Source organism: Lolium rigidum, chromosome 1, assembly GCF_022539505.1.
Source record: "Lolium rigidum isolate FL_2022 chromosome 1, APGP_CSIRO_Lrig_0.1, whole genome shotgun sequence".
Classification (NCBI taxonomy): domain Eukaryota; kingdom Viridiplantae; phylum Streptophyta; class Magnoliopsida; order Poales; family Poaceae; genus Lolium; species Lolium rigidum.
In genome coordinates, this window is record NC_061508.1 from 337119728 (window position 1) to 337191565 (window position 71838).

At 44.1% G+C, this 71838-nt stretch overlaps 3 protein-coding genes across 3 annotated transcripts; 2 read left to right on the top strand and 1 right to left on the bottom strand.

Annotated features, from left to right (window-relative positions):
* The first annotated feature begins 24938 nt into the window (after nucleotides 1-24938).
* Nucleotides 24939-32640, top strand: LOC124700488 (twinkle homolog protein, chloroplastic/mitochondrial-like). Its single transcript, XM_047232615.1, has 21 exons — nucleotides 24939-25152; nucleotides 25247-25374; nucleotides 25753-25808; nucleotides 25926-25983; nucleotides 26065-26223; nucleotides 26360-26443; nucleotides 26522-26602; nucleotides 26688-26753; nucleotides 26868-26981; nucleotides 27128-27175; nucleotides 27269-27354; nucleotides 27464-27524; nucleotides 28199-28381; nucleotides 29262-29393; nucleotides 29472-29533; nucleotides 29755-29838; nucleotides 30792-30923; nucleotides 31073-31169; nucleotides 31260-31394; nucleotides 31785-31852; nucleotides 32073-32640. The coding sequence occupies exons 1-21, from the start codon at nucleotides 24939-24941 to the stop codon at nucleotides 32164-32166; spliced, it is 2142 nt and encodes a 713-aa protein (XP_047088571.1). The 3' UTR covers nucleotides 32167-32640.
* Nucleotides 32641-33652: 1012 nt separating this feature from the next.
* On the top strand, nucleotides 33653-35586 carry LOC124684440 (patellin-4). The gene is made up of 4 exons (XM_047218752.1): nucleotides 33653-34756; nucleotides 34852-34976; nucleotides 35075-35219; nucleotides 35310-35586. Exons 1-4 carry the CDS (start codon nucleotides 33653-33655, stop codon nucleotides 35571-35573), a joined length of 1638 nt encoding a protein of 545 aa, XP_047074708.1. The 3' UTR covers nucleotides 35574-35586.
* A 980-nt stretch (nucleotides 35587-36566) lies between these two features.
* Nucleotides 36567-39018, bottom strand: LOC124700499 (tubulin beta-3 chain-like). Its single transcript, XM_047232626.1, has 3 exons — nucleotides 38614-39018; nucleotides 38034-38303; nucleotides 36567-37545 (listed from the first exon to the last, which is right to left on the bottom strand). Exons 1-3 carry the CDS (start codon nucleotides 39005-39007, stop codon nucleotides 36869-36871), a joined length of 1341 nt encoding a protein of 446 aa, XP_047088582.1. The 5' UTR covers nucleotides 39008-39018; the 3' UTR covers nucleotides 36567-36868.
* Nucleotides 39019-71838: the final 32820 nt, after the last annotated feature.

Here is a 71838-nt window from a genome sequence, read left to right on the forward strand (position 1 = left end):
TAAGAAGCAAAATGGTATATCTCTCTCCACCGCCGAAGCCGAATATGTTGCCGCCGCAAGTGGATGCACTCAATTATTATGGATGAGGCAAACTTTAAGGGAATACGGTGTCACTTGTGACAAAGTGCCTCTTTTATGTGACAATGAAAGTGCCATCAAGATTGCCTATAATCCGGTGCAACATTCAAGAACGAAGCATATTGAGATCCGGAATCATTTCATTAGGGATCATGTTGCCCGTGGTGATATTGAGCTATGCTATGTTCCAACCAAAGATCAACTCGCCGATATATTCACGAAGCCTCTTGATGAAGCAAGGTTTTGCTATTTGAGGAATGAGCTAAATATCATTGATTCAAGGAGTATAGCTTGACCATCTTGCAAACACACCTTCCTCTCAAAAATTTATTTGGTTTAGATGTGGGCATGGAAATAGGGGGAGTGCGGTTTAAACTATTGAGCTATCCCTTACCCCATAATGCCGATAATAAGAAATCATTCTCTTTATATCATATGTTGATATGTGAGCTTCAATGATGAGTATTGGTTTTGGGCCCAAGATATATCTTCGCGGTGCCATACCATAACACTCATACATGGTGGCCTAGGCCACCACACTCTTCTTTGTGAAGAGTTGGAGTTATTTGGATCTTTCATGGATTTCATTTGACTTTTATATGTTCTTATGGGAAATCACTCATGTTTGGTCTTTATTTGCAATGTTTGCAAATATGGGTGATAATGTACCATCAACAGTGTGATCTTTCTATCCTAAGCCCCACCTTACCTAAGAAACCTTTCCACTCTTAATACACTAAATCTCTGAAAATCTTTCAAGGGTTTTGGGCTTGGGGCGGGTATGCCGGCACTGCCGGTGGTGTCACCCCGGCACTGCCGGTCACGGTTGAGCGGCACTGCCACTGTCGGGTGGGGTCAAAGTGACGGGCCCTGGGGGAGTTAGGGCAACTGCCCCACTTCTCTCCCGTGCCCCTCTCCTCCCACACGACGCCCCAGCCGCCGCCGACGCCGCCCCATCCCTCAAGCCGCCGTCCTGAGTCCTTCCTCGACCCCTGGTCAGCTGGGCTTGGGCAGGCCACCCCCCTCCATGGCTTCCTCCTCCGGTAAGCTTCTCCTCCTTCTCTCTACCTCTCTAGGCTGGGTTGACTTGCCTAGAAAATAGATGGCTGGAGGATTTGCTCCGTAGATTTTACCATGGAGGTAGATAGTCCCTTGCATTGCTCTGATGAAATTTTGAGACACAATGTGCGAGTCTTCAGCGGATCTGGCGTGTTTCAGACTTGACCAGAACTGCCGGCCATTACTCAGCGGCACTGCCGCTGGGCCGGCACTGCCGCCCTCTGCAACCCGGCAGATCGCCGGTTGGGCCGGCACTGCCGCCCATACCACCCCGGCACTGCCGGCGATGGTGCTGCCAGATCCACCCTAGCCTCTACAATTGTATCTTGAACAATTCATTCGTAATGCACTGACTGTCAGTTTTTCATTCATTTAGTGTACCCTATCATCATTTCCCTCTGTCCCTTGCTGTCTCAGGTGCAGGTGGTTCACATCGTCAGAACTCAGGCAAACGGGCTGTTTCGGGAGACTTTGAAGTTGAGATATTACCGGTGAAGAAGGTATCTCGTCGGGAGAAGGGTATGGCTGAAAAAGAACCTCGCCACCTCATCATCAAAAGGCTGCGAGGCACACCTATTGGGAAATGGCCTGATCATGAGTATGCTCGGCTGCGTCAGACAAATGTCTATATCACACCCAAGGCCACCAACTGTTCTGAGCTGTTCTGGACTAAATATCAAGAGAAGAGCTATTTGGATCTCTATGCTGAGGCTACCTATCGTGTTGCTCCTATGCACCACATTAACTTTGCTCACATGGACAAGCATGCTCAGTATTTTGCAGAAGCTCGGGAGATTTGTGAGTACCTTGGTCTCTTCCCCCTGATGAAGTTTCATCACCCTTACAATGTTGATGTTATTGGACAATTCTTTGCCACTGTGTATGTTGACAATGATGATGCCAAGACTATGACTTGGATGACTGAGGGTCGCATGTTGCATGGCACCTGGGGTCAGTTTGCAGAGTGTCTTGGCTATCCAGTGCTTACTGACAACACGGAAGGATACTTCCGGTCTCACAACACTCCAAAGCCCATTGATAAGGCTCTTCTGGCTGGTCTATATCTTGAAGGAGAAGTGGTGTATGGCTCTCAGAAGTTTCTTCGTCCAGTTTATGACATCCTTCTTCGCATTTAGAGAGAGGTCCTCAATCCCAAGGTTGGCTGCGTTGATCAGATTTATGGCTATCTTGGAAATCTTCTGTATCTCGCTCACCAGCACCGTGGCACCGGCCTTCAGCTTGATGTGATGGATTATCTGTGGGAGGAGTTTTGGTCTTGCATCATGTCTCGCAAGTCTCCGGTGTGTGCACCCTACTTCATGTGTTTCATTTGCTCTCGCTAGGAGAATGATGGGTATGGTAAGCTCCTTGATGATGTTAACTATTTGCCTCACAAACACAAGGATCTCAAGGTCAAGGCTCATTCCCTTCCTCCTCGTCTTCCCGCTGACGATGAATCTGCCGAAGAGGACTCAGATACGGAGTATGTTCCCCCTGCTGACAGTGGATGGTTTGCTCGTATTGAGGCCAAGCTTGCCAAGATGTTTTGTCTCAAGTCTGACATCAACAGGCGTCAATACCAAGCTCATAGGGAAAGTAAGATGGAGAGGAGGAACACCAAGCTCATTATGCGCAAATTGGAGATTCCTGTTGAGAGCGGATCAGAAGAGGTCATTACTCCTGAGGAAGAGTGGCTGTCAAACCATGGCAATGTGACTGAGTTTGAGCAGCCTGGGCTACCCGGTCCTTCACGCCGACAGCGTCTTGCTAGTGATGATGAAGACAGTGAGCCTAAGCCCGCCGAGTCTAAAGACGACGACAAGACGGAAGAATCCTCCGACCGTTCCGAAGATATCTGAGCTTCCATGGGATGTTGTAGCATCGCTTCTTTTCTCCTTTTTGGTGCTTTAATGCCAAAGGGGGAGAAGAAGGTCTATTAGGACTTGCACGGGATTTGCTCGGGTTGAGGCACACGCATATGCGTTTACCATGTCTTTAAAGCTTGTGTCCTCCTTTTATCAGTTGTGCTTATGTTGAACTTTATCGTTTGTTTCTTCGTGTTGAAACTCTGTTCTATGTGTGGTGGCAAGACATATTGTTATGGATTTCGGAATTTGATATGGTTGAGATTGTCGTTATGAAATGGAATGATCAGTATATATCTCTACTTGACTATGGATATATCTCAAATTGATGCATGGTATGATCATGAGACTTGGAGTTTGAGATTATACATAGTTGAGTATATCTTTATGAAAGGGTATGGTCACTACATCTCAACTTTTATATCCCTCTTTCTATTATCTGTCATACATGTTATGTTATCATTGTGTTGCCTACACCCTGATGGTTAGAGTTGCTCTGTACCTAATATATGCATATGTATTCAAACACAAAATTCCTGTATGCACACATTTAGGGGGAGCTTCTCTCTTTTTGAAACACTATGCTATTCTTGCTCTCTATTTGCTAAATCCCGGTATTGTCATCAAACACCAAAAAGGGGGAGATTGAAAGAACATTTCATGATCTCTAGGGTTTTGCGTGTTTGTTAACAACACCGGTGACAATCTAACTGTGTGCTAAGTATGTGACAGATAAAGAAAAAGCACCACGACTAATAATCTCGATCCCCTCAAAAAGGAGAAAAGAGTGCTGCAGAAATCCTTCCAGTGGCCGGCACTGCCGGTGGATGAGGGCCGGCACTGCCGGTGGGCGCACCCAGGCACTGCCGGTGGATGCACCCCGGCACTGCCGGCTATCTCTGTCGACTGCTGTGACCTAATTTCAGAGGCCGGCACTGCCGCCATCTCTGGGCCGCACTGCCGCTGAAGACTTTCCAACGGGCAGATTTGGTGGAGGGGTATATAAGGAAGCCTTCCCCTACCTTGGAAAGTGGCTCAAACCCTCAAGACTTGTTCCACCATTGCTGAGCCACCAAGAACACCAAAATCGTCAGATCTCCTCCCTCAACCACCCAAATCTCTTGAGCTTTGAAGAATCGAAGGAGAAGACCCCGATCTACATCTTTACCAAAGTGATTTGCATTTCCCCCTCATTTCGTTGAGGGCCCCCTTGCTAGTGTTCCTCTTTGGAATCCCTAGTTGTTTGTGGTTGATGTGTTCTTGTTGATTGTTGTGTTGTTACGCATTTTGGGAGCCTCCAATTTGGTTGTGGATGTGTGCCCCAAGAACCTTGTAAAGGCCCGGTTTCCGCCTCGAGGAAATCCCTTAGTGGAAGTGGGCTAGGCCTTCGTGGCATTGCTCACAGGAGACCTGAGTGAAGCCTTCGTGGCGTTGGTCTGGCTTTCGTAGCGACCACACTCCTCCAAACGTAGACGTACCTTCTTGCAAAGGAAGGGAACTACGGGAATCATCTCTGTGTCCCCGCGTGCTCCAATCTCGGTTAACTCTATCCTATTATCTCCCCTATATATTGTCTTGATATATATTGCTTAGTAGTTGATCTTGTCATATAGGTAAATTCACATAGTTGCATATCTAGAGAATTCACCTTTGTGTCAAGCCTAAATTGAAAAAGAACTAAAAATTGGTTAGCACCTATTCACCCCCCCTCTAGGTGCGGCATACGATCCTTTCAGATGTGTATGCCGCCGATTGGGACGATGGAGACCTTGGTGGGGTCGGTCCTAGACGGAATCCAGCACTCGTCCTGAGGGACGATCGGAAAGTTGCCGGCGTACAGAACACGGCCCACTACGATGGAGTCGTTGAAGCTTCCCATGGCGGAACCCTCCCGGTTCCGGCCTCCAGACGCCGCTGGCCCCACGGTGGGCGCCAACTGTCGTTGCCTATTCGATGGTACCCCGGAGGAGGGATCCTCACGGAGGGGGAAGAAGTAGGGACCATAGGGCGGAGAGCACTCGGGACGGTGGTACTCGATTTACCTAGCTTCAGAACACCTGCTCGAGGACAGGGCCTACTGCTGCTTGTCTGAAATTATCTGGGCGCTTTCGCGTTGTTACAATGAGTTGTGGTTATGCCTCTAGGGCTCCCAGGATCCGGCTTATAAAGGCGCCAGGATCTAGGGTTTCTATGGAGAGTCCTACCCGGATTACAATCTTGCCTAACTACGGTACATTACATTGCCGTGCACGTCAAGGATCCGCCTATCCCTAATACGCCGTACTGGATCCGGCTACCCCTGGTGGGCCAGGCCAGATCCGGCTCCTTGTTCCTGGGCTGGACTTCCTCCATCCTGATCAACAGCAACTGGGCCGCCCGATGGGCCGTATGCCACCATCACCATCTGTGGGCCACCCGGGCTTGCCGGATCTAGCCACTATCGATGGTACACCTATGAAGTATACCCACAACAACACCCGAGTGGATCGCGGAATTTATGTCACTTTCACCGCACTAGCCACCCCCGTTACTCCATCTAATGCATACGTTCCCCCTCACACGCCCTCATACACAAGTTTGATCAGAACAAGTAAACAAGAACGGGGCACATAATATGCATCTACTTTCATAACTGAAACAAAACTATTGCAATCTCAAACATATATTAACTCATAAAAAGATCCACCACAAAGGTATTACATAGATGACCGTAATCATGTTCAGCAGCTCATACGGTGCTAATTAGTGAAGCTCAAAGAGAGGAGAGATACATAAGTTACTTTCACAAAACCATAGTCCAGGGGTGGGCTACCCCCTCTTCATCATGGTGTCGATGGTGGAGTCGTCGGAGGAGGTTGAGACCACGCCGGCAGCGCCCTGCCGGAGTTTTCCCCCTCCAATCTGCAGCTCCAGGTCTCTGTTTTTGTGTTTCTGTGTTTCGATAGCGCTCCCTTCCGAAAACATCGGGGAGTATTTTTATAGACGTTTTTACATCAAGATGGAGGCACGGAGATGAAAATGTACGGCATCAGAGGCTTGATACGTTGCAAACATATCTATAATTTTTGATGCTTCATGCTTGTTTTACATCAATTTCTATATGTTTTGTTTACACTTTGTTGCACTTTTATACATTTTCTCGCAATAACCTATTGACAAGATGCAACAGTGTCAGTTCCCTGTTTTCTGCTGTTTTGTATTTCAGAAAAGTTGTACAGGAAATATTTTCAGAATTGGACGAAACAAAAGCCGAAGATCTTATTTTTTCGTAACGAAGACGAAGTCCAGAGGGGGACGAAGAAGCGCCACAGGGCGGCCAGACCAGGCCTCTCCCTTCCGCCTATAAGAAGCCTCCCGACACGTGAACCCTAAAGGAACAAGCCTCCGTCCACGAAAAGTTCCGTAGCTCCGCCGCTGTCGCAGACAAGATCCGGGGGACAGAAGTCTCTGTTCCGCACCCCGCCGGACGGGGAATTGCCCCTGAGCCATCTCCATCGACTCCACCGCCATCTTCATCGCCGTTGCTGACTCCCATGATGAGGAGTGAGTAGTTCTCCCCCGAGGCCGAGGGCTTTACCAGTAGCTATGTGGTCTATCTATCTCTCCATGTATGATCTTTATGTGATCATGAGCTTTGTAATCTAGTTGAATAAGTAAATGTTATTCTTCAACTATTGTGCTACTCAAGTGGTTTTATTATAAGATCTCCGGGGACACCTTGTCCAACAGTGTGAAGGTGACAGTGTGCACACCGTGTTTGTTTTTAAGCTTAATTTACAGAAATACCTATGAATTGTGGTGTCTAGTTAGTACCATCCTTGTATGCTCAAAGTGATAGTGTGGGGCGTCCATAGATTTGGGAATGCGAACTTTAAGGAATGCTTATGCAGCCCTACGCAGTGAATTTGTGTTTATTATCAAACCAGAGAGTGGTTCAGAGTAGCATAGTGAAGTGATAATATCTATGTATTCAATTATGGTATCATTGTTGAGAGTGTCCACTATTGAAAGTATGATCCCTATGCCTTGTTTCCAAGCATTGAAACAACGTTTACAACCAGTTCCGCTACATGTTTGCTTGCTGCCATTTTAATTTCAGATTGCAATTACCACTCATAATCATCCATATTACTTGTATTTCACTATCACTTCGCCGAACTAGTGCACCTATACACCTGACAAGTGTATTGGGTGTGTTGGGGACACAAGAGACTTCTTGTATCGTAATTGGAGGGTTGCTTGAGAGGGATATCTTTGACCTCTACCTCCCTAAGTTCGATAAACCTTGGGTGATCCACTTAAGGGAAAGTTGCTTCTGTTCTACAAACCTCTGCACTTGGAGGCCCAACACTGTCTACAAGAATAGAAGCGTGCGTAGACATCAATCTCTTTTCTAGCGCCGTTGCCGGGGAGGTAACGTAAAAGGTACTAACATCCTCTGGCTACTAAGTTTTCTAGTTGCTGGTGAGTGCTCGAAGTTATTTCCTTTAGATTCTGCAATTATATATTTTTTTTTATTTTCACTAGTTAGGCTTAATGGAAAACAACAACAAAATTAGAGAGTTTTATAGTATTTATCTTGAGTTAGGACATGAGGTGTTTGAAGAGAAAATTAAAAAAACCTATGAAACTTTACTTGCATGCTAGTAGCAATGTTATTAGTATGAATTCTTTGAACACCATTATTGCTAATGCTATGGAAAAGTCTAAGCTTGGGCAAGCTAGTTTTTATGGAAATGATCTTTTTAGTTCCCTAGCTTTTGAGGAGGAAATTTGCTATGATGATACTATGCCTCCAATATATGATGATTACAATGATGATTATGTTATTTTTAGTCCACCTACTATTGAGGAGAAGGTTAATTATGATTACAATATGCCTCCTGTATTTGATGATTATGGTGATGAGAATAATAATGATAGCTATTTTGTTGAATTTGCTCCCACTACAATTAATAAGAATGACTATGCTTATGTGGGGAGTAATAATTATTTTATGCATGTCGCTCATGATAAGAATGTTTTTATGTGATAGTTATATTGTTGAGTTTATTCATGATGCTACTGAAATTTATTATGAGAGAGGAAAATATGGTTGTAGAAGTTTTCATGGTACTAAAACACCTCTCTATATGCTGAAAGTTTTGAAGTTACTCTTGTTTTATCTTCCTATGCTTGTCACTTTGTTCTTTGTGGATTTATCTGTGTACAAGATTCCTATGCATAGGAAGTGGGATAGACTTAAATGTGTTTCATATTTGCCCTTTGATGCTCTTTTTTGCTTCAATTCATATTTCTTATGTGAGCATCTTCTCAAACTATCAAGCCTAGCTGAAAGGCGTTAAAGAAAAGCAATCTTGGGAGATAACCCATATTTTATTTCTCTATTTTTTCTTTTGTTGAGTCTGGAAGTTATTACCACTTTAATAACCTCTCCTTATCATTGTTATTTTGTTTTTGTGCCAAAAATAACCTCTAATAGGAAGAAAGTAAGATTTGGGGAAGTTGCTGTCCTGAAACAGATTCTGTGCTGTCACCATAAAAATTCGTATTCCCAGCCAGAACGTAATTTTGAGCTGACAATTTTTTAACATATGCCCCAAGTTATTATATAACTTTAGTTAGTTGAACCCTTTTCGATCTGAGCAACAGATGATTTTCTAAAAAATCAATCTTTACCTGCTGTTCTGTTTTGACAGATTTCTGCCACTATTTGCATTTGCCTCTTAATCTCTTTCTTTTTTAGTTCTTTTGAGGAAAGAGCTTTTTGAAGAAGTTGCTACAGTAGCTAATGTTTTAATAGATATTTGATATATGTTAGAACTGAACCCAAGTGGATTTTTTATTCTGATTGCACTAATGCTGCTAATAAGAATTGTGTGAAGTTTTCTATGAAGGAAGTTTTCAAGTGTTGGGAGAGAAGAATAATGTAATGAGATGAAGAATGGACAAAAGCTCAAGCGTGGGGATGCCCATGTCACCCCAAAAAATATCCAAGAGGTACAAGCGTTAAAGCTTGGGGATGCCCAAGGCATCCCCTCTTAATCAACAAAGCAACATGTCATCTTTCTATGCGCTATATTTTTATTGCTTCATATGCTATGTGTTGTTCTTGGAGCATCTTTATTTTTGTTTTGTTTTGTTTTATTTGCTGTAGCATATGGTTGGATCCTAGCATTCTTGTTTGGGAGAAAGACACACTCTGTTTTAATTGTATAGAACACTCTAGTTTTCGCTCTTATTGTTCTGCGAGTGTTCTAGTTTGCTAGTACTGCGTTTAGCTCTTGGTTTTCTATTATTATTTAGTTCAGAGCTTGATTAGTATTATTTATTTATGTATGTAGCTCTCTGGTCCTTATTGATTATTATCTATGAGAGTTGTTTCAAATAAATTGATTGGTGTTGGAGACGAGTAAAATGTTTTATACTTACAGTGATGCAAAAGAAAGCTTGTTTAGACTATGGCATAGACTTTGGCATGTCATGTTGGATGATATTTTAATCATATGCTTAGTATTTATTGTTGTAGCATGACTTGTCTCAAATAGCTGAGAGTGCATAATGTGCTATGAAAAGAATCATGTTTTGTTTCCATCATAAAAAGCATAATATTGTGGTATTCTCCTTTGATGCTTTATTGGATTGACTTGGCACATGCTTATACCATGTTATGACTACAAACTAGTCAACTAAAACCTCTATGATCATTTAGTTTTTTACTTGTGATATCACTTTATGCTTTGATTAATAATGTTTTGTCGCTATGCATGATTATGGCCATTACTGCTCTCTTAGTTGGTCGCTCCCAGTCTTTTGATAGCCTTCGCCTGTACTGAGTATGAACTCTACTCGTGCATCCAACCATCAAAAACCAAAGATTGCTAATTATGTCCACCATATCTACCTACTAGCATCATTGCTATTCCAAGTAATTCATCATGTTTTTATTTATCTTCCAAATTAAATTTTGTCATGAGAAAATTAGTTAGTAAAGCTCTCACGAACTTGATGGCACATTTACTTTCTTGCACTTAATAAACTTGAGCCATTGTGACTATATTATGAAGTTTATATGCTTGCAAATTGCGAGTTGGGAGTTAGCACAACCATGCTTTTATGGGGCACGCTTTCAACATTGCACTTATTCCTATTTAGTTGATATCCTATTCTTTTGTTTATGGATGCCTAGCGATGCGAAATAAAATGGAAATGTGTAAGTCCATGGAGTTTGTATATATGTTAGAGAAACGCCTGAGCGGCTAATTTAAGGCATGCATCATTCATGGTGGAAATTTACAGCGAGTGGCGAAGAACAAAAAAAATCTAAGGAAGGGCGAACCTTGAATGATGCAAATATCAAAATAATCCTAAAAATAGTAATGATATCTTAATACAATAAAAATAAAAATATATTTGATTATAAGTATAACCTAAAAAACATACCAATAATGCTAACTCAACGGTTAAGCTTTACATCTTTTTTAAGAATATGAGTAATTCGAACAATCAAGACATTTGATTATCCCTCGTCCGCGCAACTCGGTTTTGATTATATTTTTTGCTGGAAAATTCCTTACAATTTTTGATGTCACCACAGGTAAACCCAATGTCATCTTAATGAGGTAATAATGTGGTCAGAGAAAGTATGACGTGCATTTCAAATATCTGAAAATCTTTGAAGTCTTCAATTCTACAAGTATGTATAATGAATAACTCAAGCTTATCTTGTATATAGTAGGGTACATTCAATGATAAATCTATGTAATACAAGCAATGTTATTTACACTGAACCTAGAATACGAGTTGATATTTGTAGGTAAAAATAGTCTATGTTTTTGGTTTGTAATCGATTTTGCGCAGTGTTTACCGAAACAGGCATAACTTTCTCATACAGAGTCCGTTTTCGACGTATGACCACTCAAAATTTTCAGAAAAAACACGCGCATCCAAATGTATTCATCAAAAATCAAGGTAGGGTGACTGCCCTACCTTGCCCTACTGGGAGTTTCGCCCCTGTTTACAGCGAACCATAGTGAGCATTCTATGAAGCATCTTCAATAAAAACCTATGCCTATAGTAAATAAAAGGATTGCTGAGATGCTCATTATCTGTTTGTCTTGTCATTTTGGCATGGGATTGCTCCTAGGCAGGAGTACTTCCGTATCATGGGGCAGGAGGTACCCTGTTGGCGTTCTCGATGATGCATGTATACTTACAATGACGAGAACTTATTTGGGACCTAAGTTGAGTAGCATGAGGTTTAGGTACTCGTATTCAAGGGGCACGAGGTTTTCAACTTGTGATTTGACAAGCATATAACTCATATTTTCCCTCACATTAACTTTAACCATTCAAGATGCTTATGATAGGGATAATGAGAGCTCAAAGCTAATGCGTGCCATACTTTTTGGAAGGTTTATAAAACTTGTTAATCTTCCTTACTTCTGCAAAGGACCTTTTCTTTTACTTTTATGTTGAGTCTTCATCTTCTTGCTTTATGCATCAATTAAGAGAGCATAGTTGTTATTCTGAGTATAATGTGCATAGTCCTAATATTTATTATTGATTGATTCATGATTATGATATTGCTTGTTCTTAAATTACTTGTATCTAGTCACCCTATGAACTTTAAAGGTGTCCTAGCATTTATGTTTTGCTACTTCATAAAGGACAAGTTGAGTACCACTTTGCTATGTTTTCTCTATGCTCAAAAACAAACAGTTGCTTTCAGTGCACAATTATTCATGATCCTTTGTTTGAGTTAATTTTCATGTTGTAACATAGTTGCTAAGTTCTATTGTTAGAATTATATCTATCATGCCTATGTTTAGAGTACTTTGATCCCAGCTCACAATGCTTTTACAATAACTTGATCAAGATTGTGTTGGCTTCATGTCACCTCAAAAATTATTTTTGTTATCACTTACCTACTCGAGGACGAGCAGGAGTTAAGCTTGGGGATGTTGATATGTTGCAAACGTATCTATAATTTTTGATGCTCCATGCTTGTTTTACACCAATTTCTATATGTTTTGTTTACACTTCGTTGCACTTTTATACATTATCCGGCACTAACCTATTGACAAGATGCCACAGTGCCGTTCCTCGTTTTCTGCTGTTTTGTATTTCAGAAAAGTTGTACAGGAAATATTCTCGAAATTGGACGAAACAAAAGCCGAAGATCTTATTTTTCCGTAACGAAGACGAAGTCCAAAGGGGGGACGAAGAAGCGCCACAGGGCGGCCAGACCAGGCCTAGGCGCGGCCCAGGCCCTGGCCGCGCCTAGGGGTGGTCTGGGGCCCCTTGGCCTCCACCGACCTCCCCCTTCCACCTATAAGAAGCCTCCCGATGCGTGAACCCTAAAGGAACAAGCCTCCATCCATAAAAAGTTCCGTAGCTCCGCCGCCGTCGCAGACAAGATCCGGGGGACAGAAGTCTCTATTCCGGCACCCTGCCGGGACGGGGAATTGCCCCCGGAGCCATCTCCATCGACTCCACCGCCATCTTCATCGCCGTTGCTGACTCCCATGATGAGGAGTGAGTAGTTCTCCCCCGAGGCTAAGGGCTTTACCAGTAGCTATGTGGTCTATCTATCTCTCCATGTATGATCTTTATGTGATCATGAGCTTTGTAATCTAGTTGAATAAGTAGATGTTATTCTTCAACTATTGTGCTACTCAAGTGGTTTTATTATGAGATCTCCGGGGACACCTTGTCCAACGGTGTGAAGGTGACAGTGTGCACACCGTGTTTGTTTCTTAAGCTTAATTTACAGAAATACTTATGAATTGTGGTGTCTAGTTAGTACCATCTTTGTATTGTCAAGGTGATAGTGTGGGGCGTCCATAGATTTGGGAATGCGAACTTTAAGGAATGCTTATGCAGCCCTACGCAGTGAATTTGTGTTTATTATCAAACCGGAGAGTGGTTCAGAGTAGCATAGTGAAGTGATAATATCTATGTATTTAATTATGGTATCATTGTTGAGAGTGTCCACTAGTGAAAGTATGATCCCTAGGCCTTGTTTCCAAGCATTGAAACACAGTTTACAACCAGTTCTGCTACATGTTTGCCTGCTGACATTTTTATTTCAGATTTCAATTACTACTCATAATCATCCATATTACTTGTATTTCACTATCTCTTCGCCGAACTAGTGCACCTATACACCTGACAAGTGTATTGGGTGTGTTGGGGACACAAGAGACTTCTTGTATCGTAATTGCAGGGTTGCTTGAGAGGGATATCTTTGACCTCTACCTCCCTGAGTTCAATAAACCTTGGGTGATCCACTTAAGGGAAACTTGCTGTAGTTCTACAAACCTCTGCACTTGGAGGCCCAACACTGTCTACAAAAATAGAAGCGTGCGTAGACATCAAGGCTCGAGGGCCAGGATGGGGCACCCCACGCGGCCAAGGAATCTGGCCGCGTGGGCCTACCCCTTTTGGTCCTTGATGACCCACAAGTATAGGGGATCGCAACAGTTTTCGAGGGAAGTAAAACCCAAATTTGTTGATTCGACACAAGGGGAGCCAAAGAATACTTATAAGCCTTGACAACGGAGTTGTCAATTCAGCTGCACCTGGAAAAGCACTAGTAACAGGGTGATGTGAAAGCAGTGGTAATATGATGCGGCGCCAGAAAATAGTTGGTACTACTTTGATGGCGTGTTGACAGGGAAATGTGATGCAGCAGTAATATGAGAGCAATAGTAACACAACAGAGTAGCAAGTAACACGAGAGGAGATGGCACCGGAAAATATCCCAGCGCGCAGTTGATTGAAAAGCAATGATGATGAAATAAATGACCGGGGTTCCCGGCTATCTGCACTAGTGGTAACTCTCTAAATAACAAGTGTTGAGTGAGCAAATTACAGTTGGGCAATTGACAGAATTGAATTTAGCATTAAGATGAAATATCCAATCTATTAATATCGTAGGCATGTTTTCCATATATAGTCATACGTGCTCGCAATGAGAAACTTGCATAACATCTTTTGTCCTACCAGCCCGTTTGCAGCGGGGCCTCAAGGGAAACTATTGGTAATTAAGGTACTCCTTTTAATAGAGCACCGGAGCAAAGCATTAACACTTGGTGAAAACATGTGATCCTCATATCAAAGCCATCCCTCCGGTTATCCCAATTCGAGGTCACTTTGGGGCCTCGGGTTCCGGACAAAGACAAGTGCATACAATTTGTAGATACAATCTAAGCAACAATTATAGAGCCTAGATCTAAGATCATGCCACTCGTGCACTAGTGACAAGCATTAAACATAACAATATTGCGAGCAACAAATACTTCACAAACTTATAAGATATACTGAACATAATGATCAATCCATCGGATCCCAACAAACACAACACCGATTACATCATATGGATCTCAATCATGTAAGGCAGCTCATGAGATCATTGTATTGAAGCACATGGGAGAGAGTACCATCTAGCTACAACCAAGAACCCATAGTCCCTGCGGGAATTACTCACAAACCATCATGGAGTCGAAGTGGAGGCGGTGGAGTCGATGGCGATGGCTCCGGGGGCACTTCCCCGTCCGGGCAGGGTGCCGGAACAGAGACTTCTGTCCCCCAAAACTTGGTTTCGGCAATGACGGCGGCTACGGAACTTTTCGTGGACGGAGGGTGATATGTTTTGGAGTTTTTAGGTCAGAGGGGTCTTATAGGCGAAGAGGTGACGCGAGGGGGTGCACGGGGTGCCCATACCACCCCCAGGCGCGGCCAGTCCTGGGCCCGCGCCTGGGCCTGGTATGGCTGCCCCGTGGCACATCTCCGTCTCCCCTTCTGGCTCCCGGAGTCTTCTGGTATATTAGAATTTCTGTGATTTTTCCAGAATTTTCCGAGCACTTTCAATTTTGGACATTTTCTGCAATAAACAGACATAATAAACATAAACTGGCACTGTGGCACTTGTTAATAGGTTAGTCCAATAAATGTCATAAAATGATGCAAAGTGCACATAAAACATAGAGGAATTGGTGTAAAACAAGCATGGAGCATCAAAAATTATAGATATGTTTGCAACGTATCAACATCCCCAAGCTTAACTCATGCTCGTCCTCGAGTAGGTAAGTGATAACAAACAAATAATTTTTGAAGTGACATGCACCTTCAAAGTTCAAAGGATGACTAAATACAAATAATTTAAGAACAAGTAATAACACATTCATGATTCAATCAATAATAATTTTGGGACCATGCACATAAAACTAAGAATGACAACTATGCTCTCTTAATGGTGCATGAACTTAGAAGATGAAGACTCAACATAAAAGTAAAAGAAAGGCCCTTCGCAGAGGGAAGCGAGGATTACTCATGTGCTAGAGCTTTTTATTTTGAAAGCATGGAAACAATTGTGTCAACGGTAGTAATAATTCATATGGGTTATGTATAAAACTTCCTATAAGTTGCAAGCCTCATGCATCGAATACTAATAGTGCCCGCACCTTGTCCTAATTAGCTCGGATTTTCATGGATTATCATCGCATTACATATGTTTCAACCAAGTGTCACAAAGGGGTACCTCTATGCCACTCAGTACAAAGGTCCAAGGAGATAAATCGCATTTGATTTCTCGATTTTGATAGATCTCAACTTAAGGACATCCATACCGGGACAACATAGAAAACAGATAATGGACTCCTCTTTTTAATGCTTTAAGCATTCAACAATAATAATATTCTCATAAGAGATTTTGAGGATTTGAGTGTCCAAGCTGAAACTTCCACCATGATACATGGCTTTGGTTGGCGGCCCAATGTTCTTCTCTAACAATATGCATACTGGAACCATTTCTCATGGCAAATCTCCCTTACTTCAGACAAGACGAACATGCATAGCAACTCACATGATATTCAACAAAGGTGTGACAGGTTGATGGCGTCCCCGGATAACATGGTTACCGCTCAACAAGCAACTTATAAGAACTAAGATACATAAGTGACATATTCCTTACCACAATAGTTTTTAGGCTACTTTCCCATGAGCTATATATTTTAAAAACAAGGAATAAATTTTTGAAAGGTTTTAAAGGTAGCACACAAGCAATTTACTTTGGAGTGGAGATAAAATACCACATATAGGTAGATATGGTGGACACGATTGGCATTTTGGTTTTTGGGAGTTGGATGCACGAGTAGAGCTCATACTCGCACAAATGAAGGCTAGCAAAAGAAAGGGGGCGACCGACTAAGAGAGCAATAATGGCCATAATCATGCATAGCGACAAAACTTATTAATCAAAGCATATGGTGATATTAAAAGTCAAAAACTAAATGATCATCAAGTCAACTCAATTGAAACATCAAAGGAGATCTTTCATTTGCATCACTATTAATATGAGACTTCTTACTCGTATCCAACACCAATTAACTTATTTGAAACAACTCTCGTAGATAATATTCAGTAGATATCGGAGAGATAAATTCACTTGCATATAGAAAACCAACAAGCTCTGAACATAGTATGAATGAAAAACTAGAGCTTAAACGCAAGACTCGCAAAAATAGAACGCTCGTTGAACATATGAGTGAAAACTAGAGCGTTCATGCAATTAAAGCGGAGCGTGTCTCTCTCCAAAACAAATATGATGGGTCCAACTTTATTGAACAGCAAACAAAACAAAACAAAACACACACAAAAAACGCTCCAAGAATAACACATAATGCATGAAGCAATAAAAATATAGCGCACTGAAAAATGACCTGGTGCTTTTTACTGATGAAGAGGGGGTGCACGGGGCATCCCCAAGCTTTGACACTTGAACCTCTTGGATATTTCTTGGGGTGTCCAGGGGACATCCCCAAGCTTGAGCTTTTGTCCATTCTTCATCCTATGGCATCATTCTGCTCTCCTTACACTTGAAAACTTCCTTCACCCAAAACTCAACATAATTCATTAGCAATATTAGTGTAATCAAAATAAGCAATCCACTTGGTTCTGGTATGACATATGTAAAGCTTATATTAAAACATTAGCTACTGCATAAACTTCTTCGGAAAGCTCCTTCTTTTAAAAGAACTCAAAAAGAAAAAGATTAAGAGGCAAATGCACTAATGGCAGAAATATGTCAAAACAGAACAGCGGTTAAAGATCGATTTTTTTGAGACTTCTCCGTCACTCAGATAGAAAAATGTTGAACTAATGAAAGTTAGATAATAACCTGAGGAATATGCTCGTAAATTTTCAGCTCATGGTGACGTCCTGGTGATTTATGCGAATTTTTCTCGCGACAGTCCAGAAATAGAAACAGCATTGCAAATTTCCCAAATAATACTTTCTTACCATTAGAGGCTACTCTTGGCACAAAAATGAAAATAAAAAATGATAAGGAGAGGTCATTACAGTAGCAATGACTTCCAAGACTCAACAAAACAGTAAAATAATAGAAATAAAAACATAATGGGTTGTCTCCCAAAAAGCTCTTTCTTTATAGCCATTAAGATAGGCTCGGTAATTTGAGAAGATGCTCACATATGTAATATGAATTGAAGCAAAAGAGAGCATCAAGAAGCAAATATGAAACACATTTAAGTCTTACCCACTTCCTGTGCATGGAAATCTTGTACACAAATAAATTCACAAAGAACAAAGTGACAAGCATGTGAAGGTAAAACAAGAGTAACTTTAAAATTTTCAAGCATGTAGAGAGGTGTTTTAGTACCATGTAAATTCCTACAACCATATTTTCCTCTCTCATAATAATTTTCAGTAGCATCATGAATAAACTCAACAATATAACTATAACATAAAGCATGCTTTTCATGATCTTCAAACACATAATTTTTATCAAGCTCAAAAATAGTAGGATTAAAACAATCAAACCCACTTTTAGCAATTTTATAACAAGATGATTGATCATTCTCAAGAGGTATGGGACTACTAGTAGCAATCCTATTTTCAAGTAGAATTATAATTTATAGCATCAAGTAACATAGGACCATCATCTAGAGCTTTATCATAAACACTCTCCAAGCAAAATTCTTTAGTTCCATGCATTTCGAAATTAGGCACAAATAAAGGATTATCATGAGATTTATCAAAATAGCATGGATTATCATAAATAACAAGATAGCATAATTATTCTCACAAGTTTTACTCACAGGGAATATTTCAAGAGAATCCTCATGAACATAACATTCGTTCTCCTTTGGTGAGCATGGAGGGCAATCAAATAATGTAAGAGATAAAGAGTTACTCTCATTAGAAGGTTGGCATGGGTAGCTAATCCATTCTTCCTCCTTTTGTTCATCACTCTCCTCCTCTTTTTCATCTAATTAGCTTTCAGGTTCAGCAACTTCTTCTTCCACGGGTTCCTGCAAATTGTGGATACATTCTTGTGCATAATTGAGTCTCTCTTTATAATCAATGATATAACAATTTTTGCTGAAATTTTCTGTGCAATAATCAAGGATAGAAGAGACATAATATTTAAGGTCATGAAAAGCAACACAAGTTTCATAATTTTTAGACATGAAGGATTCTATTTCAGAGGCTCCCATAAATAAGACAAATTGTTCTACTTCTTCGAATCCAAGATGAATATAGTTATTCCAATGACAGTTCGAAATTAAAACTTCTTCACTAAAGCCACATTGGAATTTAAGATGTTTAGTATCCTGTTTAGAGCAACAATTTATATCATGGCGTTTAAGCAAAATTTTAGCAATTGTATCCAACTTTTTTAACGTGCCCCCCATGACTTTGCCCTTATATGATTCTCTATACTTCATAAATAATTCTGCAAGTTCCATAGAGTATAAAACAGGTCCTTCCATAACAACAGTTTTTAGTTTTTCGATTTTTCAAATTTTTATGGATTTTCAGATATATAGGAAAAATAAAACAAGACAAAAATAAACTAGACAAAACAAAATGAAATAAAAACAGCGAGAGAGGTGGAGTGTACTCCCCAGGTGAACTTATAAGTAGAGCTATGCTCCCCGGCAACGGCGCCAGAAAATAGTCTTGATGACCCACAAGTATAGGGGATCGTAACAGTCTTCGAGGGAAGTAAAATCCAAATTTGTTGATTCGACACAAGGGGAGCCAAAGAATACTTATAAGCCTTGACAATGGAGTTGTCAATTCAGTCGCACTCTGGAAAAGCACTAGCAACAGGGTGATGTGAAAGCAGTGGTAATATGATGCGGCGCCAGAAAATAGTTGGTACTACTTTGATGGTGTGTTGACAGGAAAATGTGATGCGGCAGTAATATGAGAGCAATAGTAACACAAGCAAGTAGCAAGTAACACGAGAGGAGATGGCACTCGGAAAATATCCCAAGCGTGCGATTGATTGAAAAGCAATGATGATGAAATAAAGGACCGGGGTTCCCGACGATCTACACTAGTGGTAACTCTCCGGATAACAAGCGTTGGGTGAATAAATTACAGTCTGGGCAATTGACGTAATTGAATTTAGCATTAAGACAAAATATCCAGTCTATTAATATAGTAGGCATGTTTTCCATATATAGTCATACGTGCTCGCAATGAGAAACTTGCATAACATCTTTTGTCCTACCAGCCCGTTTGCAGCGGGGCCTCAAGGGAAACTATTGGTAATTAAGGTACTCCTTTTAATAGAGCACCGGAGCAAAGCATTAACACTTGGTGAAAACATGTGATCCTCATATCAAAGCCATCCCCTCTGGTTATCCCAATTCGAGGTCACTTTGGGGCCTCGGGTTCCGGACAAAGACATGTGCATACAATTTGTAGATACAATCTAAGCAACAATTATAGAGCCTAGATCTAAGATCATGCCACTCGTGCACTAGTGACAAGCATTAAACATAACAATATTGCGAGCAACAAATACTTCACAAACTTATAAGATATACTGAACATAATGATCAATCCATCGGATCCCAACAAACATAACACCGATTACATCATATGGATCTCAATCATGTAAGGCAGCTCATGAGATCATTGTATTGAAGCACATGGGAGAGAGTACCATCTAGCTACAGCCCAAGAACCCATAGTCCCTGCGGGAATTACTCACAAACCATCATGGAGTCGAAGTGGAGGCGGTGGAGTCGATGGCGATGGCTCCGGGGGCACTTCCCCGTCCCGGCAGGGTGCCGGAACAGTGACTTCTGTCCCTCGAAACTTGGTTTCGGCGATGACGGCGGCTACGGAACTTTTCGTGGACGAAGGGTATATGTTTTGGAGTTTTTAGGTCAGAGGGGTCTTATAGGCGAAGAGGTGACGCGAGGGGGTGCACGGGGTGCCCATACCACCCCTGTGCGCGGCCGGGCCCGGGCCCGCGCCCGGGCCCGGTATGGCTGCCCCGTGGCACATCTCCGTCTCCCCTTCCGGCTCCCGGAGTCTTCTAGTATATTAGAATTTCGTGATTTTTCCAGAATTTTCCGAGCACTTTCAGCTTTTGGACATTTTCTCGCAATAAACGTACATAATAAATGTAAACTGGCACTGTGGCACTTGTTAATAGGTTAGTCCAATAAATGTCATAAAATGATGCAAAGTGCACATAAAACATAGAGGAATTGGTGTAAAACAAGCATGGAGCATCAAAAATTATAGATACGTTTGCAACGTATCAGTCCTCAGACTTCCTTTCTTTCGCTTCCTTGGCTCTTACTCCTTATTCCTTCCAAAAACTGATCGTTGTAAAATCTCAGGTGATTTGGACGTCGTTTGAGTCCCTAAAACATCAAAATATAGAAAAATGGGTTTTATGACAGTGCAGGGTTAATTCTAGAAAAATAGGGAAACTGTGAAATATCCCCAAAATCAATATAAAACAATGATATAACCCTTATATGATGCAAATATGATTGAAATATAAGTAATACAATGCAAAGTTCATGTATGCATTTTACATGCATCAACATTCCCAAGCTTAACCTATACTCGTCCTCGAGTATGAACTTGGTGTAGTTCCGGTAGTGTCAGAACTATGGAGCTATATTGTGTGTGACAATATTGGTAACATATTTCAGACTGTGAAATTAAGGTTCCACCAGAAGACCAAACATAAACGATTAATGCCGACTCATTTGAAAAATGAGTGATGCATGGAGACGCAAATGAATTGCAAAATACATACGTTTCTGCACGTGTCAGATTCGTTGACTGAAACCTCTCCCATAAGCAAACATGATAAGCACCAGAAGGCCACGGTATTAGATCTTTACAAATGTAAATTAGATTATTAACTCTAGTGCAAGTGGGAGACTGTTGGAGATATGCCCAAGAGGCAATAATAAAATGGTTATTGTTATATCTTAGTGTTCATGATAAATGTTTGCATCCCATGCTATAATTGTATTAACCGAAAACATTAATACTTGTGTGTTTTGTAAATATAAAAGAGTCCCTAGTAAGCCTCTTGTTAAACTAGCTTGTTAATTAATAGATGATCATAGTTTCATGATCATGAACATTGGATGTTATTAATAACAAGATCATATCATTAGGTGAATGATGTGATGGACACACACCCATAGTAAGCGTAGCATATGATCAAGTCATTAAGTTTGTTTTGCTACAAGCTTTAAGATACATAGTAACCTAATCCTTCGACCATGAGATCATGTTAATCACTTGCACCGGATGGATGCTTTGGTGACATCAAATACTACTTCGTAAATGGGTGGTTATAAAGGTGGCATTAAATATTTTGAAAGTATAGGTTGAAACGCGTGGATCAATAGTGGGATTTGTCCATCCAAATAACGGATAGATATACTATGGGCCCTCTCGGTAAAATGTCATCCAATTAGCTTGCAAGCATGTGACAGGCTCACGAGGGATGTCATATCACAGTACGAGTAAAGAGTACTTATCAGTAACGAGGTTGAACTTGGTATAAAGATACCGACGATCGAACCTCGAATAAGTAAAGTATCGTACGACAAAGGGAATCGATATCGTATGTTAATGGTTCTTTCGATCACGAAGTCATCATTGAATATGTGGGAGCCATTATGGATCTCCAGGTCCCGCTATTGGTTATTGATCGGAGAAGTGTCTCGATCATGTCTGCATAGTTCGCGAACCGTAGGGTGACACACTTAAGGTTTGATGTCGTTTTAAGTAGATATGGAATATGGAATGGAGTTCGAATATTTTTTGGAGTCTCGGATGGGATCCAGGACATCACGAGGAGTTCCGAAATGGTCCGGAGAATAAGATTCATATATGGGAAGTCATATTCCAAGTTTGGGAATGGTCCGGTGAATTTATGGAAGGTTCTAGAAGGTTATAGAATCATTCGAAAAGTTTCACTATGGTAGGTGGAGTCCCACCAGCCCTAGCCGACCCACTAGATGGGAAGGTGGAGTCCATGGTGGACTCCACCTCCATGGCCGGCCAACTCAAAAGGAAAAAGGGGAAATCCCACCTTGACTAGGTTTCTCATTATGGTAAGTTTCCAATAAGACTCCTAGAGGGAGTATGATTGGAGGGCTAGGTTTTCCACCTATTTAAAGGGGAGAGGAGGGGAGGGGCTGGCCACACCTTGGACGCACCACCTCAAGGCACCAACCCCTCTCTCCCAAACCCTAGCACCACCCCCTCCACCTCTCTCCCGCACGGCTACGGCGAAGCCCTGCAGGAGATCTCCACCACCACCGTCACCACGCCGTCGTGCTGCCGGGATTTCGAGGAGGATCTACTACTTCCGCTGCCCGCTGGAACGGGGAGAAGGACTTCTTCATCAACACTGTATGTGTGACCGAGTGCGGAGGTGCTGCCCGATTGCGGCACCGTCGAGATCTTTTACTAACTCCTGAGAGCGGCAAGTGATCAACTACATCATCCACGAGATTTATCTCGTTAATGCTTAGCGATCTCCGAGGGTATGTTGATCTCATCTCGTTCCTACCATCTACTAGATTAGATCTTGGCTTGTTATTCGTTGCTGCGGTAGGAATTTTTTTGTTTTCTATGCTACGAATCCCTACAGTGGTATCAGAGCCGTGTCTATGCATAGATTGGTTGTACGAGTAGAACACAATGATTTTGTGGACGTTGATGCTTTTGTTGTCGTTTGCTTATCGTGTACTTTGCATCTTGCGGCATGGTGGGATGAAGCAGCCCGGGCTAACCTTACATGACCACGTTCATGATACTTGCTCCACGCTTGACATGCAACTTGTATTGCATAAGTGGCTTTGCGCGGGTGTCTGTCTCTCTCACCATAGTTAAGATCCAATTTACAATCTGCACTTGACAACACTTGTATCAGCGTTGTGGTTCATGTTCGTAGGTAGATCGGATCTTACTCGAAAACCCCAAGCCACATAAAATATGCAAACAGAATTAGAGGCGTCTAACTTGTTTTTGCAGGGGTTGGTGATGTGATATGACTATGATGTGATTGTGATTATATTTGATGTATGAAATGATCGTTATTGTATCGTGGCAACCGGCAGGAGCCTTATGGTTGTCTTTAATTTCATATCAATTTATCATGTAGTAGTTTTATTTCAAAGTAGTTGTAATAGTTGCTACAAGTGGTGGACAACCATGAAGAGGACGCCATTGACCTTGACGCCCGCCGACGATGATGGAGATCATGCCCTTGCTTTGGAGATGAAGATCAAAGGTGCAAGATAAAAGAGCCATATCATATCACATTATGAATTGCATGTGATGTTAATCTTTTTTATGCATCTTGTATTGCTTAGATCGCGACGGTAGCATTATAAGATGATCCCTCTCACTAAAAATCAAGATAATAAAATGTTCTTCCTTAGTTAGCACCGTTGCTAAGACTCGTTGTTTCGAAGCATCACGTGATGATCGGGTGTGATAGATTGAACGTGTGCATACAACGGGTGCAAGCCAGATTTGCACATGCGGAAACTAAGGTTTAACTTGACGAGCCTAGCATGTATAGACATGGCCTGGAACACGGCAAACCGAAAGGTTAAGCATGAATCATATAGATGATATGATGAACATGTCGATGTTCGTTATTGAAGCTACATCATCTCTCGTGATGATCGGACTTGGCGTAGTGGATTTGGTTCGTGTAATCACTAAGGCAACGTGAGGGATGTTGTTTTGAGTGGGAGTTCACCTAGTTAATTTAAGAATTAATAGTAAACTCAATTTATCCTGAACATAACATCTTACGGTTAAGCTTACCATCCTTTACAGATCAGAAGTATATTCTCAGTTCTCACTAGACACAGGAGAATAAACTTAACTCCAGTTCAACGATTTACTCATAAATCACTTCGAAACCTAGTCTTCTGGCTAAGAACTTGGGTCACATTATGCCGTTTTACATGACATGGTTAAAAGATAAAACTCTATGACTAAGGCATAGGGGATTTATGGCTCCCAAGTGCAGGAGACGGCAGGAGTATCATGTCACATTAATGCATAATTTCTTTCTTTCTTACATCTCAAATGAATATGTATGTGAACTGCAAACTCTATATATCGATAGAACATCATCTTTCTAATGCACCATCTTTTGTGATAATACTTAAAAACTTGTAAATGTGGTTTTCGCGAAGTTTTCAGTAAACTTGGTTTTCATGAAGTACGTTAGCATTTTCTCCACTTAGTTAATGGATCAAGGCTAAGAAAAGTATTGTTTCACGATTCTTGTTCTGTTTTTACTTCAAACTACTCAAGAACAAAATTTATGGAACGAAGAAACATTGGACCATTCATGTGGTCAGGCTGGTCTTCCTCTCCAAAGGGCCCACATGTAAGCCCAATCCGGGGAACACGCCGCGCGTAAAACCCTAAACCCCTCGCTCTCCTTTCCCCTCCTATCCAATCCAAAAGAGAAATCCTCTGCTGCTCCTCGCCTCTCTTTCTTCCTCCCCAAGACCAAACCCAAAGCTTCCCCTCCTCCCCCCGCCCATGCTCTGAAACCCTAGAGTGATGCCACCGCGCCCGTCCCTCCACTCGCTCCTCCTCATGGCGGCCTCCACCTCCGCCGCCGCGGGGGACTCGGCCCTCCTCCTCGCCGCGCGCCGCCGCTTCCCCGCCGCCTTCGCCGCCGCGTGGGGCCACCGCGTCCGCCTGCTCCACTCCGCCTCCGCCACCCGCCTCCCCAGGCGGGCCGAGCTCGCCTGCTGCTTCGGGACCGCCCCCGCCCCCGCCGCGCCCGCCGCCCCGCGCTCCAGGATCGGTAACGCGCCCGCTCCTCTCGCACCACCGTTTTGGCCCTGCTCCGAAACAACCGCGTGCTGTTTTACTGATGTGGTGCCATTTTGGGACGGCAGTGCGCTCGGACGAGGAGAAGAGGGCTTGTGAAGCGCGGCTCGGGCAGCTGGTTCACAAGCTCAAAAGCGAAGGGATAAACATGAGTCAATGGAGGCTCGGGACTTTCCAGCGCCTGCTTTGCCCACAGGTAGTGTGGCTGGCCTTCTGTGATACCAACCATTGTCCTTGTTTCCATTTTCTTTTCTGTTAATTCTGTATTTAGCTGGATTGCTGGATTGAGTAGGCAAGCTAGGTTTATGTGTTTGAGGGCATCATATCAATAATGTTTCTGTAGGCTTAGTCAGGTCGTTTCTGTTCCACATATCGCTCACATTCGAAGTATTCATGAGCGTTCCATAAAACAAGTGTTATCAGTGACTGAAATACCTGCAAATTATGATCAATTTGATGACCTCTTTATAAAACATGTTCATCTCTATACAATTTTCTTACATAAGTATATGCTATTTTGGTGATCCATCAGACAATAAATGATTAAGTATGATTTACCTTCTGTTAACTATAGTGCAAAGGGGGCTCAACTGAGGAACAAAGCCTCAGCGTCTTCATCCGAAATGATGGGTGAGTTTTCATGTATAGCACATCTCGAGCTTGTCAGTTAGAGTTGTTCCTTAAGGTATATGTAGTGTAGACCATCCCGTCATCTGATCTCTGTTCTATGCTGTTTCGTTTCTTCAGTTTAAATGCAACATGGACTTGTTTTAGAGCGACTTGTGGCTGGAAAGGCGATGCCCAGGTGAGTTTACCAGCAAGTTGATGAAATCTGAAAGTAATAAACCATCTTCACACCCCACTTCGTTCTGTCCTGTGTCTGCAGCCTGATGGCGTTCCAAAGGTGTACCAAGCAAAAAGGGACATGGGAAATGAATCTGACGCAGGAAATGGAACTGACCAGGAAGTCAAACCAAATAATGCAGTCAAGCCTTACAGGAAACTTCGTGAACAGGACCTGCATCTCGAGCCTCTTTGTGATGAGGTAATTAAAGCATTATTAGGTTAGGCACTGGCATATTCTTCAAATGATACTGAAACCATCTAGGTATTTCTCTCTGTTTATGCCATTAAATTTTTTGTTGTGCATGGGTGCTTTGTAAAATGGTTCTCTCTTGCAGCTTGTGACATACTTTTCAGAAAGAATGATATCTCCCGAAACACTTCGAAGGAACAATGTATCACAACGTAAATGGTACAACAAGGTATAATTGTACTGTTGATGCAGTTTTACTGTGAACAAGCATACATTGTGATGCATACGTATGGTATTTCATTTGCAGATTGTTATTGCTTTCACCTACAGACGTGATAAAGTCCTTGTTGGCTGCAAATACAGGGAAGTCTCTAAGAAATTTTCACAGGTTTGTTGTAATGTCCTTTTTAGGTTACATGCTTAAATTATACTTTTATCAATATTTTTTTATACTCATTTGTTTTCCCTCACAGGAGCCGAACACAGAGAAAATTTTGTATGGTTTGGACGATATAAAGCAAGCACGCGATGTTATCATTGTATGTCCTAGATTTGCGATGCGACATTTTCCCTTTTATTTTTTTGTTGCCAATCCATATGAGCCTGAGTTCACACTTTTCTTACTAGCCTTTTTTTCCTTTTTGACATTGCAGGTTGAGGGTGAAATTGATAAACTTTCAATGGAAGAGGCTGGCTATCGTAACTGTGTGAGTGTGCCAGATGGTGCACCAGCACAAGTATCCAACAAACTCCCAGACAAAGACCATGTTAGAAATATTTCCTGATACTCTAGCAACTTTTTGTCACTATGTTTGCTATTATTACTTGCTAGTAGTGTTCCCCAATGTGAGCTGATCTGTAGTTGAAACCTTACTTGCGATCTGACATCTTCTTACATTCCCTGTAAAGCTAGGATAAGAAGTATCAATATCTGTGGAACTGCAAAGAATATCTTGACTCGGTGGGTATTTTTCCCATTTCAGAAGTTATTTTGCAAGCTATATTGCTGAGATATGCATGTTTCGGTTTACTGAATATATTTGATACATATTAGGCATCTAGAATAATACTGGCAACAGATGCTGATCCTCCAGGGCAGGCCCTTGCTGAAGAACTTGCTCGCCGGCTGGGTAAAGAAAGGTTTGTGTACCGTTCTGTGTTGCAATCACGGGCCTCAGAAGTTACTAAGTACCCATGGCTGTGCAACCCCTCGTTTAACTCATTTTCACATTTAATTTGATGCAATCAGGTGTTGGAGGGTCAGCTGGCCAAAGAAGAATGAGACAGAATTTTGCAAAGATGCGAATGAGGTTTGTTACGGCATGCACGGTCAAGTTTGACTGATAAATACTATTTTTATCATGCTGATTTTTTTCCCTAATGTTACAAGTACAATCAGGGCCTAAGAGGTGTAAAATGTCCTTGTCCTAACATGGCTCTTTAGATAAGCTTATGCTAATTAAAGCCTGTAAGAGGTCGTTTGGAAGCCAGGCTTTCATTTCGTTTGTAGCATTTGAAAATGAATACATGTATTCATTTCATTTACATTGTAATTTCAGAAATATACACTTGTTTGGTTGCCACAGGAATTGCAAATGACAGCAGAATTCAATATTGAATGTGTAGAGGCTTCCATAGAGAATTGCAAATGACAGGTTTCAGCTTGGAATCATGTTTACCCATGGAGTCATTTTGCTAGAATTCCTAAATGAAATGACAGCACAATTCTGTGGCAACCAAACAGCCCACCTATGGAATTCCAAAATGAATTCCAGGATTCCAGGCCCAAATGATGGATACCAAACGACCTCTAAGATTTTTTTATGTACTGCATTCTGAAGAAACGTCTGAAATATATAGCCTCATCTGAGTTCATTTTTTGTTGTCTTTAGCTCTGTTCTCTATGCATAGATAAGTTCATCTTGGAACTTGGGTGTTTTTACACTTTCTGTAATTGGTCCTTGTAACTCTTTTTTGACTACAGGTACTTATGTTCTTAGGACCACAAGCATTGAAAAAGGTTATAGAAGGTGCAGAACTGTACCCTATAAGAGGTCTCTTCAACTTCAGAGATTTCTTCCCTGAGATCGATAATTATTATCTAGGAATTCATGGGGATGAGCTTGGAATTCCTACTGGTTGGAAAAATATGGATGAGCTTTATAAGGTATCTATTAGTTGCATTTTTACTAGTTTTTCCTCTTTTCTTGAAGGGTTGATCTGAATTTGCAGCTGGCGTTTCTCCCTTTCCAAGTTAAAGAGTTCCTTTGTTTTCTTTATTTACACAGACGCTTGTTATAGCTGTTTGTCATTTGCAGTGAAATCAGATCATTTAACCAAATTCATTGAGTTACGTACCTTGTAGTCATGATTATGACTCGTTTATCTAGCTGAAAACAACTAGATAGTTTTTCTCTTTTCCAATTCCAAGTGTCAGGCCTAAATTCAGTTTCGTCCCGGATTGCTTCTGCATCATTGATACTCAAATTACCACTTCGGGAAACGTTTCACCCTCTGATTTAGCTGCTTTTTTTTTACCTCTGTTAGCTTTACAGCTCAGTAATTTTCCCTTCCGCCGCTCTTACCTTGTATTGGGTTAAAATCCTAGCCGCCTCCTACCGAGGTTGGCCGAATATTCTTCTGTAAACGACCAAACCCTAGTAATCGAGCCTCTATAATTGGCTACTTTCCTGTGTGTTCATGTCTGAGTCTCTCTGGATCTTCTGAATTTGAAGCTGAACCTATCACCAAGTTAAAGAGTTCCTTTGTTTTCGTTGTTACCACATAGGTTGTTTTCTGACGGCAATAGCTGTTGACATTTGGCGTGAAATCGTATCATTAATCAATTTTGGGGTATTACGGACCATGTAGTCATGTATTATTACTCGTTGATCTAGCTGAAAACAACTAGTAGATAGTTCCAGTTTCAGCAGGTAGCTTGCGCTAAAAAGATGGATTGAACTGGAACACATCGGAAGTTGTAGTTGCAGGCTATCATCCATCATCCAGTATTTCTCATGTGACCTTGTCTATATTCCCTGTTGCAGGTTGTTCCTGGGGAGTTGACTGTAGTAACAGGAGTACCGAATTCTGGCAAAAGTGAATGGATTGATGCATTGCTGTGCAATATAAACGAGCAGTGTGGATGGAAATTTGCACTATGCTCAATGGAAAACAAGGCAAGCCATTGTTTGATAGTGATACTAGTTAGCCTTTCATTTTATTGGGCACCTCCAAATAATGATGGTTTTGTTTAGGTCAGAGACCATGCCAGGAAACTATTGGAGAAGCATATTAAGAAACCATTCTTTAATGCTAGGTAAGGATAAGAGTCTGCAAGTGTATCTCTGTTGTGTCTGATCTCATATATGATACCTAGAAGAAGCAACTGTGAAGTCAATGAAAGATTAGGAATAGATTCCATGGATCATAGGTGCAATTGTGCAGACATTCTGGCCTTATGGCTATTTATTCTTGTTTATTTGAAGGTTTTGTGATTCCATTTAGTTGGTTTAGCAATCCTTGTTTTGGTTTCTACAGATATGGGGGCTCTGTGGAACGGATAAGTCCGGATGAATTTGAAGAAGGCAAACAATGGTTGAATGAGACATTCCATCTGATTCGGTATATATCGTATTCAATCACATTGTTTTAAATAGTGGTGAACAGTCAAGGTGTTCAAATACAGTTCGGACCAATCTCTTGAACCTGTCTTGTACAAATTTTAGAACTAGAGCTGCTACTTAGGTTGTGTGCATAGAACAAGATTAAGCTAACACCGTTCTGACAGTATTATCCGAATTGATTCCAATCCCGAGATTGAACACTCTTAGTAAGCGGTCAGCAAGCGACCACCGCACCTTACAGCGCTGTTCCAAATGCTGAAAGGAACTAAACAACTAATGCTATGGCACAAACAACAAAAAGAAGCATGCAAACACTATAACCTACAGGTGCACCAAATGGTAAGGAGCAATTGAATGTAGGTATAATTCTCGAAGTTGATTTTCTAGAAAAAATATAAGCGTTACTTGACTTGTATTCTAATCACTGTAATTTGTCAATACGTACTCTGGAACTAAAAGTATTTTTTACCTTCTAGTCCCTCCGTCCCGAAAAGGATGTCGCGGATTAATCTTAATTCGGATGTATTTATATACTAAATAGTGTCTAGATACATGCAAATTTAGACAAATTCACAACATCAGTACTTATCTTGCTTTTGTTTTAGTCGAACTCTGTGTCACTTATGATTTGAGCTGCCTAGATAGCTTCGTGAGGAAGCCAAATAAAAACAAAAATGTTTCCTGTGGCTGCTCTAATGGTCTTTATAGCAGTTGAAGGCCTGCTAAACCAGAACTGAGGTCACTAACTGCTAGGTGCTTAAATTATCATCAAGGCGCTCTATTTAGAAGTGTGTGCAGTAACATCAGTGTCAATGTCTTTCCATCTCTTGATCTAGTTTATTAGGACACAATAGTTGCTGTACTTCTCTTCGATAATGTGCCTGTATTGGATGGTGATTTGCATTTGAAGGTTTAAATGCTGCTCTGACGTTGAATGTGTTATTTCATCAGGTGTGAAGATGATAGTCTTCCATCCATTAATTGGGTTCTTGCTCTTGCTAAAGCTGCTGTTCTAAGACATGGAGTACGTGGTCTTGTGATTGATCCTTATAATGAGCTCGACCATCAGCGCTCTCCAAATCAGTAAGCTTTTAGTTATAATTGTTACATACATTTATTATAAAGATAGGTAGCCGTTTTGCAAGTATGTAACTATAACTCTGCTAGCACCACCCAGCTACATGTTTCCTTTTTTGTTCTGGTGGGTCACTCCTTTGTTGTGTTATTAACAGAAATGAGACAGAATACGTCAGCCAGATTCTTACGAAGATTAAGCGCTTTGCTCAACATCATTCATGTCATGTATGGTTTGTTGCGCACCCTAGGCAGGTAACCAAAATTCGCATAATCACATATTTGATTTTTGCAACATAATTGCAGTATACAATCAGGTCTTATTCTGGATTAATGTTTTTGCAGCTTCAAAACTGGAATGGTGGACCACCTAATATGTATGACATCAGTGGAAGCGCACATTTCATAAACAAATGTGATAACGGGATTGTCATCCACCGAAACAGGGACCCAGATGCTGGCCCTATTGATGTCGTGCAGGTTATTTTTTTGCATCTTTCTAACGTATATACTTCATTTTAATGCTACGCCTCAGGGCTCCTTTGATTCAAAGGATTTGCATAGGAATTGTGTAGGATTTGGTTCCTATGGGAAAAATTCCTTTACATGTTGTTTGATTCATAGGAACATATCCTATAGGAAAAATTCCTATAGGAATCTTGTAGTGTAATTCCTATAGGAAAAAAGCATTAGCTCATACCTCATGGAAAAATTCCTTTGCTACAATCAAACAAACTTCATCTTCCTATAGGTTTCAAGTAGACATGCCATTCCAATCCTATACCTTTCCTATTCCTATGCTTTTCCTATCCTTTAAATCAAAGGAGCCCTTAATCTTTTCTTGTATATTTGGCTGGATGGGAATCATAGGTCTGTATGAAGAAGGTACGGAACAAGGTGATAGGGCAAATTGGTGATGCTTTCTTGACGTATGACCGGTATGTACATTAGAATTCTTCTTTTCATCCTTTCCTAAATTGAGATTGCTCGTTGATGCTTTCCAACCATTTCCTTTCTGCTTTGTCTATCACTTATAATAAAATGCCCCTTTAAAGTCAGGGTTGATTTTGGTTTCTGTCATTTACCTCAAGGTGATTATCATGTCTTCGATTTGCGCGGCTAAACTGAATAACCAAATCATCATATTTTCTCCTGCAGGGTTACTGGTGTATACAAGGAGGCTGATGATGCCATTGTAGCAAAGGTCGTCAAGCAGCAGATAAGGCAGAAACAGGCAAGTCAGCACCGCTGATTTGTTTTACTCACTTCCCCAACAGTTGACACTTGACACGAGTGAGATAATATGGTTACTTCTGTGGATGGCATGTCACATCCTTGTGCATGACCGAGCCAATTGGCTGACGTTGTCATGCATCGGAGCGAGCGGACTGCTATGTAATTCTTCAGCGATATGGGCATCCTCCTGAATTGGTGGATTTGTGATCTCAGATGTCTCCTGGCTCCTAGTGCAAAAAATGTGGTTAACCTTACTACTAAGGTGTGGTGTATAGTAGTAAGTAAGCTTATATTGTAATTTAATTGTCGCACCAGGTGGGTCATATCAGGTAGCGAAAGCTCATCTCGTCCGTCTATCCCTTAGATTATTGGGTATGCCCTTCCAACGGTTGTAGCAGTTAGAAGGACACGTATTAGTAGTCCATGAAAAATATCTACCACAGATTTTAAGTACTCCGTATCCATCATCGGTCGCAATTTGTTTTGCATACCAGAAATCTGGAATCTATAATTTTTGCACCACCATCGACCACATGGGTATCCATGGAACATGTGGTGTGACCGTTGCGAGATTGACGTTGCACCCCCAATGTTCAAATCTATTTTGCAGCTGGTGTCTTTGCGGCGCTGGAACAGCGAGTGGTGCCAAAATCTCTGATCATTAACTAGTACCATTTCTTTTCAATCTCCACTTTGCATTGCATCATTCGTGCTGCCGTCTTTGCTCGGCTGGCTCTTCGTTAGCAGCTAAGCCAAGTCCTGCCGGCTGTTTCCCATTGGCAACCAGCTGGAAGATCTGTCGATGTATCTGATCAAAAGAAAGGCTGTGAGTGTGATTGGCAATGGTTGCTGCCACTTTGCTGTGCTGTGCCTGTACCATGCATGCACCCAATGTGTTGAGTTGAGTTGCAGCTGTCTGGGCCAACCCAACCCAACCCAATGTGTACATGTTCTTGTTCTTGAACCACCACCTGTTTGCAATTCTCCAGCTTTCATTTCCATAAACAATGCACCACTAAATGTAGAGTACTATAAATGAATTAGTAATGTGTGATTGTGTGAGCACATACTTAATTGGCATGAACAAGAACGTTTGTTGTCAGGTCAAACTCCGAGCTGTCAGACAGACCCTACAGAAGCAAAGATCACCAACAACAGCCTAGCATGAGCACCGCACAAAAGAAACGGACAGGCAATGATACCAGAGAAAACAAAGCGGTTACCTGCTGCAAGGTAGCCGTTGGCATGGGCCGGGCCGCCTTGGCTGTGCTGTGCACCGCAGAAAAGCAACGCAACGGCTCCCACGTCCTACCTGGCGCCACCCCATTAGCCGCCCGCTGCTCCATAGCCGTTGCGCCGGTGGCCTGGCAGTATATAGCCCTGGCTTCTTCCTCCCCGCTCCTCACCACCTTCTCTCACACGACACACAGATCTCCATCCGGCTTTGAATTGCTCGCGCGCTGCCTTGTGTTGTGACATTTCTTGTTTGCTGAGCGCGCGGCATGGGTGTGGAGGTCGTCACCGGCGGGGCTGTGGAGGCGGTGGCGCCGGCGAAGGAGGTGAGCGTGGCGGTGGCGCCGGGCGCGGCTGCCGTCGCCAAGAACACGTCGTTTAGGGAGGAGAGCAACCGGTTAGGTGATCTGAAGGACGGCGAGAGGAAGGCGCTCGCCGAGCTCCGCGCCAAGGTCGAGGAGGCCATCGTGGAGGGCAAGCTGTTCGACCTCGAGGACACCACCGCCGCCACCGCTAGCAGCAAGGTGAAGGTGGAGAAGAAGAAGAAGGAGAAGAAGGAGGGGAAGAAGAAGAAGGAGAAGGTGGCGGAGGAGAAGAAAGCTGAGGTGGACGTCAAGGTGGAGGTGGCGGCGGCGGCGACCGAGGAGAAGAAAACGGAGGAGGAAGCCGTTGAGGAGAAGAAGGCAGAGGAAGCCAAGGTGGAGGAGGCCACTGAGGAGAAGAAAGAGGAGGCCACCGCCGAGCCGGCCGAAGAGAAGAAGCAGGAGGAGGAGGCGGCCACGGCGGAGGACGCCGGCGAGGCCGAAAAGGCAGACACAGCAGCCCCGGCGGCGGCGGTCGTCGTCGACAAGGACGTCGCCCTGTGGGGCGTGCCGCTGCTGCCGAGCAAGGGCGACGAGGCAACCGACGTGGTCCTCCTCAAGTTCCTCCGCGCGCGCGACTTCAAGGCGGGCGCCGCCTTCGAGATGCTCCGCAGGACCCTGCGCTGGCGCCGGGACTGGACGACCCTCCCCTCCGCCTCCGCCACCTCCTCCTCCTCCGACGCCGTGCCGGAGGGCGCGTGCCGCCTGGACGGCGCGGACCGGGAGGGCCACCCGGTGTGCTACAACGCGCTGGGCGTCTTCGCGGACGACGCCGTGTACAGGGCCGCGCTCGGGGACGGCGAGGGCAGGGCGCGGTTCCTCCGCTGGCGGGTGAGCGCCATGGAGAGCCATGTTGCCCAGCTCGACTTCGCGCCCGGCGGCGCCGCGTCGCTGCTGCAGGTGACGGACCTGAAGGGCTCGCCGGGGCCGGCTAGGAAGGACTTCCGCGTCGCCATCCGGCAGGTCGTCGACCTCTTCCAGGACAACTACCCCGAGCTCGTCGCAAGAAACGTGAGTCGTTTTGGTCTTAGATTTACTAATTCTAACACTAATTGCTGCCGAATGTTTGAGAGATTTGACTGAATTTTGTGGCAATTCGACCGCAGATTCTGATCAACGTGCCGTTCTCGTACTACGCGTTCAGCACCCTCTTCTACCCGTTCCTGACGCAGAGGACCAAGAGCAAGTTCGTCGTCGCCCGCCCATCTAAGGTCACCGAGACGCTCCTCAAGTAAGAACAACGGCGACACTGTTAATATCAATCCACGACATGAACAACTTTGCAGCGCGCGGTTTCTGATAAGCAGAATGTGTTGTTGTCTCCTCAAGGTACATTCCGATCGAGGCCATCCCGGTGAAGTACGGCGGGCTGAAGCGCGACGGCGACACCGAGTTCTCCGCCGAGGACGCCGAAATCGCCGAGGTCGTCGTCAAGGCGAGCTCCACCGAGACCATCGAGATCGAGGCCACCGAGGTACAAACCAATATTCGAATTCCTACACCATGGTTTTCATCGAGAAAACAATCTCCGAATGAATTGCAGAGCTGATGAGTTTCATTTCAGGGGGACACCACGCTGACATGGGACCTGACGGTGCTGGGGTGGGAGGTGGGCTACAAGGAGGAGTTCGTGCCCAGCGACGAGGGCTCCTACACCATCGTTGTCAGCAAGGGCAGGAAGATGGGCGCCGCCGAGGAGGCGGTGCGCAACTCGTTCCGCGCCGGCGAGCCCGGGAAGGTGGTGATCACCGTGGAGAACGCGACGCGCGGGAAGAAGAAGGTGATGTTCAGGCACAAGGCCAAGAGCTCCTCCGCCAAGAAGTGCTGAGCGAGAAATGGAGATTTGAGCGAGGGGTTTGACAATGTGATGAGTGAATTCTTTGGAGGCTGAGATTTGGGTGTGTGTGTTGTGGATTCTATCAATTCTTTTGTGCAAGAGAAATATTGTTTATGGTTGGCGATTATTTGAGAAATATATAAGTTATCAAATTATTACAGAAGTTTGCTGACCTAAGAACTTGTTTGATCTTCTTTTTATACTCTGCGCCATATCTACCACTTGAAATGCTCTTGCATGTTTGGAGTTACATTTGCACTTGAAATCTGCATAACACCGGCATCAAGAGAAGATAAAATAGATTTAGTCATAGAACTCCCAAATCTCAACCTTTTTTAGCATGATTGACTTGCCAGTTCAACTTTCAACATATGGCATCAATAAAAGATAAAATAGTCATAGAACTCCCAAGTCTCAACCTTTTTAGCATGATTGTCTTGCCAGTTCAACTTTCAGCATACAGGGAAAGTTATCAAATTATTACAGAAGTTTTTCTGTATGTGACTAAGAACTTGTTTGATCTTCTTTATACTCTGCGCCATATCTACCACTTGAAATGCTCCACTTGAAAGCATAACACAAGAAAAGATAGTATTTAGTCATTGATGGACTTGTGAGTTCAACTTTAATCCTATGGCATCAAGAAAAGAAAATAGTCACAGAACTCCCAAGTCTCAACGTTTTTGGCTTGAACTTGCCAGTTCAACTTTCAACCTACATGAAATTGTGTAGCGTGTTCTCATCTGTACACACATTGAAGATTTGCAACCTAGTGGCTAAATTAAGCAGTAAAGCTAAAGGAGATTTTCAATTGGAGATTTTCCAGAGTTATTAATCAAACCCACAGATGATGCTCTTTCTAAGAAAACCAAAACGACATTGAGTCAGATTTGCCAATCCAGGAAGGACGAACTTTGTCAAAATAATACTCCCAACCAAGCATTTTAGAAAGAGGAAAATAGCATACCCAGAACCTATAGGCAGTTCAATCAATAGAGTAACCATTAATTCCAAAGTACACCCAAATTGGCTTGAAGAGACTGGACAGATTGGAACTTGGCAATCTAGTACTACGGGAATGACAAACACCAAACAGTCAAAGCTCATTACTATATGAGCATACACCACCACGACACATAATAAAAATAAGTCTGCGCAAGGCAACATGCCATTTAGAAAGTAAAATAGCGTCTAGATCTCTAGAGGTAGAAAGCACCCTAACCAATGTTCAGAACAACTAACAAGCGATACAAGGCATATCGATGGGGAACTGGGCAAGGATTTGCCTAGGCAGCTTCCTCCTCCTCCTGCTCATCTTCGTAATCCTCTTCATCCTCAGCCGTGGCATCCTGGTACTGCTGGTACTCTGCCACAAGATCGTTCATGTTGCTCTCGGCCTCGGTGAACTCCATCTCATCCATGCCCTCACCCGTGTACCAGTGCAAGAAAGCCTTCCTCCTGAACATGGCAGTGAACTGCTCGCTCACACGGCGGAACATCTCCTGGATCGAAGTAGAGTTGCCAACGAACGTGGACGACATCTTCAGGCCAGTGGGTGGGATGTCACACACACTCGACTTGACGTTGTTGGGGATCCATTCCACAAAGTAGGACGAGTTCTTGTTCTGGACATTCAGCATCTGCTCATCGACTTCCTTGGTGCTCATCTTTCCGCGGAACATGGCTGAGGCAGTAAGGTAGCGGCCGTGCCGAGGGTCAGCGGCACACATCATGTTCTTGGAGTCCCACATCTGCTGAGTCAGCTCAGGTACAGTGAGGGCACGGTACATCTGTGACCCTCTCGAGGTCAGTGGAGCAAATCCAACCATGAAGAAGTGCAGCCTTGGGAATGGGATCAGGTTCACAGCAAGCTTCCGGAGGTCAGAGTTGAGCTGGCCAGGGAAACGGAGACAGCAGGTAACACCACTCATGGTTGCTGAGATAAGGTGGTTGAGATCACCAACTGGAAAAAAAGGAAAGATAGGTGAGATAACCAAGCTAGTAACAAATTTAGCTATAGAAACAGAACAACAACAGATGTGCAGTGAAGTATGTTCACATTTCCAGTTAACAGATGATAGCAACATGCCACTTCAGGAAAGATGCAAAACTCATATACTGAAGGATCCAAAACACAATAAACAGGAAACAACATGAGCATGCACAATTGTACACTCCCAGCAAAATGTAGAAGCAAATTGCATCACTACAGTCATCAATTGACTCCACTTGCACTATAATACGACTAACTCACATGGACCAAAGTATAGGGTACTTTGCCAATCATGGGAGTTAATGCTACCAAACATCATGTGAAAGAGACAGACATTGACACAAAACATGAGAGATTATTCTACTACAAACAAGGACAAGAGTCCACGGAAATATCAATTCATGTACTACGCTGATACATGACAAATGCCAAAAAAAGGGGAGCAATTTGGCACTTACAGGTGGGTGTGGAGAGCTTCAGAGTGCGGAAGCAGATGTCGTAGAGGGCCTCATTGTCGAGAACCATGCACTCATCCGCATTCTCAACAAGCTGGTGGACCGAGAGCGTAGCGTTGTACGGCTCCACAACAGTATCAGACACCTTGGGCGATGGGAAGACCGAGAACGTCATCATCATCCGGTCCGGGTACTCCTCCCTGATCTTGGAGATGAGCAGGGTGCCCATTCCGGAGCCTGTGCCTCCTCCCAGCGAGTGGCAGACCTGAAATCCTGCGATAACAGAGCAATAATTAGTTACGAATCCAAAATTACTTGTACTGCATCTAATTAGGCAGTTTGCAGCCACTAGACATTAAGGGATAGGAGCTCAGGAAATTCACTAGTAGAAATTAACCGTTTCGTTCCCAAATGGTCTCGCAAATCGAATAGATCTACGGAAAAAAAAGTTCAGATCTAGAACTCGGGGCACGCAGAAATGCAGGATGAGACCTAGATCTGTGGGGTATAAGCCTCTAGGAATCGAACAGAGAGAGGGTAATTAAGACGACAGATCCGGCGAGTTGAGCAAGACGGGGCATACCCTGTAGGCAGTCGCAGTTCTCGGCCTCCTTGCGTACGACGTCGAGGACGGAGTCGATGAGCTCTGCGCCCTCGGTGTAGTGTCCCTTGGCCCAGTTGTTGCCTGCGCCGGACTGGCCGAAGACGAAGTTGTCGGGGCGGAAGATCTGGCCGTATGGCCCGGAGCGCACCGAGTCCATGGTGCCCGGCTCGAGGTCCATGAGCACGGCGCGGGGCACGAAGCGGCCGCCGCTGGCCTCGTTGTAGTAGACGTTGATGCGCTCCATCTGGAGGTCGGAGTCGCCGGCGTACTTGCCCGTCTGGTCGATGCCGTGCTCGTCGCAGATCACCTCCCAGAACTTGGCCCCGATCTGGTTGCCGCATTGGCCGCCCTGGATGTGGAGGATCTCCCTCATGGCGGCGGCGTGGGAGGGAGGGCGGCGGGGCGGGCGGGCTAGGGTTCCGGCGAGGTCGGGGTTTAGGAGGAGGCCGAGGCGAGGATGGCGGAATGGAGAGGAGAGAGAAGCGTGGCCGGGTCCGGCTGGGCTGTTTTATTGGAGGCGTGGCAGCATTTTGAAAAATTTCGTAAATTTTTTCAGTTTTGTTGTGACCGCCGACCGCGGCGAGGTTCGGTTTGAAATGTGGCACTGCTCCCTTGACCCCAAAACGTTTTGTATTTTGTATACCTTCGTTTAAAAATATAAGCATTAAATTGTATAGGACTTGACTACGAACTAACAAACCCGCTTTAGAAAGCTAGTTCAGTTTTCTAAAATTGGCTTATATTTCAGAACAAAGGTAATACCAAAGATAGTAAGTTTGAATCTAATATATGAGAGTGGATTTGGTGTTCAGGGGGTACGTGAGCACCCCCTAGATACCGTTGGATTTGCTTTTAGATTCTAGCTTCAGAGACGGCGAACAAACGGCGTGGAGGATGCTTTTCAACCTGACTCGCTGCAGTTCAGAGACGGCGAACAAACCCGATTAATCTTTCTCCCTCCTCCCTAATCGTTCCAGTCCAGCGGAGCTCCTACACGGCGCGGCGACCTCACCCTGTCCCCGGACGTCCGGCGAGCTCCTATCCTCTTGGCTAGACCCACCGCCACATCTTCCCCGTGGCGCCTTCCCCATGCCAGGTCGGCCACCCGTCCCTCGCAGCGACGACGACGCGGCGGGCGGGATCGGCAGCACGAAAGACGGCGACCTCTGTTTCCAGCACCTGGAAATCGAACGCCCAGGGCCTCTCCCCGTACGACGCGACGACGAGGAGCTCGCCGGACGCGGACACGGCGGGGCTACCTCCAGAGGTCGACCCCTGGTCCCCGGCAACGCCCCGCGCGCCATTCGCTGGCTCCCAGGCCGGGCCACGAGGCGGCGGCGCCTCCCAGGCGAATCGAGGGACGGCACCGCGGACTCCCGCCGCCAGCACGCGCTCGACGCGCCCAGACTCACAGAGGACGGAGTGTCCTCTACGGTGGCGCCATGGAGGTCTCAACGGCGGCACGACGGGCCGTCGGTGGCTGTCGAGTGCTCTCCTCCACCCTCACCTAAAGCTCTGACGTTAGCCGAATCTAAAACTCATCCGCCTGATCTATTCACCCCCAATTAGTTTGGCTACTCCCCACAAATTTGAGCTCTCTAATCTGTATTGGGATGTCGTCGATTGGGGAAAGTGGTTAATGGCGGTAGGTGCGGGACAGGGGCCGTATCGGAGCCCCCGTGTTGGCTCAGCGTTGATGGGTGCGACGGGTGCGGCTGCTCCCCTTGGAAGGAATCAACCGCGAGTGCAAAGACGAGACGGGCCATGCTGTAGATCTGATTTCCGTCCAGCATCTCGTCGGAGCTCACCTGGAAGATGAGCGCGAGGAGCCTGTCGTACAGCGGCCCAGCTAGCTTCTTCACCCGTTCCAAGTACAGCAAGGCTCCGCGAATGGCAGCGTCGTCGTCGTCGCTGACGGCGGCCAGCATGGGGCGGCGCTCTCTTCTGGGTCGCGTCGGCGCCGCCGCCGCCGTGGCGTTGTCTTTGCAGGCTGGCTCGGGCGCGTACTCTTCGGGGGGAAATGAGTGGAAGCGGAGTAGCTCCGCATAGACGGCCGGATGAGACGCGGCTTTGACGTGCTGAAAGAAGGACTTGGCGGCGGCGATCTTGCTCACCTGGATCAGTTGTGAAGAACTGGAGATGAGGTGAGATGGATAGGAAAGAGAGGATAAAAGAGGTTGGACACTTGGACGGCAGGACAGGGAATCGCTCATGGTGGGTTAGTGGGGTCGTGGAGAGTGAAATATTCTACTAAACGGACAAACAGACGGCGTTAGACACGTGTCGGATATACAGCGCGTGCTCACGTACCCATGTGATCACCGAGATTCTTCCGTCTAATATATTCAGGTATAATGTATGAAACAACTTAATAGTTATGAATTTGAAGATGTTCTAACATTAAGTCACCATGAACAATATGAAGTTCGGACAATCCATCCCCATAGGGCACTGGTGGAGCTACATGAGGGCCAAACCGAGCCGTGGCCCACCCAGCTTTGGAGAAAAACAAAAAATACCTATGCGTAAGCCCAGACCACCAGCAACACTGCAGCCATCCATTCCCTCATCTCCCTTGATTCAGTTCGTTGTCTCATGTTCTCAGTAACCATGGCATAGTTTAGGGCGACAGCGCGGAGGTTCAACAATACTTCACCACCAGCCTTGATTCAGCTAAGGGCAATCCCCCAGCAGCGATTAGTGACCCAACGAGGGTGCCCAGCTCCCAAACCCCATATGACAGGCAGCTAAGCACTAGCAACGGTGAGTCAGCGACCCAACACGACTCCTCTCCAATTTTGCTGCTGAAATCCTCCTAGTCATTTTGGACTGCAAGACCACACAGGTAATCAATAAACTCCCAATAATCCTCCTATTCATTTGGGAGTTTAAGATGATCACATAAATATATGCTAGTCAAGTAGTCATTTAGGTATCACTAGTAGGAAAACTATTATAGGTGGAAACTGTTAAGATTCATGCACTAGCCACTTGAACCAAAAGTCCGAACTGATGGAAATGGCTAGGCAATCTACTTATACACTTCACAACACCCCCACTCGCGTGTGACGGGAGAAGAGAAAGTCAACACGTGAAAGAAGAAGAGCACACCGAAACAGGGCATCAGCGGTGGCTAAAGAGGGGGGCAACAACAATTTTTAGGCTTAATTGCGAAAACCATGTGAAAGCCAGGATTTGAACTCGAGACCTAGGGCTCTGATACAATGTTAAGATTCATGCACTAGCCACTTGAACCAAAAGTCCGAACTGATGGAAAGGGCTAGGCAATCTACTTATACACTTCACAACAGAAACCACAACTGTGGCGCACCAAAGGGCCCATGCGCCACAAAAATATTTCTGTGGCGCACCACTATAATGCGCCATAAAAATTGGAAGTTTCTGTGGCGCATTTGCCAGCTCATGCGCCACAGAAGATGGAGATTCTGTGGCGCACCGTGGGCCGTGCACCACAGAAAGTTTGTGGGGCCCACGCGGGGTCCAACACTGCACATGGGCGAAGAGAATTCTGTGGCGCATGGTGGCATGTGCGCCACAAAAGTTCAAAATTCTGTGGCGCATGGTGGCATGTGCACCACAGAAGTTCGAAATTCTGTGGCGCATGGTGGCATGTGCGCCACAGAAGTTCATATTTCTGTGGCGCACCAAAAATATGCGCCACATAATTCTGCAGGATTTTTTCTCCCCACGCAACTCCCCCCCCCTTGGATCGTCTTTTTTACCTTTGTACAAAATAAAAGAAATAGATAGAAATTTTAAAAAATAAAATCCTTCGAGATTCCCATATATTATGTCATCTAGCACCACTAAAATTTAACAAACATGAATTTTGACTTTTTTTGCAAAATTGCGTGGGAAAATCATCAAACTGGATTTCTGGTTGCATACGAACTCGAAAAAAAACGCGAAATATATCAAAATGTTCCCACGAAAATTCTACATTCGAATTTTTAGAATCGCCAAATTCGAAAAGAGTAAAAAGTTACGGCCAGTTAAAGATTTTTTCCTGCAAAATACAAAAAAAGGAAAAAAATTCTGTGGCGCATCTTGTCCCCCATGCGCCACATAAGTTTTGGCCGGAATTTTGAAATTCGGAGGCGCCAAATCTCCTACTACTCCACTTCTCCTCCACCACTTCTCCATCTTCCTCACTTCTCCTCCCACTTGTTCTCCACCACCACCACCTCCTCACACTTGTTCTCCACCACCACCACCTCCTCACTTGTTCTCCACCACCACCTCCTCCCTTCTTCTCCGGCGACCACCACCACCTTCTCCTCCTCCTCCGGCGACCACCACCACCTACTCCGGCGACCACCACCACCTTCTCCGGTGACCACCATCACCACCACCTCCGGCCACCACCATCACCATCACCACCACCACCACCTCCTCCACCTCCTCCGGCCGGCCACCACCATCACCAACACCACCACCACCACCACCACCACCTCCGGCCACCACCATCACCACCACCATCACCACCACCACCTCCGGCCACCACCATCACCACCACCACCACCTCCTCCGGCCGGCCACCACCACCACCTCCTCCGGCCGGCCACCACCATCACCAACACCACCACCATCTCCTCCGGCCAACACCACAACCACCCCACCTTCCGGCGATATTTCAAAAAAACCAGCGAAATTCCGGCGGCCCCAGATCTAGATCTAGATCTGGCCGCCACTTTTTTAAAAAATTCGAAAAAAAAATCTGTGGCGCATATTGGCATGGTGCGCCACAGAAGTTTTCAAGACAATTCTATGGCGCATATTGGCAAGGTGCGCCACAAAATTTTTAACTTCTGTGGCGCATGTACATATGCACCATAGAATTCAAATACTAGTCACGTGGCAACTGTGGCGACCTAGATATGCGCCACAGAATTCGATTTTCGTGCGCCACAGATAGCTCTTTTTCCACTAGTGTATCTGAATAATCATCCTAAGTTCAGGGACTGTAAGACCTCAGAGATAATATAGTTCCATCAAATTTCAGGATTTTTACACGGCATCATCTCAAAATTCAAATTTCAGTAATGAGGAATAAAAGTATGGAGATGGCATTAACGATTTCACAAGCATATTCGATCGTAGAGCTGATTTTCCTATGCACGGTTTATTTTGTTTGAGAGATGTATGCTTGTTCTGAATCAATATGAAAGAGGTACCGAGCACTGACTAGTGCCTAGGGAAGTAGCTTTGCTCTGGCTTGGCCGCCCAATTATTTGTTCGAAGCTCCGCCACTGCCATAGAGGGATACGTGCTACAAGCATGGTGATGACCCACAAGTATAGGGGATCGCAACAGTCTTCGAGGGAAGTAAAACCCAAATTTATTAATTCGACACAAGGGGAGGTAAAGAATACTTATAAGCCTTAACAACTGAGTTGTCAATTCAGCTGCACCTGAAAAGCACTAGTAACAGGGGTGATGTGAAAGTAGCAGTAATATGAGAGCAGTAGTAACAGAATACGTAGCAGCAGTAATAGCAATATGAGAGCAATGGTACCAGAAAATAGTTGATACTACTTCCAATGACATGTAGAACGAGTATATGATGATGCGAGATGGACCGGGGTTCCCAGCTATCTACACTGGTGGCAACTCTCCAATAACAAGTGTTGGGTGAACAAATTACAGTTGGGCAATTGATAGGATTGAAATAGCATTAAGACAGAATATCAAGTCTATTAATCATGTAGGCATGTTTCCCATATATAGTCATACGTGCTCGCAATGAGAAACTTGTACAACATCTTTTGTCCTACCAGCCGGTGGCAGCCGGGCCTCTAGAGAATCTATCGGAAATTAAGGTACTCCTTTTAATAGAGCACCGGAGCAAAGCATTAACACTCCGTGAAAACATGTGATCCTCATATCTAAGCCTTTCCTTCCAGTTGTCCCAATTTCTGTCACTTTGGGGCCTTTGGTTCCGGACATAGACATGTGCATACAACTTGTAGATACAATCTAAGCAATAATTATAGAGCTCAAATCTAAGATCATGCCACTCGGGCCCTAGTGACAAGCATTAAACACAACAAGATTGCAGCAACAATAACTTCACAAACTTTGTAGATAGACAATCATAACGTAACAATCCATCGGATCCCAACAAACACAACACCGATTACATCAGATGAATCTCAATCATGTAAGGCAGCTCATGAGATCATTGTATTGAAGTACATGGGGGAGAGTATACCAACTAGCTACAGCTAGAACCCGTAGTCCATGGGGGAACTACTCACGGAGCATGATGAAGGCGGTGGCGTTGATGGAGATGGCTTCCGGGGGCACTTCCCCGTCCCGGCAGGGTGCCGGAACAGAGAGTTATGTCCCCCGAATTGGAGTTTCGCGATGGCGGCGGCGCCCCTAGAGTCTTTCTGGAGTTTCGTCAATTGGTATCGCGTTTTTAGGTCGAAAGGGATTTTATAGGCGAAGAGGCGGCGCAGGAGGGGCGACAGGGTGGCCTCCCCATAGGCCGGCGCGGCCAGGGGCTGGCCCGCGCGGCCCTATGGTGTGGGGGCCCCCTGGCTCTCCTCCGACTCCCCTTCGGTGTTCTGGAGCCTCCCGGGAAAAATAAGATCTTTGGCGTTGATTTCGTCCAATTCCGAGAATATTGCCCGAACAGCCTTTCTAGAACCAAAAACAGCAGAAAACAGGAACTGGCACTGTGGCATCTTGTTAATAGGTTAGTTCCGGAAAATGCATAAAAACATTATAAAGTGCAAGCAAAACATGTAAGTATTGTCATAAAACAAGCATGGAACGTCAGAAATTATGGATACGTTGGAGACGTATCACATGGCCACAAAACTTGTTTGTCAGCTCTTTTATTACCTCAAGGCGATCAATGATGCACAATGTGTCTCTCCTCTCGCGCGATCAAATGCATGGCGACAATTAATTTATTGGATTAGCTCGGTTTGTGCTCGACCACCCTTGTGTAGAGCCACTACACATCACCATGCATCCCCACCATGGGCGGGCACAGGATACATACAATGGGTATTCAAATTTAGGACACCAAAATCGATTACCACCTCATCCTCGTTGCGTCGTTGGTGCGAGCTTCGAGCTAGACTGCTGGAGAGTTCACCGGACCAACACGGGAGCAATCTAGTGCTATTATAGGGATAGTAGGTTCCCTGGAGATGTTATGCGTAAGGAGAATAGCTAGATTGGTTCAGCTAGGCATGCTGAATACTATGTGAATTGTTTTAGACGAAAATAATGGGTATTCACTTGAATACCCATGAATACACTTGTGCCCGCCACTGATCCACACTCCAGTGCTTCTTCGTCTCGTTGATGAGTCCATGTCTTTAGAACGTTAGCCACGGTACACGCAGAGTGTCAAGAGTGTGCCATATAATGTGGCTATAAGATGGTTCTCACGAGATAACACGTAGTGCGAGCCAAAGATTCTCCATTGTATATAGCAAGACAATCATGCGGGAAGTTAACTATATTTGTCAGGAGTTTATTGTCGGGCCGAGGGAGTTTTGCCAACAAACCATGCCCTCTCTCGATGTTGTCATTTAAGTATGTGGAAGAAGTTTGAGTTGCTGAGAAACAACCAATGCGCATAGCTCGGGGCACACATGACGATTCATCATGCACCATTGACCATACCTGAGGCTCCATCATGTTGAAGGATTCTACGAGTGCACTTCGCCAGATGCAAAAGCATGCATACTGAACCACGCCTTGTACTTGTCTATGCCGATTCTTACTACTCCTAAGACTTCGGTTCATACCCTATTATTATGGTGCTTGTCTCTGTCACAGCCGTAACAATCAGAAGTACAAGAATCTCCCGGAAATGCATAATGGCTCCCGGGTCCAGATGAACTCGATAGCTGGACCAATCGGTGGTCTCCAGATTGATGGAAGTTGTTGTATTCCCGTCCGTATACGGCTGCGTACGCCCAATATTGAACAGTGGACCTGCACCAGCTGAAGGCACATTGATTACGACGGTCCCGATTGTTGAGGCATCGGTACAAACTTACCCGTGACATCCTGGACCAACGACGTGATTCTTTGACCGCACGCGGAGAGCTGGATCCTGGTATCCACCACCTTCTTACACCTCAGCTTGCTCGTTCGTTATTTGAGTCTCCGCGTCCAGCAGGTGAGCTCCACTCCAGGTCGATCCGTTAATGTTGATGTACCACAGGGCATCGCAAAGCACAGTCTATGAGCAAAGAGATGAGAGGGCGAATTTTCTGAACACACGCTGCTTATCTTTTTAGTAGCTTTACCTCTGCACAACCTATGGTTTTCAAACATTGCTGTAACCTGCTTATGGTTTTCAACTTTTGAAACCAACAATGTGGCATGGCTTCCACGTGGTCACCTGATTGAACACTTGTACACAATCATGCATTTACTATAGATTTCGAACTTTTTTAATCCTTGTGTTTCTAGTTTCATACTGAGTCCTGTGAAGTTGCCCCTTACTTTACAGGACAGTACAGTTCTGATATTGTGATCCACAACAAATGGAAAATTTTGAGTACAGATTTATTTCATACACATCTACTCACGAGCTCCGTTCCGAAAACACACCTTGCTACTATTCCCTAAAACACAATTCTACTGCTAGCTCGTCAGATACAAGGAGGGAGGGAGAAAAGCACAGCTCACGCAACAGAGATATCTGTAAACTAAGAGGTTTAAGACAGGTGCTCTTCCGACCAGGTACACCTCATGGGCTGCATCTTCCTTCCTTCCTTGGCTGCCTAGGCATGTCACCTCGTTCAGAACATGTCGTTCTTTCTACCCAGGTTTCTTGCATATGCTGCAAAACCTTGATCTTCTACCTTTTTTAAGTACAATCCATCCTTTATTCAAATAGTAGAATTGTTTACAATCATATTCATATGTTGCTTTCTCCCTGCTCGTGCTGAGTCTACCCATCTTCTTGCAATGAGCTGAAAGCCCAACTAATGTGTTGCCGTCTTCAAGCATCAAAGTTGGGTCCTCATCAGAGCAATCCGCTAGAATTTCATTCTGTTTCTGAACTGTGCCTGTCATTCTGTCCTCAAGGCCAAGTCCATCTCTAGCATTTTCAAACGGTGCCATGACTGTAAGGTTCCCTTTAAAGAGTGACGCCAGCTTATCATAACTTCCGAACTAGCATCTCCGAGTCTCACTAGCTCCATTTGCTAGTATGTATAGGTTAAAAGCGCCTATAGGTTATCGATTTCCCTTGTGACTCATCTCTCTGATAATGCCTTAGGTGCTGGGTGATACGTCTCCAACGTATCGATAATTTCTTATGTTCCATGCTACTTTATTGATGATACCTACATGTTTTATGCACACTTTATGTCATATTCGTGCATTTTCTGGAACTAACCTATTAACAAGATGCCGAAGTGCCAGTTCCTGTTTTCTCGCTGTTTTTGGTTTCGAAATCCTAGTAACGAAATATTCTCGGAATTGGACGAAATCAACGCCCAGGTTCCTATTTTGCCCGGAAGCATCCAGAACACCCGAGAGCCGCCAGAGGGGGGCCCTGTGGGCCCCAGATGATAGGGTGGCGCGGCCTGGGCCCTGGCCGCGCCCCCCTATAGTGTCGGCGCCCCTTCGACCCTCCTGCGCCGCCTCTTCGCCTATTTAAAGCCCCTGCATCGAAAACCCTTACAGAGGAAGCCACGATACGAGAAAAGTTCCAGAGCCGCCGCCATCGCGAAGCCAAGATCTGGGGGACAGGAGTCTCTGTTCCGGCACCCTCGCCGGACGGGGAAGTGCCCCCGGAAGGCTTCTCCATCGACACCGCTGCCATCTCCACCGCCATCTTCATCACCGCTGCTGCTCCCATGAGGAGGGAGTAGTTCTCCATCGAGGCTCGGGGCTGTACCGGTAGCTATGTGGTTCATCTCTCCCATGTACCTCAATACAATAATCTCATGAGCTGCTTTACATGATTGAGATTCATATGAGTTTGTATCACAATTTATCTATGTGCTAATCTAGCAATGTTATTAAAGTAGTTTTATTCCTCCTGCACGTGTGTAAAGGTGACAGTGTGTGCACCGTGTTAGTACTTGGTTTATGCTATGATCATGATCTCTTGTAGATTGCGAAGTTAACTATTGCTATGATAATATTGATGTGATCTATTCCTCCTACATATGCATGAAGGTGACAAGTGTGCATGCTATGTTAGTACTTGGTTTAGTCTTTTGATCTATCTTACACTATAAGGTTACTAAAATATGAACATTAATTGTGGAGCTTGTTAACTCCGGCATTGAGGGTTCGTGTAATCCTACGCAATGTGTTCATCATCCAACAAGAGAGTGTAGAGTATGCATTTATCTATTCTCGTTATGTGATCAATGTTGAGAGTGTCCACTAGTGAAAGTCTAATCCCTAGGCCTTGTTCCTAAATACTCGTTATCGCTGCTTGTTTACTTGTTCTACCGCATGTTTACTTCCCGCAATATTACTACCATCAACCGCACGCCAGACAAGCTATTTTCTCGCGCCGTACTACTCGCTCATATTCATTCATACCACTTGTATTTCACTATCTCTTCGCCGAACTAGTGCACCTATTAGGTGTGTTGGGGACACAAGAGACTTCTTGCTTTGTGGTTGCAGGGTTGCATGAGAGGGATATCTTTGACCTCTTCCTCCCCGAGTTCGATAAACCTTGGGTGATCCACTTAAGGGAAACTTGCTGCTGTTCTACAAACCTCTCGCTCTTGGAGGCCCAACACTGTCTACAAGAATAGAAGCACCCGTAGACATCAAGCACTTTTCCGGCGCCGTTGCCGGGGAGGAAAGGTAAAAGGCACTCATACTCCGGTTCCAGTGTAACGATACTTTTCTCGGCGCCATTGTGTGTGTGCTCGAAGCTATTTCCTTTAGACTCCGCAATTGCGACATTTGGTTTCTTGTTTACACTAGTTGGGCATAATGGAAAACAACAAAAATATGAGAGATCTTTATGAACTTTATCTTGAATTAGGACATGATGTGTTTGAAGAAAGAATTAAGAAACCCATGGAACTTTATATGCAAGCTAATGGGAATGTTATTACTATGAATGCTTTGAACACCATTGTTGCTAATGCTATGGAAAATTCTAAGCTTGGGGAAGCTGGCTTTGATGAGCATGATATTTTTAGTCCCCCAAGCATTGAGGATAAAATTTACTTTAATGATACTTTGCCTCCCATTTATGATGATTATAATGATAGTAGTCTTTTGTTACCACCTGTTATGGAGGATAAATTTGATTATGATTACAATATACCTCCTATATTTGATAGCTACTTTGTTGAATTTGCTCCCACTACAATTAATAAGAATGACTATGCTTATGTTGGGAGTAGTAATTATTTTATGCATGAGACTCATGATAAGAATGCTTTATGTGATAGTTATATTGTTGAGTTTGCTCATGATGCTACTGAAAGTTATTATGAGAGAGGAAAATATGGTTGTAGAAATTTTCATGTTACTAAAACACCTCTCTATGTGCTGAATTTTTTTAAGCTACACTTGTTTTATCTTTCTATGCTTGTTGCATTATGCTTCTTGAACTTATTTATTTACAAGATTCCTTTTCATAGGAAGCATGTTAGGCTTAAATTTGTTTTGAATTTTCCTCTTGATGTTCTCTTTTGCTTCATTGTCTATTTTCATGAGTGCATCATTAAAACTGCTGAGCCCATCTTAATGGCTATAAAGAAAGAACTTCTTGGGAGATAACCCATGTGTTTATTTTGCTACAGCATTTTTTGTTTTGTTGAGTCTTGGAAGTTTTTTACTACTGTAGCAACCTCTCCTTATCATGTTTTTGTGCCAAGTAAAGTTTCTACGTTAAAGTTGATGTTATATTTGGGATCACTACGCAGAAACAGCATTGCTGTCTGTCACGAATCTGGGCACAGGCCTCTGTAGAAAATTCGAAAAAATCTGCCAATTTACGAGCGTGATCCTCAGATATGTACGCAACTTTCATTAGTTTTGAGTTTTTCCATTTGAGCAAGTCTGGTGCCATCTTAAAATTCGTCTTTACGGACTGTTCTGTTTTTGACAGATTCTGCCTTTTATTTCGCATTGCCTCTTTTGCTATGTTGGATTTATTTCTTTGATCCATTAATGTCCAGTAGCTTTATGCAATGTCCAGAAGTAAAAATAATGATTGTGTCACCTCTGAATGTGTGAATTATTAATTGTGCACTAACCCTCTAATGAGTTTGCTTGAAGTTTGGTGTGAAGGAAGTTTTCAAGGGTCAAGAGAGGAGAATGATATACTATGATCAAGAGGAGTGTGAAAGCTCTAAGCTTGGGGATGCCCCCGTGGTTCATCCCTGCATATTTTAAGAAAGACTCAAGCGTCTAAGCTTGGGGATGCTCAAGGCATCCCCTTCTTCATCGACAAAGTATCAGGTTCCTTCTCTTAAAACTATATTTTTATTCGGTCACATCTTATGTACTTTACTTGGAGCGTCTGTGTGCTTTTATTTTTGTTTTGTTATTTTCATTCTCTGAATAAGTTCATCCTTGTGTGGGAGAGAGACACGCTCCGCTGGTTCGTATGAACACATGTGTTCTTAGCTCATAATATTCATGGCGAAGTTTCCTCTTCGTTATATTGTTATTTGGTTGGAATAAGAAAATGCTACATGTAGTAATTGGTAAAATGTCTTGGATAATGTGATACTTGGCAATTGTTGTGCTCATGTTTAAGCTCTTGCATCATATACTTTGCACCTATTAGTGAAGAAATACATAGAGCATGCTAAAATTTGGTTTGCATAATTGGTCTCTCTAAGGTCTAGATAATTTCTAGTATTGAGTTTGAACAACAAGGAAGACGGTATAGAGTCTTATAATGTTTACAATATGTCTTTTATGTGAGTTTTGCTGCACCGGTTCATCCTTGTGTTTGTTTCAAATAAACCTTGCTAGCCTAAACCTTGTATCGAGAGGGAATACTTCTCATGCATCCAAAATCCTTGAGCCAACCACTATGCCATTTGTGTCCACCATACCTACCTACTACATGGTATTTCTCCGCCATTCCAAAGTAAATTGCTTGAGTGCTACCTTTAAACAATTCAAAAGTTATCACCTCTGATTTGTGTCAATGTTTTATAGCTCATGAGGAAGTATGTGGTGTTTATCTTTCAATCTTGTTGGGCAACTTTCACCAATGGACTAGTGGCTTCATCTCGCTTATCCAATAATTTTGCAAAAAGAGCCGGCAATGGGATTCCCAGTCCCAAATTAATTAACAAAAATAGACACTCCTCCATGGTATGTGATTGATGGACGGCACCCGAAGGATTCGGTTAGCCATGGCTTGAGAAAGCAAAGGTGGGAGGAGTGTCATCATAATAAAACTAAAATAAAAAGGCACTCCTTCATGGTATGAGATTGTTGGCAGGCACCCGAGGATTCGGTTAGCCATGGTTTGTGAAAGAAAGGTTGGAAGGAGTGCCACACAAAAATAAAATAAAATGGGAGCCGCTCTTTGAAGGTTTGTCTGGCAAGGGGGTTAGAGTACCCACTACCATTCGTTGACAACAACAAACACCTCTCAAAATTTTACTTTTTATGCTCTCTATATGTTTTCAAAACCAAAGCTCTAGCACAAATATAGCAATCGATGCTTCCCTCTGCGAAGGGCCATTCTTTTAGTTTTATTGTTGAGTCAGTTCACCTATTTCTCTCCACCTCAAGAAGCAAACACTTGTGTGAACTGTGCATTGATTCTTACATACTTGCTTATTGCATTTGTTATATTACTCTATGTTGACAATTATCCATGAGATATACATGTTACAAGTTGAAAGCAACCGCTGAAACTTAATCTTCCATTGTGTTGCTTCAATGTCTATACTTTAAATTATTGCTTTATGAGTTAACTCTTGTGCAAGACTTATTGATGCCTGTCTTGAAAGTGCTATTCATGAAAAGTCTTTGCTTTATGATTCAGCTTGTTTACTCATGTCATTACCATTGTTTTGATCGCTGCATTCATTACATATGCTTACAATAGTATGATCAAGTTTATGATGGCATGTCACTTAAGAAATTATCTTTGTTATCGTTTTACCTCGCTCGGGACGAGCGGAACTAAGCTTAGGGATGCCGATACGTCTCCAACGTATCGATAATTTCTTATGTTCCATGCTACTTTATTGATGATACCTACATGTTTTATGCACACTTTATGTCATATTCGTGCATTTTCCGGAACTAACCTATTAACAAGATGCCGAAGTGCCAGCTTCCGTTTTCTGCTGTTTTTGGTTTCAGAAATCCTAGTAACGAAATATTCTCGGAATTGGACGAAATCAACGCCTGTGTTCCTATTTTGCCCGAAGCATCCGAACACCCGAGAGCCGCGCAGAGGGGCCCCGTGGGCCCCAGATGATAGGGTGGCGCGGCCTGGGCCCTGGCCGCGCCCCCCTATATTGTCGGCGCCCCTTCGACCCTCCTGCGCCGCCTCTTCGCCTATTTAAAGCCCCTGCATCGAAAACCCTTACGGAGGAAGCCACGGTACGCGAAACCTTCCAGAGCCGCCGCCATCGCGAAGCCAAGATCTGGGGGACAGGAGTCTCCGTTCCGGCACCCTGCCGGACGGGGAAGTGCCCCGGAAGGCTTCTCCATCGACACCGCTGCCATCTCCACCGCCATCTTCATCACCGCCGCTGCTCCCATGAGGAGGGAGTAGTTCTCCATCGAGGCTCGGGGCCGTACCGGTAGCTATGTGGTTCATCTCTCCCATGTACCTCAATACAATAATCTCATGAGCTGCTTTACATGATTGAGATTCATATGAGTTTGTATCACAATTTATCTATGTGCTACTCTAGCAATGTTATTAAAGTAGTTTTATTCCTCCCGCACGTGTGTAAAGGTGACAGTGTGTGCACCGTGTTAGTACTTGGTTTATGCTATGATCATGATCTCTTGTAGATTGCGAAGTTAACTATTGCTATGATAATATTGATGTGATCTATTCCTCCTACATATGCATGAAGGTGACGAGTGTGCATGCTATGTTAGTACTTGGTTTAGTCTTTTGATCTATCTTACACTATAAGGTTACTAAAATATGAACATTAATTGTGGAGCTTGTTAACTCCGGCATTGAGGGTTCGTGTAATCCTACGCAATGTGTTCATCATCCAACAAGAGAGTGTAGAGTATGCATTTATCTATTCTCGTTATGTGATCAATGTTGAGAGTGTCCACTAGTGAAAGTCTAATCCCTAGGCCTTGTTCCTAAATACCGTTATCGCTGCTTGTTTACCGTTCTACCGCATGTTTACTTCCCGCAATATTACTACCATCAACTCGCACGCCGACAAGCTATTTTCTCGGCGCCGTACTACTGCTCATATTCATTCATACCACTTGTATTTCACTATCTCTTCGCCGAACTAGTGCACCTATTAGGTGTGTTGGGGACACAAGAGACTTCTTGCTTTGTGGTTGCAGGGTTGCATGAGAGGGATATCTTTGACCTCTTCCTCCCTGAGTTCGATAAACCTTGGGTGATCCACTTAAGGGAAACTTGCTGCCGTTCTACAAACCTCTGCTCTTGGAGGCCCAACACTGTCTACAAAAATAGAAGCACCCGTAGACATCACTGGGGCAGAACGTCTCCAGAATCTCTCATCCATCGTTTAAGTATATGTTTCTTTGGTACCTCCGTCGCACCTACATAATCCATAACCTACAGTAAGGCAGTTTTCCGTTAGAATTCTTTTCGATTCTGCGCGATAACAAACATGGTTTTATCTACCCATGAAACAGACGAGTTTGAATCACCTTCAGAGCATGCACGCACAAAATACCCATGTGGGCAAATAGGCCGCACTCGCAATTAAATTCTTCTTTGTCTCTTACCACCTTCAAGACAAACACAACTCTGCCCCACTTCTCACGCCTCGTTGCATTTGTGTGCCTGACCTATAGGCCACACGGTATGTAAATCCCATATATATACTTTTTACCAAACTGCTTAAACAATTCCCTTGTGTAAATCTTGCTGGCATGCCTTTCAATGTCAAGACTGTGATGCACGACTGCTCCTCCCTGCAACAACAATGTAAATTATGCCCTTCCTGAATTCAAGCTGGATCCTACAAGTTTTACCACTTACCAGCTTTGTCCGTTTCTCTTTGTAGTTTTCGTCTGTGTTTCGGGAGAACTGCAGGCGCATGCACCGCTTCATGAACATGTTCATTGGACAACCCCTCGGGAAATATGTGCTCAACAGACTGTTTGCGCTCTCACTTCGCCGTGTACTCGTCATGCATCTTTGCAAAAAACGCTCCTTTGAAGTAAGGTTTAGCCTATTTTCCCCTAACCCCATACAACTGGTCATGGATGCGATTGCAACTTGTACTTTTCAAATAAATCCCCCCAAACCGACTCAAACTCATCTATGGTTAACATGGTGTTCACCAACTTGTGGAACTCTGCCCGAAACTCTTTCTTCTTGGTGTAAAGTGGACCTACACATTCCTGTGCTTTTATTTGGACATGCCATTTGCACCAGCAATGTCATGTGCCTGCCATGACATTACCAATTGCGACTTCCATGGCTCGGCATTGATCTGCAAGCACATACATGTCAGTGCCGGTCATCGGACATTACTTTCCCACCACGGAAAAATTAAATCTCTTTCTTTCATGACATAAACTTACCTATAAGTATTGTTCGAGGTGGCACTCCTCCCATCATTCTGATACACGTTGAGAATACCCATTCAAAGCTCTCCACCTGCTCGTCCCGGACAATGAAACCGGCCAAAATAATGCTCCGGAAGTGGTTATTTACACCAACAAATAAACCAAACGGCATGTCATACAAGTTTGTCTTGTGTGTTGTGTCGAAGGTAATAGCATCCCATAAAAACTTGTACTACATTCTGCTTGCCCCTGGTCCACATGAGGTTCTTGATTTGTCCTTCATCTTTGGTTTGCACCCTAAACATGAAGGTTCCAAAGTGATCGTTTTGTGAACGGCATATTCCCTTCATTCCCAAAGAATGCTGCAATACTCTTATTTGCTTTCCCAATATATATATTGTTCTCGCTTAGCTGACGGACTATGTCTCTTATGTACCTGTGTGACGGCCAGGATACCATTTATCCATAGTTTTCAGTCATCGTGTGGTTCTGCTTCACTCTGGGCTCAGTTATGTACCATCCATTGTCCGATGTCCAAAGCAACCTAATCATAGCGGGGCACTCGCATCAGCATGATTTTGTATTCTCCTTTGACGGTTTGTCCTGTTCGAACAAAAGAGCAGGAACAACTTTCAATGTCAGTACAATCCACATAACCGAGTCATCGAACAACAGGGGTCAACTCGAATTGCAGAAACTTACCAAGCAATCAGACACAATTTCCAGCATGCATTTCGTGTTCTCTGTATTCATTCAGATGGCTTTTTCCACACCTAATTCCGAAACCATGCTCCCATGAGTACAAGTTGTAAAAATCATAAGCTTCACCGAGTGAACCGAACATTGTCCCCAGGCAAGGATCGATGACCTCATCACCTAGTTTCTCCCCATAACCATGGATCGATTTTTCCAAAGGCACCCTTCGTGGACACACAGGGGGTTCTGTCCGGCGGTGCCTGCCTGACACGAACAATCGTGTGTCACATAAACAAAATCTTTATAATGCACTACCACTACAAAGCTTGAAAAAGAATGAACAAACCCAATCTCCTAGCTATCATATGTCATACATGTAAAGTGCAACCACATCACACAAAATCTCCTATCGATCTTTTTTCAAAATAATGCAGCAGTTCTAGACTTGCTTAATCCCCTGCATAAGTATCATTTGCTTCACTAAATTTTTTCTATCTACAACTCAGTTTCGTTTTTATCTATGCGAAGTACATGGACTAGTTTAACAATCAGAACCTCGCTGCTACCTGAAGAAAATCAACATTAAACAAAACCCAAATGCATAGCTCTCATAATCTGTACATGACAAACGCCCGCTGCAGCACATACATTATGCAACAAATTTTATGCCAAATTCTGCGGGCGTTCTGGGCTAGTTTAACTGAAACCACAGTGACATTGCATCACCCTAATTTCCCAATCATTATTCAGTTCAAATTACTCCATCTGGTCACATAGAAGCATAAGTACTAGTTAACTTTTCTGAACCTCTGTACCCAACTAGCCCACCGCATCACCCCTGGATTTGTAACAGTCGGTGACTGGCCGATTCCCTGCATTTGCTATGACGAACACCTACCGCAAGAATTGTTTGCTCGTACCACCCAAGAGAACACTATCTAACTGTCTAATCCATCTCCCGCATCTATTCTTAACATGGCAACACGATTCAAATCGATTTAAGCAGTAACTATAACCTGGAATTACCAGCTGATGCCAGTGGCCATAATCCATTTATTTTTTTTCCACCCAAGAGACTGCGGATTCATCTTTCCAGTTGACTGTTCGTAGTCTGCTTGCCCGTCAGCATCCTGCCCACCACCAACAGCTCTTGCTCCACGGACCCAACATGGCTGCACTCGCCCTCCTCCCTCCCGACCGGACCATTCGCCACTGCATCCGCCGCGCCCTCGTGGATAGCCACGCTGAAAATGGAGGAGACACGGAGTACCGGTCAATGCCAGCAGAAGATTTGGTTGCAGCTGCAAGTGCCATGACCAGAAACGTATCTGCTCACTGGATCTATGGGGAAGTCAATTTTCCTCGCCTCAGGTCGCCAGCGGAATAGTGATCTCCTCCCGCCCCTGCCGATGACACCGCTCGCGCCGCCCTCTTCAGCATCTGCTCCAATCGCCGAAGGTCTAGTCTCTGCTTGGGGAGATGCACAACTTTTCAAGCGGTGAGATCAAGAAGACACGCGGCGCTGGTCCGCCTTTCAATTGTACCGCAGGTCCAGCTCTGGCCCATAACGGGTCCGTCTTGTAACACGGTCTTCTTTCCGTCCCGCAACTGTTACTTCCATGGACCCTGCGATCGACTGTATGCGACAGTATTGCTGTATACTTCATTTACTAGCACGCTTAGCTCTGACATTTCGGTCTCTGTACACAATCTTCATGCAAAATACAACGGTCCAGATAACAGGTTCATCTGGACTTGGGAGCCAAAACTCCACTCCCAAGAATCTCCCACGTACTAACTCTGTTGCAAAATAATTGAAGTTCTAGGTTTATCCTAAAGTCAAACTTCTCTAAATTTGACCGAATTTATTTAAAAATATGTCAGTATCTACAATATCAAATCTATATAACACAAAACTATATTAGATCACGAATCTATAAAACTAAGTTCATACCCTATTTATTGATTTTTTTTTCAAATTTGGTCAAATTTAAAATAGTTTAATGTGAGATAAAACTAGAACTTGAGTTATTATGAAAAGAGAGAATGCCAACGAGTGGGTTGCACACCATATTGGGTTGGAGTTCGTCATCGCGCAGATACAAGCAGGGGATAATCAACGAGGAGGCCAACACATGGCCAGCGGCACGACACGGTCGACGAAGGCCACCTAAACGGCATAATCAACACAGACGAAGAAGCCTAGGAGCTTGCGACCGGATCACGTCCAAGAGGATTTTTTGAATTATTATTATTATTAGAAAAACCAAAAAATATACATACGAAATTAAAAATTCCGCAAAATATCACACCCCAGCGTAAAGTACTTTTCTTTGCCTCCAAAGAATGAAAGGTGTGTTTTCATATAGGAATTGGCAACAAAACCTGCGTGACATATGTCCGTGCTCTCCCACCAGATGTTGCATGCCTTGCAAGGAAAACTCACCTTTCGTTTGGCCAGGTTCCACTCTACTACATTGGCCCAAATGGTTCTTTTTTACTTGTCCACCCATAACGCACGCACAACCATTTGGGCAGAGAAAGACAGCCACTAGTGGAAAACGGGCCTGTAATCCCGGTTCGTTTGGGCCTTTAGTCCCGGTTTCCAAACCGGGACCAATTAGGCGAGACTAAAGGTTCTCCCTTTTAGTCCCGGTTGTAAAACAAACCGGGACTAATGGTCCCGCCACGTGGGCTGCTGGCGCGCGTCGAGGAAAATAACCTTTAGTCCGGTTTGTAACACGACTCGGGACTAAAGGTTATCTCGTTATTTTTTTTAATCCATTTGGCTATGTCCAATTATTTTTCGCTCCTCTTTTTTTTTTCTTTTTTTTTAGAATTTCTAGTATTTCAGTTATTTAACTAGTTCAGTTTCTAACTACACTTAATCTCTAACTACGCTTAATCAATAGTCAAATTACTTACCTGTGGTCCAACTTCCCGCTCGGTCACCCATCCTCCCACTACTCCAAGCACTAAGCACGCTTAACTTTCAAGTTCCTTTCCCATCCCGCTTCCAAGTGCTTCGCGCGCATGTTGTGATACTAGTATCATATCAATCCTATTAACATGTTGGTCGATGTCACACTTATTTATTATTCGGATTACAAATAATTATTTTAATAAACAAAACTGATGACGTAATAACATGTTGTGGTAATGGTATTATAATTTTAAATTTTTTAATTTGTATTATAATAGTTTTTTAATTTAATATTTTTTAATATTTTTTTGCCAAACTTGAAAATTTGAAAATCTAAAAATTGGCTAACTTTATGGTTAAGTAATAGTAATCTTTATGCATGATGTAATTATTATTTTAAAAAATTTAAAAATATAAAATTCTGAATTTCTGGCAAAAACTAAAATCTTCCTTTCATATTTTCATTTGGAATTTTGAGAATCTAAAAATTGGCTAACCGGGTAAACCCCGGTGAATTCGGGTGTAACTTTTTCCCACGATGATTTTGATATATTACACGTTTTTTTTCGATGTCGTATGCAAAAGTTAATGCGGTTTTACCATTTTTCAAACCTTTTTTGCAAAAAAAATGAAAACTCAAATTTGTTAATTTTCCCTAATAGTAGGTTGCATAACATACAAGAATCTGAAAAGATTTTATTTTTTGAATTTTCTATCATTTTCTTTTATATTTTACGAGTGTTAAAAAAGGCGATCCACGGGAGGGGGGGGGGTGTGTGTGTGTGGAGGTGCATGGGGAGGCAAAAAACCCTTTAGTCCCCCTTCGTATTACAAACCGGGACTAAAGGGTAGACCTTTAGTCCCGACTGGTAATACGAAGGGGGACTAAAGGGTTTTGCCCCATAGTCTACCCTTTAGTCCCGGTTCGTAATACGAAGGGGGACTAAAGGGTCCAAACGAACCGGGACTAAAGGGTTTTCATGATGAATCGGGGCCAATGCCCCCCATTGGTCCCGGTTTGGTTCAAAACGGGGACATTTGCTTGGGACGAAAGGCCTCTTTTCCACTAGTGAGCTAGTTCATGTGCTAACTTATTACACCAAACTGAAGTTTAACTTTTTTCTTTTTGTCCTGGAGAAGGCCACGGTTTATGGACTACTGCATGAGATGCCCAACGGCTTGCAAGGACCCGGTGTCTCTGCGGATGATGCGGCCATTTTCTTGATCCCCACGGAGCACGACGTGTCTATTCTGGCTAGCATCCTCCAGAGTTTTGGGGAGGTCTCCGGTCTGGTGACAAATGTGGCAAAAAGCTCTATAGCTCCATTCGATGCTCCGACATTGACCTTACGGCGGCCCTGACAAACTTCCCAGCTGCTACCGTTCAATTTCCCCTCAAGTACTTGGGCCTGTCCCTTTCGCTTGGCAGACTAAGATGGATGGATCTCCAACCTTTCATCAATAAGGCGGTAGCACGGCTGAGCCCTTGGAAGGGAAGATTTCTGAATCGGGCGGGCTGTACAACTCTCGTGAAATCTGTTCTCTCCTCCATGCCTATCTTCTTGTTAACAACTCTAAGAGCCGACAAGGGCATCCTGAAGGCTTTTGCCAAGATCAGTCGGGGAACGCTATGGGCCTGCAAAGAAGTTGTTAGTGGGGGAAAGTGCAAGGTCAACTGGCAAAAGGTCTGTCGCCCCAAGGAGCTCGGCGGTCTCGGTATTCTGGACTTGGAAAAGTTCTCTCGTGCGCTCAGGCTCCGTTGGTTGTGGTACGAATGGACGGCGCCGGAAAAACCTTGGGTTGGATCTAAAACTCCTAATGATGCCGCCGACAGAGACCTTTTCAACGCCGCTACCCGGGTCACCATTGGAGACGGTGCCAAGGCTTCCTTCTGGTCCTCCTCATGGTTGGATGGTGCTCCTCCGAAGGACTTAGCTCCCTTGATCTTCAAAGCTTCTAGGAGAAATAACCGGACGGTTTGGGATGCTCTCGAGGGCCAGACCTGGGTTGCAGATATTAATGTGGACTCATTCACGGTTGAACACCTGGAGCAATATGTCCGCCTTTGGGATCTTCTTTCAGCGGTACAACTATCCCCTGGCACAACGGACTCCATAATCTGGACCATGTCGCCCAATGGTTGTTACTTGGCCAGCTCCGCCTACAAGGCCCAGTTCCTGGCCTCTCTGCCATGCCCCTTCAGGAAAATTGTTTGGAAAACTTGGGCTCCTCCCAAGTGCCGTTTTTAGCATATCGCATACCCTTGCATAGTGAGGGTTAGGTTTATCATGTGCGACAAGCCATTTCAGCCGTGTGTGACGATCTGATCTGTACAAGTGAGCTGCCCCCACTCGGCATAGCGCCAATCTACGGCATAAAGCCAACTCCTAGCATAAAAGCTACTACTACCTAAAGCTACTCCGGCGCCTCTCCTATCCCAATTCCGACCGGCTATTCCGGTGGAGAAGGCTTCAGATCAGCCCGGGATCTGGCGGTGGACTCTCAAGGTTACTGTAGCTGCACGAGAAGGGGCGAGGGGGAAAGTCGGCTTGCCTTTTCTCGAAGTAGGCGAATTCGGTGTTGTAGTCCAGTTCGAGGGACTTGCACAAGCCACATAGACAACGTTGGATTGGAGGTTATCATCGTTACCGCACGTGGACAGTGGCACGACACGGACGCACAGTCGATGAAGGCTGCTTGAGCGACATGATCAGCACGGACCACATGATCGACCAAGTCTCGCTTCAGCGACATCATCATCACAGACGAAGAAGCTCTAGGGACTACTACGGGTGCCGACCATGGAAGGTCCGGGCAACGGGGCAAAGAATTCGAGTTTATCATTGCTTTTTTTTAGATCAAGGAGCAAAAACGCTCCAGCCTCTGCATCAATTGATGCACATGGCCTTTTATTAAAACGTATCAAGTATTAAGTATAAGTATAAGAAACATGAAGCAAACAAAAACAGAGCAGGTCCGACTTGGTTGCCACATAAATCAACCAATCGAACATCAGACATCTAAATAGGCTAGCCATACTCTATCCTATTATTATGTCGCCACCCAGTAGCCCGGTAGTCTGTTGCAGCCAGTATCCATATCCTTGCGCTGATCCTCCGGTCGCAGGAAAGCCCATAGCTGTATCCAATGCACAGCTCGAAGAATTACCTGCAAAAAGTTAGTACCCTTTTGATTATTAAAAATCATATCATTTCTAGTGTTCCATATTGTCCAACATATAGCAGATATACCAATCCGGATTTTGTTTTTATCTTTCTTTGGAACTCCATACAACCAGTTCCCAAACATGTTAGTAATACTCGTAGGTGGCGGAATATTATAAGCAAAATAAATCATCCTCCAAATAATAGTAGTGAATGGACAACGAAGGAACAAATGGTTAACAGTTTCATTTGCATTACAGAAACAACACTTCAGAGATCCTGTCCATCTACGTTTTGCCAAATTGTCTTTAGTAAGTAAAACCTTACTATTAAGAAACCACATGAAAAATTTTATCTTAAGAGGGATTTTGAGTTTCCACAAATATTTACGCAGAAATCTAGTATGGCCATTCATATAATCAAGATACATAGATTTAACGGTGAAAATTCCCGAATCTGTCAGTTTCCAAACAAACTTATCAGGTTCCCCAGTGAGATTAATAGTTATAAGGCGTTGACACAAATGCAACCATTCAGTATATTTGTGATCGTTCAGACCTCTCCTGAAAGTAATATTCAATGGATTTTGAGCCAACACCGTGGAAACCAGAACATCTCTATGTTGCACAATATTATAAAGAGAGGGATATTGTTGTGATAGAGGAACATCCCCTAACCAAACATCTTCCCAAAAACGCACCGAACTACCATCATCAATTTTGAAATATCCTCTAGTAAAAAAATCAGATTTCACTTTCATAAGACCTTTCCAAAAAGGACACAAACACACAATCAAACACGACAGGAGCTTGAAGAAGATGAACACACGAAGTTTTGCGCTGCGTAAAGCTTGCAGCTTTTCTATTCACGTTTCTTATACTCCGTATTTATATACAAGAATCAACAAATCCACTGAAAACTAAAGGAAACGATCCACCACCCCGAGCTTACCCATGGCGCTCGTCGTGGCTGATCCACTAATCTTGCCTGCCACCCTACGACACGCGTTGAAGGCGATCAACTACCTACGAAAAGACGACAGTCCTCCGCATCCGAGGCCTGAACATGTGCACGCTACTCGACGTTTTATTCAGCTAAGAAGATATAGTAAACAGGCGAATGTGGAGTATTCATCATCAGAGTCGTCGTCTGTTGTAATCAGTTGTCTTTGCCCCTGTGAACCCGCTGGTGCCGAGGAATCATTGGGCGAAGAAGGCCACGCGGGAGAGCAGCGCTAGCGGTGCCAGCGGAGAAGGAAGTCCGGATCGGCCACGATGCGGCGCCATCGCTTGCAGGTGACGACGCAACGGAGGAGGGCGGCCTCGTCGTCGAGGCGCAGGAGGATCTCGCGGACCACCTCGTCCTCGTCCCAGAGTGTCGTCGAAATCTCCATCGATCGATTCTGCTGTTGGAAGCTTTGTCCCTACAGTACAACGATCCATGGTCGAACATATATGTATCTACGACCAGACTACGAAACCAAGTAGGATACGGATCCATGTGAACCACAAAAAAGGGTAGGACACGGATCCGTGCATGGTAGAGAGAGAACTTTCCTTGCGGGCTGCTTTGTATATGCATCCTAACATGCCACAATTCGTCGCATGCAGAGCATTGTTGTGGTCGCTTCATGTGCAAGAGTGCTGGCTTTGGACGTTTGACGTCCAACACAAGGTGCTCAAAGATAAACCAGAAATCAGCTGACACCCCTTTTGATTATATGTCTTTCTGCATATTGCAAATTGCTCCGTTTCACCAATGTTCAGTTTCAGGATTACATCACCTTTGGTCGAGTCTCGCCTTGGAGTACTAGATCGTCACGTTGGTTCCGTTCTTCAGTTGGTTAGATTGATTTCTTGCAAGCCTTGATTCATTGCTATAGATATGCCTGACCTCTTTGGTTTAGTTTTCTCATTCAATTCAACATCATATATACATGCAAGGTTATACTAAGCCTTTTTTCAAATACTCCTAATTTTGATATAAATTTTATTTTCTCTCATATGTCCCATATTATATGCTTTACGTAATTGCTCAATGCGGATTCCGAGACATCCCATTGTAATCGACGTATCAATACAAACTAGCAGGAAGTAGGCCTTTTACTATCCGGAGGGATTAAATATGGGTAAAATCCCGGTCTTCATGAAATCTCGATCTCGATCTGGAAATGGCTACATCTTCCTTAATCCTCACCTACCAAGTGCTACCTCATGTAGCATATGCCGTGGTCACATCCACGATAGTGGCTCCCACCGTGGGTCGTGGGATGTCAAGCCTCAGATCCACGACGAGACCCTACTCGCCACTCATCCGACCAATCGCCACCGGCCAGATGATCGCCACGGACGACTTCTTCCACATCCAGCCAAGTAGCTACTGCTCGGCTTCGGCGCCAGTCACCCATGTGGTGATGGTGCCGACCGGAATCATCAACTTGTTCGTTGGCTTTAAGGGAGCCAGCGATTTGACCGAGTGTCGGCAGGAGCCGCCGCCCCTCGCCTTAGGGCATCTCCAGCGGGCCGACGCATTCCGGACGCCTAAAATGTTCGCGTGTGTCCGTTTGCGTCGGCCCACGGACGCGAAATTGGCCATGCATCCGTTTGCGTCGGGGGTGTCTCTAGCGGCCCGACGCATTTTCGGGCGAGGGCCATTTATTTTTCAGAAATATCCAAAAACAACAAAAACAATCAAATTGCACAAAAATATGGCCATCATATTGGCTCAAATTGAGGTCTCAAATAAGTTCATCACATTGCTCATGGTACGACACAAAATGGAGTCCAAAAGGGGCACAGCATGACCAGAACAGCAAATATAGTCTAAAAGGAGGACATGGTGCTTGACAATGGTGCCGCAGATCAGGCATCCCGCGTGCGGATTTTGTCGCGCTTCTTCATGAACCAGGCCCTGCTGTTGTCGTCCATGTTGCTCAGGTCGGCCAGGTTGATCCTTGTGTCATCTGCACGGATCTTGGCCTCGGTGTCCATCCTTCTGGCCTCGGCGTCACACAATTTGGCCTCGGAGTCTGCTTTTGGCCTTGACGTCCATCCGTTGGACCTCTATGACGTCTTTGGTGAGGTTGAGGTCGATGGCAGTTGCAACCTCTTTTTCCAGACGCTTCTTCTCGTCCCTTTTGCCCAGGGTGGCTTGAGACTTGGCCATGATCTTCTCCAAGGTCTGGCTCAACGCAAGAGTTGATTCTTCCTGGGCTAGATCGGCCTTGGTAGCATTATGGCCACGAGGACGAGGTGGAAGGGCTTTCTGTCAAGGATCGTCGTCTTCGCCGTCGATGACAACCATTGATGTCCCATTCTTAACAGCTTCATGGTAGGGTGCATAGCCAACCCTCCACTTTGGCGCGTCCTTGAGCTTGTCCCAACAATGTACCATATAGAAGCCCTTCTTATGTGTTTCCTTGAACCAGGTGTGGAAGTTATAATTGTAAATAAACCACGATCGAATCTATGGAAGCATTGGTTTATACGTTCCTTTTAGTTTCTACTTTAGGGATAATTTTTTTCGCTATCTTCTTCCGAGAACCACCTAAGGTTCCACCAACTCCAACTAAAAGAATAAAATAATTTCATTGAAGTAAGAAGTCCCCCAGATGGGTCGACTTCTTACTTCAATTAGTCCCCGTGTTCTTCGAATGGATCTCGTAATTGTTGAGAGGGTTGCCCAAACGCGGTATATAAGGCGTACCCAGTAAAGCTTACAAGTAAACCAGATATGGAGATGGCGACTAAAGTTGCTATTTCCATTTTTATAGAATTTCAAGATTACAATGGATCTACGAAAAGATCGTCCAAGGCCCTAGGTACCTGCAATTGGTAAAAGCATGGATCATGGTTTGCTAATGTTGTACATAGATGGAATGATGATGCTTGTATCTTTACCACTCCAACCACGCCTGTTCCGCTCTGGGGGTGGGCAATAACATGATCGACGGCTCATAAGGCGTTTACATAAATGGTCGGGAGCAGCAAAAGGAGAAAATATCTACAAAAGAAAAGGAGTACAAGTTCGTCTACTTGACCTCCGTTCGGGTAGTGCTGGCAGAGGCTGAAGATCTTGGATCAAGGACGGCGATGAGTTTCTTCGTGAAGAGTTTGGCATCCTTCACCAGAACCTTCCACTTATCGTTGTTCAGGCCCCTGACAGCAGCAACTTTAGCCCAGTCGATCTTTTGGCCACTGGCCACCACAAGAGCGAGAGTTCCTTCGACTCCAATTTTCAAGCATGCTTGGCGATGCGCCAAGGCTGGATCATCTTTTCCAAGAAAGTGTTTGACGAGTTGGTCAAACCTCTCGGGCTGTGTGGTCTTCAGGAAAAAGTGGGGGAAGATGCGTCCAAACGCATTCCGCGCAGAAGTCAAGCACTCGCGTGCCAGGGAGCAGTTCAACTCGAGGATGGTGAGAGTATCCAGGAGATGATCTTCCTCCAAGTCCTGGTTCCTGGTATAATGCTCACCAATCTTCCCTGCTAGAGAAAGGAAATATTTTATCAGTATAGACATAACGTCAGCACGAAAACACAAGTAAAAGGACAAAGGGAGAGATAGTATTACTCGAAAATTTGGAGGATTGTGTCTCGAAGCGCGCAATTATGTCGTTCTCGCGCTGGACGAGCTTGGCTTCTTTGTCGCTCGAGGCATCTTCAGCAGCTTAAAGTCTTTGGCGAAGATCTTCGACATGAGCAGCTTCTTTCTTAGCCTTTTTGCGAGCTTTCTCGCTGGCTTTAAGCTTTTTCTCCATGTCGTTGGCGCGTTCTTTGGCACGACGTAACGCCTCTGAAAGAAAGAACGGATGAAGGCACAAAACAAGAAAGGAACATCTAAAGCATAAGGTGCAATAAAACTTTACCTCTCAGAGATTCATCCTCATCGCGGAACCCGATAAAACGGGAGCCTATATCAACCATCTCCTTCATCAAGGGCTACAAAATAATCGACAAACATAAATATAGTATCAGCAAGTTGAAAATTGTTCGAGTAAACAAACAAACACGACAAACGAGAAAAGATATCTCACATCATCAAGGAGAGGAGTTAACAGACTCCCGGTGGCAATCTCCTGCTTGCCAGCAACACCCGTCCTGGCTTTCTTCTTCTTGGATGCTTGGGGGCTGCGCGCTGGAGCCAACGCTTCTGGAACAATGAGTGTTGGAGGCGAAGTTTCTGGCGCAGCATGCAGTTCCTCAGAAAGAACCAGCGTATGGGAGGTGCTCGTGTTTGCTAGCCTAGGAGCTTCGATTTCCAACTCTTCTTCGTCATCCCTGTCCATAAAGCAGCAATTTCAATACATGGAAAACCAAAAGGCAAGATAGCTGGAAGTAAAGAAGAAACAACTTACGAGCTGACGTTGCCAGTAGAAGTGAAAGGGTCGAAGTTTTCTTCTTCTTCTTCGGGAGAAGATTCCACGGCAGCTGGTTCAAACAGTTTGGACGCGCCAGAATCTTCTTCGTCAGGGTTTCTCTTCCTCTTGCGCTTATCCGGAGAAGCAGCAGGAGGAGGAGAGTTTGAATGAGAGGAGTCAGGAGCTTGTCCTAACTCCGGGACTTTGTCAGAGGAACCCACACTCTTATCAGATTCTGCGGGTTTGCTCTCGCAGACAGAATTTTCTTGCGAGTCGTCGGTGATGACGGCTCGCTCGGATACGTCTCCACCTTCAGGCAGTGGAGGAAGGGAAGAAAGAGTTTTGTGATCCTGCACGCAGAAAGAGTGAGAGGGCATGACAGAATGATCAGACCCGAAGAAAAAATAAATACAGTTAAAACCAAGAGTGAAATTCGAAGAAAAAACACTTACAGCTGGAAGCGCATGGACACCATTGAATGGTTCCATGCGACAAGAGGAAGGAACTTCACTCTTCTTGCTCAAAGAGGTGAAGCGGCGTGATACGTCTCCAACGTATCTATAATTTCTTATGTTCCATGCTAGTTTTATGACAATACCAACATGTTTTAGTCATACTTTATAATGTTTTTATGCATTTTCCGGGACTAACCTATTAACAAGATGCCGCAGTGCCACTTCCTGTTTTCTGCTGTTTTTGATTTCAGAAAAGTTAGTTTACGAATATTCTCGGAATTGGACGAAACAAATGCCCACGGTCCTATTTTCCATGGAGCCTTCCAGAACACCGAAGAGGAGACGAAGAGGGGACGCGAGGCGGCCACACCATAGGGCGACGCGGCCCCACCTCTGGCCGCGCCGGCCTATGGGGTGGGCCCCTCGGGCGCCCCCCGATGCTGCCCCTTCACCTATTTATTCCTTCCGTCACGAAAAACCTAGTACCGAGAGCCACGATACGAGAAAAGTTCCAGAGACGCCGCCGCCGTCAAACCCATCTCGGGGGGTTCAGAAGATCGCCTCCGACACCCTGTCGGAGAGGGGAATCATCACCGGAGGGCTCTACATCACCATGCCCGCCTCCGGACTGATGCGTGAGTAGTTCATCCTTGGACTACGGGTCCATAGCAGTAGCTAGATGGTTGTCTTCTCCTACTGTGCTATCATGTTTAGATCTTGTGAGATGCCTATCATGATCAGGATCATCTATTTGTAATGCTACATGTTGTGTTTGTTGGGATCCGATGAATATGGAATACTATGTCAAGTTGATTATTGATCTATCATATATGTTATTTATGTTCTTGCATGCTCTCCGTTGCTAGTAGAGGCTCTGGCCAAGTTGATACTTGTGACTCCAAGAGGGAGTTTTTATGCTAGATAGTGGGTTCATGTCTCCATTGAATCTGGGGGAGTGACTGATACGTCTCCGACGTATCGATAATTTCTTATGTTCCATGCTACTTTATTGATGATACCTACATGTTTTATGCACACTTTATGTCATATTCGTGCATTTTCTGGAACTAACCTATTAACAAGATGCCGAAGTGCCAGTTCTCGTTTTCTGCTGTTTTTGGTTTCAGAAATCCTAGTAACGAAATATTCTCGGAATTGGACGAAATCAACGCCCAGGTTCCTATTTTGCCCGGAAGCATCCAGAACACCCGAGAGCCGCCAGAGGGGGGCCCTGTGGGCCCCAGATGATAGGGTGGCGCGGCCTGGGCCCTGGCCGCGCCAGCCTATGGTGTGGTCGCCCCTTCGACCCTCCAAGGCTGCCCTTTCGCCTATATAAGGTCCCTGACCTAAAAACCCCGACAAAGGAAGCCACGATACGAGAAAAGTTCCAGAGCCGCCGCCATCGCGAAGCCAAGATCTGGGGGACAGGAGTCTCTGTTCCGGCACGCCGCCGGGACGGGGAAGTGCCCCCGGAAGGCTTCTCCATCGACACCGCTGCCATCTCCACCGCCATCTTCATCACCGCTGCTGCTCCCATGAGGAGGGAGTAGTTCTCCATTGAGGCTCGGGGCTGTACCGGTAGCTATGTGGTTAATCTCTCTCCTATGTACTTCAATACAATGATCTCATGAGCTGCCTTACATGATTGAGATTTATATGAGCTTTGTATCGCTACTAGTTATGTGCTACTCATGTGATGTTATTAAAGTAGTCTATTCCTCCTGCATGGTGTAAAGGTGATTAGTGTGTGCACCGTGTGGTTCTTGTCGTAGGCTATGATCACGATCTCTTGTAGATTGTGGAGTTAATTGTCATTATGATAGTATTGATGTGATCTATTCCTCCTTCATAGTGTAATATGGACAGCGTGTGTACTATGTTAGTTCTTGGTTTATTTTGCAATGATCTATTATGCTCTGAGGTTACTTAAATATGAACATGGAATTGTGGAGCTTGTTAACTCCGGCATTGAGGGTTCGTGTAATCCTACGCAATGATGTTCATTATCAAACAAGAGTGTATGTAGCACATATGAGAAGAAGTATTTATTATGCGATCAATGTTGAGAGAGTCCACTAGTGAAAGTATGATCCCTAGGCCTTGTTTCCAATACCGCAAACACCGTTTACTTACTGTTTTGTTGCATGTTTACTCGCTGCCATATTTTATTCAGATTGCTATTACCACTCATATACATCCATATTACTTGTATTTCACTATCTCTTCGCCGAACTAGTGCACCTATACATCTGACAAGTGTATTTGGTGTGTTGGGGACACAAGAGACTTCTTGTTTTGTGATTACAGGGTTGCTTGAGAGGGATAGCTTTGACCTCTTCCTCCCTGAGTTCGATAAACCTTGGGTAATCCACTTAAGGGAAACTTGCTGCTGTTCTACAAACCTCTGCACTTGGAGGCCCAACACTGTCTACAAGAATAGAAGCACCCGTAGACATCAAGCACTTTTCTGGCGCCGTTGCCGGGGAGGAAAGGTAAAAGGCACTCATACTTTGGTTCCAGGTAACAGTACTTTTCTGGCGCCATTGTGTGTGTGCTCGAAGCTATTTCCTTTAGACTCTCAATTGCGACATTTGGTTTCTTGTTTACACTAGTTAGGCATAATGGACAACAATGACCTTTTTATTCTATTTCCTGATTTAAGACATGGATGGTTTGATGCGAAAATTAAAAAACCCATGGAACATATTAATATGAATGCTTTGAACACTATTGTTGCTAATGATATGGAAAATTCTAAGCTTGGGGAAGCTGGTTTTGATGAGCATGATATTTTTAGTCCCCCAAGCATTGAGGAGAAAATTTACTTTGATGATACTATGCCTCCTATATTTGATGATGAGAATAATAATGATAGCTACTTTGTTGAATTTGCTCCCACTACAACTAATAAAATTGATTATGCCTATGTGGAGAGTAATTATTTTATGCATGAGACTCATGATAAGAATGCTTTATGTGATAGTTATATTGTTGAGTTTGCTCATGTTGCTACTGAAAGTTATTATGAGAGAGGAAAATATGGTTTTAAAAATTTTCATGTTACTAAAACACCTCTCTATGTGCTGAAATTTTTGAAGCTACACTTGTTTTATCTTCCTATGCTTGTTACCTTGCTCTTCATGAACTTGTTTATTTACAAGATTCCTATGCATAGGAAGCATGTTAGACTTAAATGTGTTTTGAATTTGCCTCTTGATGCTCTCTTTTGCTTCAACTTCTATTTCTTGCGAGTGCATCATCAAAACTGCTGAGCCCATCTTAATGGCTATAAAGAAAGAACTTCTTGGGAGATAACCCATGTGTTTATTTTACTACAGCAATTTTTGTTTTGTTGAGTCTTGGAAGTTGTTTACTACTGTAGCAACCTCTCCTTATCATGTTTTTGTGCCAAGTAAAGTTTCTATGTCAAAGTTGATGTTATATTTGGGATCGCTGCGCAGAAACAGCATTGCTGTCTGTCACGAATCTGGGAACAGTTCTCTGTAGAAAATTCGAAAAAATCTGCCAATTTACGAGCGTGATCCTCAGATATGTACGCAACTTTCATTAGTTTTGAGTTTTTCCATTTGAGCAAGTCTGGTGCCAGCTTTAAATTCGTCTTTACGGACTGTTCTGTTTTTGACAGATTCTGCCTTTTATTTCGCATTGCCGCTTTTGTTAAGTTGAATGAGTTTCTTTGTTCCATTAACTTTCAGAAGTTTTGTGCAATGTCTAGAAGTGTTAAGAATGATTGTGTCACCTCTGAACATGTGAATTTTTGATTATGCACTAACCCTCTAATGAGTTTGCTTGAAGTTTGGTGTGGCAGAAGTTTTCAAGGGTCAATAGAAGAGGGTGATATAATGTGATCGAGAAGAGTGAAAGGTCTAAGCTTGGGG

What these genes read in the sequence shown, in the direction of transcription:
- LOC124700488 (XM_047232615.1), top strand. Translation starts at nt 24,939, where the DNA reads ATGGCGGCCTCCACCTCCGCCGCCGCGGGGGACTCGGCCCTCCTCCTC. An exon ending in AACGTAAATGGTACAACAAG is followed by an intron (nt 26,444 to 26,521) that starts GTATAATTGTAC and finishes TTTCATTTGCAG; the next exon opens with ATTGTTATTGCTTTCACCTA. An exon ending in CGCCGGCTGGGTAAAGAAAG is followed by an intron (nt 27,355 to 27,463) that starts GTTTGTGTACCG and finishes TGATGCAATCAG; the next exon opens with GTGTTGGAGGGTCAGCTGGC.
- LOC124684440 (XM_047218752.1), top strand. Translation starts at nt 33,653, where the DNA reads ATGGGTGTGGAGGTCGTCACCGGCGGGGCTGTGGAGGCGGTGGCGCCG. An exon ending in CCGAGCTCGTCGCAAGAAAC is followed by an intron (nt 34,757 to 34,851) that starts GTGAGTCGTTTT and finishes ATTCGACCGCAG; the next exon opens with ATTCTGATCAACGTGCCGTT. An exon ending in GTCACCGAGACGCTCCTCAA is followed by an intron (nt 34,977 to 35,074) that starts GTAAGAACAACG and finishes TGTCTCCTCAAG; the next exon opens with GTACATTCCGATCGAGGCCA.
- LOC124700499 (XM_047232626.1), bottom strand. Translation starts at nt 39,007, where the DNA reads ATGAGGGAGATCCTCCACATCCAGGGCGGCCAATGCGGCAACCAGATC. An exon ending in GAACTGCGACTGCCTACAGG is followed by an intron (nt 38,304 to 38,613) that starts GTATGCCCCGTC and finishes CTGTTATCGCAG; the next exon opens with GATTTCAGGTCTGCCACTCG. An exon ending in GAAGCTCTCCACACCCACCT is followed by an intron (nt 37,546 to 38,033) that starts GTAAGTGCCAAA and finishes CTTTTTTTCCAG; the next exon opens with TTGGTGATCTCAACCACCTT.